The following is a 72,089-nucleotide window of genomic DNA, read 5'->3' on the forward strand; positions in this document are numbered from 1 at the left end:
CACACCTAAAGGGCAGGGAAAGGAGGCAAAAGATCTTAAGTCCTACATCTAGTTGTGAATCGCTTCCTCTAATCCCAGAGACACTGGATGGAAACCAAAGCTCCGCCCCATAACTTCCGGTGCTTGTACTTCCTGGTAGCTGCCTGTTCAGTCTTGGTGCCTTACTAGCCACTTCTTATCACACCTTTGTCCACATATCCTGGAAGGCCTCGGAAATGAAGGTAAGGTTACAATGCTTGGAGGCAGGGGATGCTCAAATTCCCCACAGGTACAATATCCTTCAACTTGTGGGTCTTCCTGGAAGCAAATATCCATGACTTCGGAATTCACCAAACGATTTCCTCATGATGGCAGTAGTGCTCCAGAAATGTCAACCAGCCTTGCACCCCAGGCCCTCTTCTCCCTCCCACCCCATCTGAAAAAGTGCTGATAAAAGACAAAGGTACCAGGAAGCAGAACCTGGCTTCTATACTGCTCAGTTTGAGGACACTTGTTCATACTACTGTGGTTAGCTTTCCATTTCCATGTAAAATCAAATTTAAGCCTAAACTGCTCATCTTCATCAGATGTATTCTTTTTTGTCGGGCGTTATCTTTCCACCAGATCTTGACTTCAGAGTTCAGCTCTTCTTCACTCATTAGTTCTCTAGCATTTTCCAAATTATCAAGTTGTCTTCTAGGGACAAGTCTCAGGGTATTAGGACTAAATGGAAGAAAATGCTGAAAGTTCCAGGCCTAGAGGAGGACTTCTCTAGTCACCACATCTTAAGGTCCCTAGCTTCCCAGGGAATCTCTGTATTTTTAGGACACACTAGTCCTTCTATGTTTAGTGGAAAACTATTGTTTGGCTCAGCTCCTGAGATTTTTTAAGGCCTATGTAACTATTCATTGATTTGTGACACATCCTACATGTGGTAACAAATGTACCTTTACATTTATTTTTTAATAAAAAAATGTATGTATTGATGAGTTTTCCCAGGTTTCTATCACTTCTATAGCAGGAGCTAATGTCTGCTCCTCCATCTTAGAATAAATAAAAGATTGTCTGTTCCTAGTGAATCTTGGGAACATAATACTAGACTTTTTAAGATTTCAACTGCATTCATGTCTACATTTTGAATTTTCATATTGTTTCCAATGTCTGCTTTTCAAACAGAACTACGATTTATTTTATATACATATTTAATGTGTTGCATAATATGTGTTTAGTAATGCAATTTCATACACATTGGCATATTTATTTAATAATTAATTCTGTCAACAGAAAAGTATTTTTAATTGATGGATATATTTGTCTATGTATGGATTTTTTTTAATGCATTGGATCATACTGAATCTAATTTTGCCCTATATCTTTAACACATTCATTATTTTACATGAATCTATACCCTTATAAAATTTCCAATTTATTAATTTTTTACTGAGAATAGGTTTATTTCCCCACATTTATAAAGGTAATACCAGCCACTCCAAAATATTCAAAACTAAAGACATCATTCAATTAATCATCATAATTAGTCAATTGTCATAATTCTACTTTTCACACATAATAATTAGAATTTTATTTATTTATTTATTTATTTTTTAATTTTTTTTTCAACATTTATTTTTTTTGGGACAGAGAAAGACAGAGCATGAACAGGGGAGGGGCAGAGAGAGAGGGAGACACAGAATTGGAAACAGGCTCCAGGCTCTGAGCCATCAGCCCAGAGCCCGACGCGGGGCTCAAACTCACGGACCGCGAGATCGTGACCTGGCTGAAGTCGGACGCTTAACCGACTGCGCCACCCAGGCGCCCCTGTTTATTTATTTTTAAATATGAAATTTATTGTCAAATTAGTTTCCATACAACACCCAGTGCTCATCCCAAAAGGTGCCCTCCTCAATACCCATCACCTACCCTCCCCTCCCTCCCACCCCCCATCAGCCCTCAGTTCTCAGTTTTTAAGAGTCTCTTAGGTTTTGGCTCCCTCCTTCTCTAACCTCTTTTTTTTTTCTTCCCCTCCCCCATGGACTTCTGTTAAGTTTCTCAGAATCCACATAAAAGTGAAAACATATGGTATCTGTCTTTCTCTGTATGACTTATTTCACTTAGCATAACACTCTCCAGTTCCATCCACATTGCTACAAAAGGCCAGATTTCATTCTTTCTCATTGCCAAGTAGTATTCCATTGTGTATATAAACCACAATTTCTTTATCCATTCATCAGTTGATGGACATTTAGGCTCTTTCCATAATTTGGCTATTGTTGAGAATGCTGCTATAAACATTGGGGTACAAGTGCCCCTATGCATCAGCACTCCTGTATCCCTTGGGTAAATTCCTAGCAGTGCTATTGATGGGTCATAGGGTAGGTCTATTTTTAATTTTTTGAGGACCCTCCACACTGTTTTCCAGAGTGGCTGCACCAGTTTGCATTCCCACCAGCAGTGCAAGAGGGTTCCCATTTCTCCACATCCTCTCCAGCATCTATAGTCTCCTGATTTGTTCATTTTAGCCACTGTAACTGGCATGAGGTGATACCTGAGTGTGGTTTTGATTTGTATTTCTCTGATAAGGAGCGATGTTGAGCATCTTTTCATGTGCCTGTTGGCCATCTGGATGTCTTCTTTAAAGAAGTGTCTATTCATGTTTTCTGCCCCTTTCTTCACTGGATTATTTGTGTTTTGGGTGTGGAGTTTGGTGAGCTCTTTATAGATTTTGGATACTAGCCCTTTGTCCGATATGTCATTTGCAAATATCTTTTCCCATTCTGTTGGTTGCCTTTTAGTTTTGATGATTATTTCCTTTGCTGTGCAGAAGCTTTTTATCTTCATGAGGTCCCAATAGTTCATTTTTGCTTTTAATTCCCTTGCCTTTGGAGATGTGTCAAGTAAGAAATTGCTGCGGCTGAGGTTACAGAGGTTTTTTCCTGCTTTCTCCTCTAGGGTTTTGATGGTTTCCTGTCTCACATTCAGGTCCTTTATCCATTTTGAGTTTGTTTTTGTGAATGGTGTAAGAAAGTGGTCTAGTTTTATCCTTCTGCATGTTGCTGTCCAGTTCTCCCAGCACCATTTGTTAAAGAGACTGTCTTTCTTCCATTGGATATTCTTTCCCGCTTTGTCAAAGATGAGTTGGCCATACATTTGTGGGTCTAGTTCTGGGGTTTCTATTCTATTCCATTGGTCTATGTGTCTGTTTTTGTGCCAATACCATGCTGTCTTGATGACAGCTTTGTAGTAGAGGCTAAAGTCTGGGATTGTGATGCCTCCTGCTTTGGTCTTCTTCTTCAAAATTACTTTGGCTATTCAGAGCCTTTTATAGTTCCATACAAATTTTAGGATTGCTTGTTCTAGCTTCAAGAAGAATGCTGGTGCAATTTTGATTGGGATTGCATTGAATGTGTAGATAGCTTTGGGTAGTATTGACATTTTAACAATATTTATTCTTCCAATCCAATAAGTAGAATTTAAAAAATTTTCATGGCTACTTTCTTTTCCTTGCACATATAGTTTGAAGCTTTCATTTATAAAATAGGTTTCTATTTTCATATGTATTTTCATATTATTTTTTGTTCACATAATGTATAATAAATATCTTGCCAAAATCTTTTTCTATTCTTGGGGTTTGTTTTCCAGACATTAAACAAATGACTCCATTTGTTTCATTAATTCATCATGGTTATTTGAGAAATAACCATGGGGCACCTGGCTGGCTCCATCAGTTAAGTGTGCAAGTGTTGATCTCAGGCTCATGAGTTCAAGCCCCATATTAGGTGTGGAGCCTACTTAAAAAAAAAGAAATAGCAAAAAAAAAAAAAAAAGAAAAAGAAAAAGAAATATCTATCTACTTCCTATATACAATGATGAAAACAGATATTACTTAAAATCCTATTTCACCACATGCATAATGACTATAACAAATTTGTGACATATTCTACAGAAGTATACAAGCTTATCTAAAACATCTCTCAAGTGTTTCACTCATAATAAGTATTTATGTCAATCTGATCTGCTGGGCAAAATTTACCTCCTAAAATTCTAACCACTTGCAATGTGTTCTGGTTTCCCCTGTGTTTGGCGTTTAACCACCATTTTGATACTCCTTTCATCAACTTTCCGAGGATTCCCTTCTCATATCTTCTCTATTGGCTCTTTGGTTTCATAAAATCTGTATTTTCCTCTAATTGCTTCTAAATCTTTTTTTTTTTTTAAGAACAAGCTACAGCAGCATTAAAAAAACAAACTATGTGAATTAAATTTTTAAATTTTAAAAATTTTTTTTAACGTTTATTTATTTTTGAGAGACAGAGAGACACAGAGCATGAGCAAGGGAAGGGCAGAGAGAGAGGGAGACACAGAACCCGAAGCAGGTTTCAGGCTCTGAGCTGTCAGCACATAGCCCAATGTGGGGCTCGAACTCACAGACCACAAGTTCATGACCTGAGCCGAAGTCGGACGCTTAACTGACTGAGCCACCCAGGCGCCCCTTGAAGTAAATTTTTAAGACCTTGCATATTTGAGGATATTTTTACCCTTACATTTCATTGAAAGTTTTGCTGTGTATAAAATTCTAAGCTGGAAATATTTTTTTTTTCCAGAACGTTAAAGGCATCGTTCCACTACATTCTAGATTCCAGGGTTGATGTTCAGAATTTCAAAGTCATTCTGTTTCTTCATATTAGTATGTTAGTTATATGATCTTCCCTCTGTTACCAGGGTTCAGAAGTTTCCCAATATGTCCTCCTCTTTTCACCCACTGCACCGGCCACTTGATGGCTCCTTTCAATGTGGGATATCATATTCCACATTCCTGTGAAATTTTTGGGAACTCCTATTATGCAGATAATCAATGGCATTTACAGATATACTATAATTTTCTTTTTAGTTCTTTTTCTTTCCCATTTTTGATATTACAAGTAAAGTCTTTTTCCAACCTCTTTGTTGAGTTTTGTATTTCTGCTACTTTATTTTTATTTGTAGTGTTCCTTTCCTTCCCTTGTAACTTTGGTCTTTCTCATTGAAGCCTTTTCTTCTGTCATAGCTGCAACATTATCTCTTGCCTGTCTGATGACACTGATAATAATTAACTTTTAAAGTTATCTTCTCCCTTTCAGTTGGTTTTCTCCAAGATAGTTCTTCTATGTTTTGGTTTGTATCTTTCTTGTTAGGGCTCCCTTTAGATACTTGAGAATCCTTAGTTTTCCACTCAATCCTAGACTGATGTAAATGCGGTTTGGAAACTCTGAGTGATTATATAGTGCTTCTGGACTTCACTGTAGAGTGATCTGGCTTGGAAGTTTAATTCTCCAGAGAAGGCTTTTACAACTCTTCCCTCTAGAAGGCAAAAGCTTTGCTGCTAGTGTTCTAGAAACCAAATGAAGAGGACCATGTTTATTAGCATCCAGTAGGCACATTTTCACTTACCCTGTTTTCAGTAGGGTGACCCAGCCTGCCACTTTATGTGCTGGCCCTCAGTCCAGAGAATACTTATTTTAGCTTTTTTAGAGAATAATCACCTGTATTTTGTTTAGGTAGAGAGGCACAGTAGCCCAGCTGCACAGAACGGGGGAGGAAATTAGGGAATCTAATTTCTTCCTCTTCTTCCTCCTTCTCTCCTCTTTTTTCTTACTCCTCCTCTTCTTCGTCTTCTTCCATTTCCTCCTCCTCTTTATTTGGGAGAGGTACTATCAGGTTTGTTGAGGTGTAATTTGAACACAGTGAAAGTCTAGTTTGGTTTAAATCAGGTTGGTTCTCTACTTTCCCCTCTGCTGTATCAGGATTAATTTTTCTTTTGTCTAATATTAATTTGATCATTTTCCATCTGCCAGCTTCTAAACACTTTTGATGCTGTCTCTGCTCTTACTTTTTCTGTATTGTGAGTTTATACCTTTTAGAAAAATCTCTTTGCTTCCACTTTGGAGGGAAATCAGGATAAAAAATTAGATGCCGTGTTCAACTTGCCATGTTACCTAGAAATCTTACCTTGGTTGCATCTTATATTGTATTATGAGTATTTTCCCATATAATGTAATACCCTTTGTAAGCTTTCTTGTATCCCTTTATTTTGGAAATTGCTTTACATTTGGCCTAAATTGCAAATGTAATATAGGCACCATGAAATAAGTTATTATCAGGGAGCAGTTAAAGAACACCTGTGATCATATCATCTCAATATAGGTACTGCTAAGTTTTGTTTTGCTGTATTCTTTTCATTTATATTATCTGTATGGGTGGGTTAGATGTGATTATATGTGGGACAAACTTGAGTTTCAATTTCATACCCTCTTGGCATCATTAACTTTCATGTCATGAGTCTTCAGAAGACAATTTTTTTAAAAGGCAAAACTTAATTTTTAAAACTTAAAATTTATCTATAAGAGAAATAGACAAGAATAAAATAGATATGCATTTTTAAAAATGCCTTATTATTGATGCTATTAAATAACCTGGGATCCTATTTTTAAGTATATTGAAGTAAATGTTCAATTTTTTTTTAAAAAAACACACTTTCTTGTAAAAAAAAAATGTTAAAAAAAAAAAAAAAAAGCATCATCACCCATTCCTAAGCAGTATATGGTAGTGTGGTAAATAGTATTCACACTTTGATGTTTTTCATTCCAGATCTCTCAATATGTGTAGGCAATCCTATATTCATTCAGAAGATACTTATCTAGTTCCTGCCATGTTCCACACTTTGCTCTAGGCCTTGGAGAAAAAAAGACTTAACAGAATTATTTAATAGTGTGTGTGTATACATCTATATACATACATATATTTACACATACATGTATATACACATACCTATATATAGTAAAAATTATATATAACTTAATATGCATACATATATACCCATAACATAGATATGTATGCATAAATATATATAAATACGCATCCATATATTTATAAATTAATGATATACACATAAACACAATGTTTGTTGACCATTGCAGCTTCCTGAACACTAGTAAATTTCAGTGTCTTTTCATTTATAAACAGTTGGATTTCTTCTTTTGTAAATTGCCTCTTTAATTTCTTTACCCATCTGCCACCAGTTTAAATGCAGCAGGAATAGAAATGATTATTTTCAGTCACAGGAAGCTCCCACCCAAGCACAAGGCAAAATCACCTTCAACTACTCTAAAAGATCCAATGGAGCCAGAGTAATAAGGAAAGAAGGGCACCACAGTGTTCCTCAATTAGGGAGTGAATCCCAAGAAGTTCTAGGCATCCACCACTATCTTGGGGAGGAAGAAATACAGGTCTGAGAATGTTCAACACTCAGTTGGCTCTCCTGTCAAGCTTACCAGGCATCCTCAAGTAGGGAACTTACGAAGCAGTGACAGAGAACAAATGTAAGTATGAGAATAGGTAGGCTTCGAGGACCTCCACATCCTCTGGGACAACGAAAAGCTGTAAGTCTCCCTCTTCCCCAAGCCCAGCAAGAGAACTGAGATGAGAGCAGAGCCCTGTTGGCAGGCCTTTGCCTGAGATTTGAGAAACCAGAAGCAAGCAACTGCCTTTGCTGCCTCTGAGCTCAGAGAATTCTTTGTAACCTTCCTTGTTATTTTGGGGTCCGTATGTGTATGCCTCTGATCCCGTAGCACAAGGTTTGGGTCGTCTTGGCTTGGCAGGATGGCTTCCGATGCTTCTCAACTTGTCCTCCTTGCTCAAGCAGTAGGTTCCCGGCTTTTGTTGTATCTGAGACCCCCCCCCAGTACACACGTCTGCCTCAAATTGCCCTGTTTGCGATAGCACACTGCGATGCTGCTAACACAAGGTGCCCAGATTCTAAGGCTCCAGAACACTGTGAACAAGCTTGCCTCACCCTCTGAAGAGCTGGGACAGGAGACAGAAGACAATAAGGCCTGCACTGAGCTCCAAAAGGCTTCTTCTAACGTCACCCATACTAGGACGAAACCAAAGCCCCACCCACAACTTCCAGTGCCGGGACTTCCTGGTTCTGTCCTGCCTCCTCACTGACCCGCTCCTAAACCAAGACCTCAGTTTTGTCGTACCGTTAGGAGTCCTTTGCCAGAGTTCCCGCAACAACTCAGATAGGCCAGAGAGGTCCAATTTGCGGCCAGGGCGTGCTTAGCCTCTCCACTGAACGGACCTTTCTGAACCGAAAGTCCTCACGGAAACAAAGCAAAAACGGCGTAGGTTGTTTTTAAATGATTTCCTCAGGATGGCAGTAGTGCACTAGTTTTGCCAACAAATATTCGGTACCCTTCCCCCGGGCCCTCTTCTCCCGCCCATCCCGTCTGAAAAAAAAAAGAGGCGAAGGCGCCAGAAAATACGGTTACCTTGTATCTTGCCCAGTTTAAGAAAACCTGCTCACACTGAGGCACTTTAGCTTTGGCTTTCATCAGAAATCAAACTGAGGTCCAGAAGTAACCACCTTTATCAGGCACCTTCTCCTTTAAGAATTCAATTTCCAGGGGCGCCTGGGTGGCGCAGTCGGTTAAGCGTCCGACTTCAGCCAGGTCACGATCTCAGGGTCCGTGAGTTCGAGCCCCGCGTCGGGCTCTGGGCTGATGGCTCAGAGCCTGGAGCCTGTTTCCCATTCTGTGTCTCCCTCTCTCTCTGCCCCTCCCCCGTTCATGCTCTGTCTCTCTCTGTCCCAAAAATAAATAAACGTTCAAAAAAAAAAAATTAAAAAAAAAAAAAAAAGAATTCAATTTCCACTAGGCCCAGTCTTCATAGTTTTGTTCTGGTTCACTCAGCATTACATCTACAGCATTTTCCCTGAGGTCAATTCTGTCTAGTTCTGGGGGCAGTTCTCACGGATCCTGGCCTAAACAGAAAAAAATGCTGGAAATTCAACTAGGAGGGTCTCTCTAGGTATCAATCCATGTTTCCTTGCCTGGCTCATCTCTAATGATCTCAGGAATGTCTCCATTTTCTGGGTAAAGATGTAGGCATGTGTTGAATGGTTGGCAGCCATTTGACTGGGGCCTTAAGAGGAGGGCCCACACTACTCTCATTGCTGTATGCCATCCAGTGCCCCGCATGGCAGAATATATATATATTCCAATCAGAGGTTACTCAGAATTTTGTCTCATGCTTTCATTTACCATTTGGAACACAAGCACTTTCCCATGTCACTAAATGACCTTCAATTGCTCTCCTAGGACTTTACTGATGAGGGTGTAAGTGTATACGTATTACGATTTATCTCTCAAGAGATCAGTCTTAAAACCATTTTCCTCAGTAACTATGTTTGCCAAGGATTCAAAAATAACCATGTGCTGATCAAGGGTAAAGTACTGCCATAAAACTTGTTATGACCACTGATAACCTTTTGGATTATGTCTTTCCACTCCTCCCAATACACAGACTTCTATATTTACATTCATACACAATAAATTTATATTAAAATTGGATGTTACATTATGGTTTACATAAGAAATTTTTCCTCCTGATTCCTGGGCATTTTGAGAATATTATATAAATTTTCAAGTCTTCAGTTTAGTAAATACATTATAAAAAATGCTTATTGCCTCATTATTTTATACACACACACATTTCTCCTTAATTATAATTTGATTTCTATTGGGTGCAATTTTGCACAAATCTTCTGCATAACCTAATATAAACTGCATGGTCCCACATCAACATATATTTTCCCCAGCTTGAAATTTCTTTACATTTTATTCTAGAAAGAGGTCTCCCAAGGAATTAAGAGTGACACCTGCTGATGGCAACCTGTTAACATTTTGAGAAATTATGAAGCCAAAAATAAATGGTACCAATCAAAACTAGAATAACTTATAATGCTATACATTCTCCCATCTTGCTCATGTATTTTTTAACCTAAAATCCTAGTTCCCTCGTACCTCAAATGTTCAAACATCACTTCCTTCACCGATTATAGTTTGGAGTTCTTTGCAAACATCATTAAATATTCCTTGGAATACTTCCAATTTCTAATGTTGCCTCTCATCTTTTATGCATTTCTTAGAATTAAGCATTCCTGCTTACAAAATTACCAGATACATTAGCCATACATAAAGTGAACTGAAGTCACAAGTAATGCCCACTCAAGCACACAAGGATTTTCAAAACAGGGTGTCCTGAATCCTCTTTTCTGTGATCAGTTAGAGATATAAACACATTAGGTCTCAAATGGCCAACAAATCCGGTTTACATCAATAACTTCTTCTGCACATATTTGTCCCGATTGGCTCTCAAATGACAAATATATTAGAGGATTCTCGAAAAATCTCTTAGAATACACAATCTATCAAGAACAAATGGAAACGCTTTATCCCATATCCCTCTTTCCCAAGGGAACCACTATTAATAAGAAGCCTGATGAGTACATTGGTTTAAATATTACAAGTGATATACAATTATTCCCAAGAGCTAAATAGATTTAGTCTACATCTCATCATTATATCCCCATATTCCTCAGCACAATGCGACACACACATACTCACACACACACTCTAAACAGCCATCCTCATCAAACTGTACATGGAGTTTGGTGTCATGAGTTTTTGATTCAACATTGGACAGTGGGTACTTGCCAACAGCATTTACTATTTTTTTTTTTTAATTTTTTTTTTTCAACGTTTATTTATTTTTGGGACAGAGAGAGACAGAGCATGAACGGGGGAGGGGCAGAGAGAGAGGGAGACACAGAATCGGAAACAGGCTCCAGGCTCCGAGCCATCAGCCCAGAGCCCGACGCGGGGCTCGAACTCACGGACCGCGAGATCGTGACCTGGCTGAAGTCGGACGCTTAACCGACTGCGCCACCCAGGCGCCCGAACAGCATTTACTATTAATGAGCAACCTGATAATTTTTTTTTTGGTTAAATCACATAATATTCCTTCATTGTTGATAAGAATAACTTGCATCTGGAAAAGAATCAGTAAATTGAGCAAAAAAATGATACTCTTAATTCACAGGGACTCAATAAATATGCCACTGATGTTGGACCTATTGCATTCTGCTCCTTTATGTTACATTTATTACATACTTGTGTATGTGTGGGCACATGTGTGCAGGCTGTCGGGATCTGTTGGTATGGCTTTGGACTTCATGATACACATAGAATATCCTTGCCATTCAAGTTGCTTCCTTCTATTATTGTTTTCTCAGGTCTTACATCACATAAGCCTCTTCATATGACATCAAATATGCTTTAGAAAACTGGATTTTCTGACAAGCAGAATTTGGAAATATTACATTTTCATAAAAATTAAGTCTGAGGCCTTTAAGTCTTGCATGTACATAGACTTGTGCACATTTTTAGAAGAAAAATACATCTTTTGATATACCCTTTTCTTAACTACATATTGGTATATGTTGGTTTCTTGATTTTTAAGAAAAATAATCTTGAATGTAAGCTTTTCTCACTTTCAACATTTAGAAATTTCAGACAAGTATAAAATTAAAAGTTGAAGGCAAGCCATTGGAAACATCACTCTAGAAAGTTAGACACTGTTAGCTGTTTGTATGCTTTCCAGATTCTTCCCTTGTGCCTATTCACTTTTTTGAATCCTTACGTGTTTGTGTATTCAAACTGAATTAATCATGTATGTAATAAGTACAAAAAGACATATTTTATTTTACCATTTCATTTACCTTGTATTAGACACCTAGGATGGTTTGATCCCAAAGTTCCAACACTTTGCTTTTTCTTCCTGGAATCAAAGGTATGGACATCTCTCTGTTAAGGACTCAGAGAATGGATTTCAATCTTTCCAAGGGCTTACAAAGACCACCTGCTGTAGCTGAACCCAGAAAATGGTCCCTTTGCCTCTGATGCTATCCACTCTTGCAAAAGAAACCTCAATGATCCTCCTTGGCTCCACCTCTCTGCCTTCCTGTGGGAATGCGGCTATGAGATCACTTCTGAGAGACACAGTCTCTGGACAAAGGATATTCTCATGTGAAAGATTAACTGATGTTGACCAACTAACCTCCAAAGAGTTGAGCCAACTGACGATGCTTCTCACCTGGTAGGAAAGAGCCTGTCCAATCCTACACATCATTACAAAAACTAGGTGATAATGGCTTCATTTTCAGTGGCTTGCTCAGGGTTATGATGAAGAACAAAGGGTATTATGGGAGAGCATGCTGAACTGCAATTTACTGCTATACTGGTGAGTTTGAAAATCTCTGCTTAAAAGACTTCTGTGTTGCATGCCTTTTATTGTCTGGCAAATGCCTGCTATTTTCTTTGCCACCTTTCCTATTAGGTGGGTTTTTCTGTTTTTGTTTTTTTTTAACTTTTCATTTTTTTAAAGAATTTTTAATGTTTATTTATTTTGGGGAGAGAGAGAGAGAGAGAGAGAGAGAGAGAGAATGAATGGGGGAGGGGCAGAGAGAGAGGAAGACAGAATCTGAAGCAGGCTCCAGTCTCTGAGCTGTCAGCACAGAGCCAGATGCGGGACTCGCACCCTCGAACTGAGAGATCATGACCTGAGCCAAAATCAGATGCTCAACCGACTGAGCCACTCAGGCACCCCTTTAACTTTTCATTTTGAAACAGCTTTGATCTGAAATGAGTGTCAGTGGCTGAGCGGTAATTAGGGTTGGCAATAGTTACAATCCCGTTACTGGTCATGGTTTCATGCTTGAATTCATGGGACTCAGAAAGGTGCTGTTGCTCTAGCTTCCATCCACTCCCTGGCCAAATGTTGTCTCTTCATGCAAACCAAAATATGAAAAGACAAATTTCTTGAGTTTGAAGAATCCCAGGGCTACGGCTACTCCTTCTGTCACTGACAATTCAGATATGGAGTACTATCTTCACACATCTAGCTTTCCCAGTCTAACATATGGTCAACTCCATATTACTCCAAATAGGCAGCTTAGTCATCCGAAGCAGGATTTATCTCCTATCTGCTGAGTTGAAGTCAGAGGTCACCTTACATCTTCATAGGGTTCCTGACCATTGACGCATGTTTTCGCAAATGTCTCCAAATCCCCCCTGGCTGCCTTTCATCAAGAACAGCCTCAAGGACAATTAGACCCAGCTGCTTCAGATCTGAAGAGGAGGCCCAGTTCAAGGCCAGAGTCCACTCAACCTCTTAAAAGGCCAAACCCTTCTCAACTGCTAGGCCTCACACCAGTCCTAACAACTTTTTTTTTTAACATAACCTCTTGGTGGCAGTATTGCTATAGAAAAGCCAATTAACCCAGCTCCCTGGGCCCTCCACTCCCACCCATTCAATATTTAAAAAGCCATCAGGAGACAAAGGAGTCAGGAAACTTAGTTGCCTAGCCATTTGCCCAGTTTGGGGGAAATCTGCTCAAACAGATGAACTTTAGTTCCTAGTTTCCCTCAAACATCAGAGGCATAAAGCACCTACCCTCATCAGCCATGTTTTCAAGAATTATTCCACCAAGGCTTTGTAGGTCTGCTCTTCACTCAGCTTTGATCCCCAACATCTTGCCATGTTTTTTGCTTCAGTGAGCAATTCTTAGGGATCCAGGGCTAAGAGAGTAAGAAAATCACGGGAATAAGGACTGGAGAAGAGCAAATCTAGGCACCAGGCCTCTTGACTTCTTTCACTGCCAGGTTCCCTGGGAGTCCTCCTCCATTTTCTGAGAGGGCACCAGGCTTTGTGTGTGGAGTAGGAGGCAGCCATTTGGCTGGAACCCTAAGAGTAGGATCCAGAGCACTCTCAAGTCTGAATTTCATACAATGTCCCACTTGGAGTGATACATATAGCCGAACATACATAAATTCCAATCAAAAGGGACATAATTTTGTCTCATGGTTTCATCATTTAACAGTGGAACACAGCCATGTTCCAATGCATGTGATTATTTGACCTTCGATGGCCTCCTATGATTTTATTATTATTATTATTATTATTACTATTATTATGTACATGCCATTAATTGTTAGGGATCAGTCTTGTAGTGTTCTCTCATACATAACTAACACATGCCATGAGTAAAAGTGCAATCATAAAATCTTGTACTGAGCACTGATAACCTTTCACACGTTTACTTCCATTCTTTCAACACACACACATAATTCTGTAATTATGTAATAAACTACAATGAATTTACATTTAAATTGGATTGATGTAGGCATCATGTTTTTAGATTCAAAATTTTCACTTCTGATTCCTGGGTAGTTTGAAATTATCATGAAACATGTGCAAGACCTTGATTTTAGACCATAAACATTTGCACAGAACTACCTGATTGACTCATTAAAGAATATTAATTAGGTTCTCACTTAACCTGTTTTTACTCATAGGACATAAAATGCCTACAATGCCACCACTCAGGAATCTTATTTTGAGACTTGCCTTACCTAATCATTAATATGATGACCTACATATGCTCTAAAACTAATATTGGAACAGACACTAAATACTCATTTCCCAGAACACTAGGGTTTCTTTTTTCATACTTCTCAAAATTCACACCAAATTTTTCATCTTAAAATTTTCCTTAAAAACTGTAAAGAAAAAGCCAATGCAGTAAATGAAGGTTGAAATTGGTTATCTCTCAAATTCAGTCACCCAGATATGTACCCTAAGAAAACCCTAATGGATACATTCACACCCTTCCATGCAGCAATAATTTTTCACTAATGTCTTCTTTTATACAAATGTAAATATGGATATAAATGTTGCCTGAGAATTTCATGTTGAAAAGCATGCTCACTGTAACACTGATCATTGTTGTGAATATACTGCTTTAAAAAATTTTTACATATATACACATTTATTATATATAAATACATGCATATATATGTATATATAAATAAACGTTACACAGGTATGCTTCTCTTTAAACATGATTGAACGGATGCTGGGTGCAGTTTTGCAGTCTTAAGCACTACATTATACCGTTTGCATACCTGCCTATCAATATGTATTTTTGAGTGCTTGAAAATGTTTTTATGTTTACCCTAGAAGACCTTTCTGCTCCAAGAAATTACAAAAGTTATACTTGGTGCTGGCAAAGATTCAAATTTTGAGAAATTACATAGTAGAAAACAAATGGTACTTCAATCAGAAGAAAGAAAACACTTAAAAAAAATCCTTGTCATGCATTCTTATCTCTTCACTTTGCACATATATGTACTTTTTAAAAATAATGTTCAAATCCCTCTTAACTTTAAGCATTAAAACAAGTTTTCCTACCTTGTAGCTTGAAGGCTTTTAAAAACATCATCAAATATTCTTTGGAATGTCCACATGTTTTATAATTTTGCCACCTGTTTTTGCATTTCTAGAAACAATCATGCTTCTTTACAATGTACCTGCTACAACAGCCATATACGAAGAAGTGAGGCGAGGTCACAGGTAATGCCACCTCCAGCAGACAAGGACTTTTGAAATGTGGGTTCATCTTCAATCCTCTTCATTTGTTTTTGGTTCCCATCAGTTTGTGCAAAGTCTGATCTTGTAACAGAAGTGTAACCATTCTTGGCTTGGCTGGATAGTCCCATTTGTCTTCAGGCTCTCCCAGCTCCCATTTGGGTGCACCTGAGACCTCCAGCAAGCCCATCTGCTCCTGCTATAAGCCACCAGGAATTGTCGTGTCCTCAGCGCTCAGATTCTCTCCTACCACATAGGGCCCAGGTCCGAGAGCATGGGAACACCACGTGTTCAGAGGGGCTGGGAGAGAGACCCGCAGGCCGAGTACTTTGTCTGTTAGTGGTTTCCTCTGGTCCCGCCCACAGTGGGCGAATACCCAGACCCCACCCCACGACTTCCTGTGCCCTGACTTCCTGGCGGCTACTGGCAGTCTTGCCTCCCCACCGACCACCACCTACACCTGGACCCCACCTTTATCCAGAGCTCCAGGTAGGCCTCTGGAGGAGGCACTGAGCTCAGGCTAGGGGCCCGGCCCATCAGCCTCCCCACCGAATGGACCTTTCCAAAGTAAAAGTCTTTTCAGAAAAGAAACCTTGGGGCTTTTTCCAGCAATTTCCTCACGATGGCAGTGTTGCTCCAGAAATCCTATCCAAACACTGCCCACATGCCCTCTTCTCCCGCCCGTCCGGCATGAAAAAAAATGTGACCTCAGACAAAGGCGGCAGGAAATATGGCTTCCTTGCTTCTTGCCCAGTTTGAAGAACCTTGCTCACACTCTCGTGATTTTGCTTTTGATTTCCATCTGTAATCACACTGGGACCTAAACCTACACTCTCATCAGGCATCTTTTCCGTTCAAGAACTCAATTTCCACTTACCTAGTGTTGCCTTTCTACTTTTTCTTCACTAAGCACTAGATCTCCAGTGTTTTCTTTTGGTACCAAATTGTCTTCAGATATCAGGGAGCAAACCTCAGGGATCCAGGCCTAAGGGGGAGAAAATGGTTGCACCTAAGGGCTTTGAGAAGAGCAAATCTAGGCACCAATACACGTGGTTCTTGACCTGGCTCACTTCCCAAATTCCCTAGGAATTTTCCAGCAAGGGCATTAGTCCTTGGTGTATTTAGGGAGAAGCAATTCTTCGTCTGGAACCCTAAGATAAGTATCTAGATGGTTCTCAAGACTGCATACTACACCTGGAATGATACACATACTCAACTAGGTATAAATGCAAGTCAGAGGGGACATGATTTAGCTTCAGGCTTTCATCATTTCACATTGCAACTCAGGCACATTCTTATGTTATTACATGACATTGAGTGGATTCCTATGACCTTACTATATATGTGCATGTCAGTGATTATGTGTTAGGGATCAGTTATATAGCATTTTCTCATAAGTGACTAAGGCATGGTGCTTGCAAAGGATTCAGAAAATAGCTGCATCCTGATCCAGAGTAAAGTACTGTCATAAACAGTACCTGTTCCTACCACTGATAAACATTTGGATTTTGTTCCAGCACACACATAAAAACTCAGTTTACAGGGATACCTGGGTGGCTCAGTCAGTTAAGCCTCAGACTCTTGATTTCGGCTCAGGTAATGAGCTCATGATCTCACCCCCATGTCAGGCTGGGCGCAGAGCTTGCAGCCTGCTTGGAATTCTCTCTCTCTCTCTGTCTCTCTCTCTGCCACTTCCCCACGTATGCTCTTTCTCTCTCTCAAAATAAATGAATAAAACTTAAAAAAAAAACACTCAGTTTCCATATCCTCATGCACTCCTTTCAATGTACACATAGAAACAGGATTTTTAGCTTCATACACAACAAGTTCACATTAAAATGAGATTTATTTGTTGTAGTTTGGATCATATTTTCATGGAAAATTTTAGTTGTTTTCTGAGCAATACATGAGTTTTAGTAAATAAAACATTGGCAAAGCGTTTGTGGACTGCCACATTCACTAAAAATATTAGGATCTCAATGAAGAAATGTTCATTTCATAAGATGCTTAACACCTGGAAAATTAATGCCTATATTCTTAAACAAATACTGAATCACAACTACATAAGTGTGCCTCAGAAAATATAGGATTTTTCCCCTTCTCAAAAATGTAACCTACATTTTTATTTAAAATTTAACCTTAGCATTTTATTATGAAAAATATCACAGGCTATGTTACTGAATACATAAAGTTTGTGTGTACATCACTCTAACATTATGATCCAGGTGTATTCTATCAAATACAAATCTCTGTATTCTATCAAAGCTTCAAGGGGAAAGCATTTGAATTTGTTATAGTTATCAATAATCTTTCATCAATGTTTACCTTTATATTTATTTACTAAAACTTAGGTCTTGCAAATTTTTCATGATAATGACAAACTGTCTAGAAAACAGAAATGAAAACATGATCTGGAACATGACACATGAATAAGCCCATTTTAATGTAAATTTGTTGTGTATGAAGCTAAATATCAGTTTATGTTATGTATACATACACAGGCACACCTCGGAGTTACTGTGGATTCAGTTCCAGACCACCACCACAAAGCAAATATCACAATAAAGTGAGTCAAATATTTTTTTTAGTTTCCCTGTGCATATAAAGGTTATGTTTACACTATACTGTAGTCTATTATGTGTGCAATAGCATTATGTCTAAAAGAAGTACATACCTTAATTTTAAAGTATTGCTAAAAAATGTAACCATCCCTGAGAGAACTGAAATCACTAACGACAGATAGTGATAACGACCATAACTGAGAAAATAATAATGAAAAAGTTTGAACTATATCAAGATTACCAACCTGTGACACAGAGACAAAAAGTGAGCAAATGCTGTTGGGAAAATGGTGCCAACAGACTTGCTCGATGCAGGGTTACCACAAACCTCCAATTTGCACAAAATGCAGTATCTGTGAAGCTCAGTAGAGTGTAGCACAATAAAACAAGATATGCCTGTATATATATCACACACACACACACACATACATGCACACAAACTCACACCTATCCATACATGGACATAGAGTGAAGTTTGGGTGAAGTTTAATTGCATTCTTATTGTAATAATCGCCATGATTAAAAATATATAATTTTTACACAAGTGTACACATATAGATGGATATGTACAAACGTACTAAGATGTGTTTGTTTCTCTTTAAACATAATTGAATGCATGCTCAAGGTATTTTTGAACAAAATCTTCATCATTATTTGATACAATTTTCATATGCTCATATACATATATATTTGGAGAACTTGGAATTTCTTTATTCCCTTGTTGGAAGGGTCTTATTATCCAAGAGAGTTACAGAAGGAATACCTGCTGCTGGCAAATTGTTCAGATTTTGAGAAATCATAAAGCCAAAATTAATGGTAGCCAACAAGAATAAAGATTTCGAAAATGTCATTCTCACCTCTAACTTATAAAATATACTAATAACTTTTAAAAAATAAACTTAAAATCCCTCATTATGCTGGCATTTAAATATATTTCCTGCACTTATTGTAACTGGAGTATTTTCCAAACCTCATTAATAGTCTTTGAAATATTGGTATTTTTAAGGCAGTAGCCTCTTGTGTTTAGAATTTCTCAAAATTAGACACGCTTCTTAACAATAAGTCGAAGTACAGGATCCATTTGTAAGGAAGTGCAAGGAATCCACAGGTAATGCCATCTCAAGCAAAGACTTGTAAAATATGGTTGTATCCTCAATCCTCTTGTGTATGTTCAGACATATAGATTCCTTAGGTCATGTGGTCAATGCAGCAAGTTGTTACCAATAATTTTTTCTGTACATATTTGTTCTGGATTTGCTATTGAATTATAATATAATGTAAACATTGTGAAGATTCTTGCAGAATACACAAAGCTCTGAAACTCGTATGGAAATACTCGCTCCCAAATGGAGCTATCCCATGGGAAACACTATGGACAGCTTAACTGGTACATGTGTTCAAATGTTGTAAACAAGATGCACAATCATTCATGAAAGCTGATATTATTGAATTAAATAAATGTAGCCTGCTGTTCACCAGTAAACTCTCCTTATTTGCTCACAAGGTACTTGAAACACACATTCACCCACAGATGAACATATCATTATTTATTTTCTTCAATTATATTGTGGTTGTGCTGTAGGTGGAGTTTTGTGGCATTGTTTCTTCCCTCAGCATTGGATAATGGATACTCATAAATTTCCTTTGTTGTTGATCAAATTCTAATGATAATATATGCATCTGGCAAAGACATGATAAACTGAGCAATTATAAAACAGGAAAAAAAGGATATTCTCAATGACATAAACTCAATTGATATTTCAATCTATTCTATTCTGCCCTTTCTTCTATATGCATTGTATACGTGTGTCTTCTATATACACTGTATATATGTGTGTGTGTTACCATGCACATACACTTGAGTTTTTTTTGCTAAAAATTCCAACTGACATGATCTACATATGGGATTTTCTTGTGGTTTGAAATTTTTCCATTTTTCATGCATTTCTCAAGTCTTATTGTAAAGCCACTTCAAATGTTATTAAAAATACCTAAGAAGACTGGATTTTATGTCAAATAATAATTTGCCAAAAGCTTTTGTATACATGATCATTAAAAGTAAGACATTTAATCATTCCAGCTTAAATAGAACTGTGTCTACTTTTATAAAAAAAAATAGCATCTTGCAATAAATGATCCTTTATAACTTGCAGTTTCATCACATTTATATTGAGATCATTTTTTCTTGTTTTCTGTAAATCTCAAAAGCAACACTTACCTGTTTTCAAAATTTCAAACATTTTTTACGAAGTTTTTTTTAATATTTATTTTAGAGAGAGAGCCTGAGCGAGCAGTGGAGAGGGACAGAGAGAGACAGAGAGAATCTCAAGCAGGTACCCTGCTCAGCGAGGAGCCCACGATCCTGGAAAGAGTCCAACCTTCAACGGACTGAGACACCCAGGCGCCCTTGCAATTTCAATCTTTGCCACAGGCCTAATTAAAACATATAGGTTCTACTTCATATTCTTTTTTCCGCCAAGCTCTGCTGAGATATAACTAACATATAATCTACTTTGTACTCTTGAGAGGTAGATCCTAGCAGTAGTTTGCTTAGAAGCCTTCCAGATACTCTCTTTTGTGCATGTTCACTCTTTAGAATCCAAATGTCTTTATGGTTGTAGTCAGCCGTAGAGAAAAATTTTTTTATTTTCTGTTTCTTAGCAAAATGAGAGGTTTGATCTCAAAAGTCCAATAATTTGATTTACTCCTCTAAATCAATGGTATGAGATATGAATATTGGAATTTAGTTATTACAAACTCTGCAAAAGATCCGCCTATGTGTTTATGGGAATATGTGTGTGTGTGCAATCCAAAACTTTCGATGCACATAGAAGCATGAAAACGTGACCCATATCCAAGAGAAAAATTAGTCAATAGGACCTGGCCCAGAAAAAGCCAAATACATTGAATGAACACATAAGGATTATAAGAGTTTTATAAATACATTCAAGGATTTCAGGGAAAATCTGACAACAGTAAGAGAGCAAAACAGAAAATTAAATAAACGGGGCGCCTGGGTGGCGCAGTCGGTTAAGCGTCCGACTTCAACCAGGTCACGATCTCGCAGTCCGTGAGTTCGAGCCCCGCGTCGGGCTCTGGGCTGATGGCTCAGAGCCTGGAGCCTGTTTCCGATTCTGTGTCTCCCTCTCTCTCTGCCCCTCCCCCGTTCATGCTCTGTCTCTCTCTGTCCCAAAAATAAATAAACGTTGAAAAAAAAAAAATAGAAAATTAAATAAACAAATAGAAACTAAAAATTAGTAATACTAAATGGAAATCCTAAAATTAAAAGATTACATGACATGAAAAATCCACTGGATGCTGAATAGCATACTCAACACTACAGAAGAAATGTCAGTGAATATGAAACATAACAATAATCATCCAATCTTAAGTACAAAGATAAACAAGGATAAAAAAATATAAAAAGTCTTTGTGACCTTTGGGATAATATCAAACTAACATTCATGTACTTTGAGTTCATGAAGCAAAGAGAAATGGCAGAAAAAAATTTGCAGAAATAAAGTAATTTATCAGATTCAATAAAAACTATAAATGTTCTGATTGAGGAAGGTCAAATAACCCAAATAACACAGAGAAAACTAAAATAAGGAAAAACAGAGACATTTCTGAATACCACTGATAAAGAGAAAATCTTAACAGTAGACCAAATAAAAAGACAATAAAAAGAATGATTATAGGAGGACAGCTATAAGAGTGAAAGACGATTTCTCATTAAATTTGATGCAAAGTAATCGAAGGAATGCCATCTATAAATTGCTATTAGAAAAATCTGTCAGTCTATACTTTTCTATCCAGAAAGAAATAGCTTTTAAAAGTTAAGGCAAAATAAAAACATTTTCAAACAGAAGCTGATAGAATTAATCACCAGCAGACCTGCTCTAGAATAAATGTTAAAGGAAGTTCTTCAAGGTGAAGTTTAATGATAACATATCTGGACTACAAGAAAAGATGAAGAGTTCTGGAAACAGTAAATATATGGGTAAATATAAAACAGGCTTTATGTATTCTTAATTTCTTTAAAGGAAATTGACCACATAAAATAAAAATAACAGCAATACATTGTAACATTTAAAACATGTAGCAGTACAATGTGTGTAAATAAAACCAGAATATTTGAGTAGGGAAGTATCCTAAGTTTATTGCATTACTTTATACCTTAAACTAGTAAAATATTTGATGGTAGAACATAATAAAAGTTTTGTACTTTAATCTCCAGCATTTAGTACAAATAGTGATACATCTAATAAGAGAGGGAATAAGATGAGATATTAAAAAGGATACAAAATATTCAAAAGATGGAAGCAACACCAGATGAAATTAATAGACGAGATTGCAAAATGGTAGATTCAAACCCAGCCATATGAATATTAAATATAAGTGGGCTAAACTCCAGTTAAATTTAAAATCAGAAGGGACGCCTGGGTGGCTCAGTCAGTTAAGCGTCCAACTTTAGCTCAGGTCATGATCTCTCATGTTCATGACTTCGAGCCCTGCATCGGGCTCTGTGCTGACAGCTCAGAGCCCGGAACCTGCTTTGGATTCTGTGTGTCCCTCTCTCTTTGTGCTCTGTCTCTGTCTCTCAAAAATAAACTTTAAAAAAATTATTCATAAAAGTCAGAAATTGCCAATATGGATGGATAAGGAAAACCCATCAATATGATGTTTAATATATGTTAAATCTGCAGAAAACAGATAGACTAAAATTAAACAAATGGAAAAGTTTGATCATAGAAACACTAATCATAAGAAAGCCAAAGTAGCTATATCAATGTCATAAAAGTAGACTTTGGGACAAAACATTATCAGAGGAGAAGAGGGATATTTCATAATAATAAAAAGCTTAATTCATCAAGGAAATAGAACATTGTCAAATATATTTGACTAAAACAGTTTCCAAAATTATTAAGCAAATACTTACAGAACTAAAGGAAGAAATGTACAAACCCACAACTATAGTTGGCAATTTCATACTCCTCTTTCAGTAATGATAAAGCAAGCAGACAGAAAATCAGTAAGGATAGAGGAGGCTGAGTAATAGTATCAACCAAATCAATACAACTGACTTATAGAAACACTCCACACAACAATGGAAAAAATACATGTTCTCTTTAAATTCACATGGAATAATCACCAATAAACACCATTTTCTTGGGAACAGAAACAAGTGTCCACAAATTCTGAAAGGACTGAAATTATTCAGAATATGTTTTCTGACCACAACAAAAATAAATTAGAAATAAAAAACCAAAAATATATGAAAAATATCCAAATATTTTGAAATTAGACAACCCATTTCCAAGTAACTCATGGGTTAAAAAAAAGAAATACAATGGGATTTTTAAATCTTTTGAACTGAAAATAATGAAAATATATCCAAATTTGTAGGATGTAGTTAAAGCAAAAGATAAGTATAAATGTATAGCTCTAAAATGGTTATATTAGAAAAATAGAATGCTTTAAAACCAGTGATTGAAGCTTCCACCTTAAGGAGCTCAAAAAGCAAGAGCAGATTAACTCCAATGTAAGCAAAAGAAAGTAAATAATAAATATAAGAGTGAAAATTAATGAATTAGAAAATGGCTAAACAATAGAAACAATTAATGAAATTATAATACGTATCCTTAAATTTTCATAATGTACCTATAGTCCAAATTTTACCACTTCATGTAGGATATAGAATCCTTACAACAATAATGGTCCATTTACCATTCCCCAGTGTCCTTTATGCTACAGTCGTCATAGGTAATTCATCTACATGCATTATAAACCCTGTGAAATAATGTTAGAATTTTTGCTTTAATCATTCATATGTATCTTAAAGGAGCTACGTACAAATGCAGCTTCTTGTATTTACCCAGTTATTCAAAATTTCTCATGTTCTTTATTGGCTCCTGAAAGTCTGTGTAACCTCCTGGTGTCATTTTTTCTCAGCTGGAAGAATGTCTTAGAGCATTTAATTTAGTGCATGTCTACTGATGACAAATAATTCCAGTTTCATTTTGTCTGAAAACATTTATTTCACCTTTCTTTACCTGTGAAGGATATTTTCAACAGATAACAGAATTCTGAGTTGATTTTTTTCCCCATCAACACTTTCCAGAGAATATTCCATTGTCTTCTAGCCTCTGTACTTACTGATGAGAAATCCATAGCTATCTGACTGAGACATGTAATATATGACAGTGGTAGCATTTTAAGTCTGTGAGGAAATGACTGCCTTTTCAATAAGTGGTCTTGGAATTATTGAGGATCCATGTATACAAATGAAATTTTATTCCTCTCTTACACCATGCACAAACCCAACTCCACAATCCCTCTTCAGGTACTCAGGGAAGGTAAAGTCATCATAAACCTATTTTGGTACTATGGATAGCCTACAAAATGGTAGAGGGCCTTGATGGATTTATGAGCTAAGACAGACTCTCTAAACAGAGGTTGGAAAAGTATGGCCCACCAAGTTAATCTGACCAGTGACCTGTATCTATAAGGTCTGAAAGCAAAGAATAGTGTTTACATTTTTAAAGTTGTTTAAAAAAATAAAGAATACGGGACAGAGACCATATGTGGTCTGCAAAGCTTACATTATTTACTATCTGGCCCGTGCAGAAAGAGTTTGCTGTCCCCTGCATCTAGGACTGAATATATCTTCACCCACATCATTTCCTTTCAGAGAAAGAGCATTTTGTGGTCAAACGTGCACCTCTGCTTCAAATTGATGGTCCAGACTAGTATTTTTGTTCAGCCAAGCCCCAGAAGTATATGAGAATGAACTCTGGACATAGGTTATAACCTTATCTCTGATATATGAAACCGAAAGAATTCATTCCTGAATGACAGGCCAAGGCCTAGTGAATTGAGAGTAGGTGGTTACACTTTCTGAAGAGCCTCTCAGATCACTGTCACACAGAATCAAGGGGGCACCTCCTGGAGTTCTAACTACTTTCTATCTTCAGGTATTCACTCTCAAAAGACAGCAAGCCTATAGGATGGAAAAACAAAGAAGAATGCAAGAGACCACTGGGATTTTGGTTCAGGGGCTATCATGGAGTCAAAGTGCAACCAGGAACTACAGAACCAGGGTGTGGATTTTGAGAACTCTGTCAGGTTCTTTTAAATCTCTTGTTCCTGCAAGTGATAGCCCTGCTATGCCCTGAATGTCTCCCAGCATGATCAATAGTTGTATCTTTTATAAGAGTTGTCTGGGAGCTGCTCATCCAGGGTACTAGGGAAGGGAGGAGTGGGGAGTGGCTATTATACTATCCTCCTTCTGCATCCAGGTTTTGGAAGATGAAGGTGAAGAACCATAAAAGACAGTTAGAAATGGTAGTTACAGGGAAGGTAACAGCAGAGAAGAGAGGAGGAGAATGGAGGAAGAAAGGAAGAGGTATACACTTGAAACCAATGTCAACTACATTTCAATTAAACAAAAAAACAAAAAAACTCTACAAAACAATAAAAAATAAAGAGTTGAACGTCCCACCCCCACACACACACATCCTGCCCCACTCACACACATGCACAGACCCACATTCATTAACACCTCTAACCTCATTCTCCCAGAATGATCTGCTTGCTTTTTTTCTGATGCACATTTATGGAGCTAAATTATATCCACCAATGATCACCAATGCTAAGAGAACTCTACAAAAAGTGCCACCTTTGACACCAGTGGCTGCAATTGACCATTTCATAAGTGAAGTTGTCTATTCATGTCCATTCATTTAACAGGTCCAGTGCTACAATCACCCTTTTATTCTCTGAACTATGACACATATCGCTTGGTAATGATACCAGGATTTTTCACAGAATGAGAGATTTTTTTCTCACATTTATTTTTATTTAAAAAAACAAATAATATTCCAAGTTAAGAGGATCAGGGTTAGAGTGAAGGTCTGGGATTAGTTGTATATCAACACTGACTTCTCAAACTGCTTGGTAATTAAGAATAGTAATTGTTAAATAGGATACGGTGTAGTATAGAGGATTTCAATAAGTAAGGATGAGGTTGAGGGTTTTTATCAGTGCAGTGATTTGATAAGGAATAGTTACAAAGAGTGTCAGAAAAGAGGAATGGGTCAGCAATGGAATAAGGGCTGAAGAACACTATTTTGCATTTTCCTTGCTAATTTTAAAAAGTGATTTTTTCAGAGAATAGAAGATCATTTTGTTTTAGAGATGTGGTAAGGGTCAGGCATGCTTGTTTTAAACAATACTTAATTTTTAAAACTATGGTGATATTATTTATAGTAACAGATGATGTGGGGAGTAGGGTGAAGTCAGCAGCAGGTATACAAGAATCAGTTGTTTGTTGTGTTACTTGCTAATTTTGGAAAATTGGGAATTTATATAAGACATGGAATAGCATGGTTATCAGGGATGATATGAAGATTAGGAAGACTGAGTGGCAGGTGTGATGTAAGGGTTAGTGATGGATGTGATCAAAGTAGTGGTTTTACTTAAATGGAAGAATTACACAGCAGCTGTCAATGGTGTGAATAAGGATCAGAGATTTCTGTATATAACATTACTACTAGTAAAATGAGTGATGTAACACAGGATAATGGTTAGGAATGGACTCAAAATTAAGGATGTTTCTTTCCCATATAACTTGCTTATCACACAATCACAAGTATTACAGGGAACAATGGAGCAGGTGTGTGTCAAATACTTGGTGAGAGTTAAAGATGGTATCAGGGTCAGTGATGGATGAAATCAGGGATGGCTGTTTTCAACACTACTTGGACATTGAAAAAGAGTATAACTGAAAGGGGGCTTGGTAGCAGTAAGGGATCAAGTGATTGTCAGTGATGGGTTGAGCATCATGTGTGTCCACTTTTCAGATTAGCTACTCATAAAACAGCATCTTTGTTATCATGATTATTATATGAGTGCTATGATAAGAGTTAGGTAGGAATGGGATGGATCTGGAATTTTGTGAAGTTTGGGGGATGTCTGTTTCCTATATAATTGATAGTTAAAAATACTGATTTTACATAGGGAAAGGCATTGGACTGGGGTCAGGGATAGAAGTCAAGTCAGCAGTGGATGAGACAGATGAAAAAGTGTTAGGATAAGGAATGTGTTAAGGATGAATACATATTACTTCACCAGAAAAACAGTAGATAGATGAATAGAATAGATAGGATGGCATCATGGAAAAAGTGATGGGGACAGATGTCTAGTTGGATATGAAATAGAGAGATTTTTACATATAATCAGAGGGTATTCTCTTAGTGATGGAATAACTTTCAGAAACGTTTGTTTCCTATATTATTTGGTAGTATAAAGCACTGACTTTACATAAGGGATAGGTTGGGGTCTATGCTGGAATGAGATTACAGAATAGATGGAGGGTTAGGGATGGTTTGAGGTCAGGTTCAGAGATACCTGCATTGCGCATTATTTGTTAAAAAATATCAACTGAGCAGTCCAGTACCAATGAACACACCCAGGACCTCGATCTTGTTTTTTAATATAGTTCTCCAATAAAAGGAATCAGGAATCGTTGGAGAAATAGCTGAATTTAGGACTAGGGCAGGAAATATACAAAATGAACCTGGAGCATCTTCCAGTGCCAAAAAAGTAAGAAAGTGCTCCTCCCAAATTACATTGATGGGAGCTGTCAATGGGACATAGGGGCCAGCAGATAGAGCTCCCAATGGCCAATGTTGGAACAATTTTAGCAACAAAATTGTTGTAGTATTTGATTATAACTCAATGCACAGAATAAATATATCCATGAATCCACAATGATATAAATAAATGATTGAATAAATAAATGAAGGAAAAGAGACAAATTTCCCATGCAAATAATCTCAAATAATTTATGTAGATACTCAGATTTCAAGAAGGGAGAGCATAACTCTCTGCTAACATAAATGCAGGTTTATCATAGTGACTTCCTTTTGAAGAGTACACTACAAGAGAAAGGAAAAAAAGTAATTTTATAGTGGAGAAACCTGACAAACACTACTTCAGCCAGGTGATCAAGATTAACTTCAACCCTAAGTTCTGTTGACAGTATACACTCTTGACATGATGTGATGAAAATAGCACTTGACCTCTGTGATCTTCTTCCTCAAAATCTATAACCCCAGTTTAATTGTGAAAATAACAACAGACAAACACTAATATAAGGGCATTACACAAAATATCTAACCAATAATTTTCAAAACTATCAAAGTCATCAAAAACAAGAGAGGTCTGAGAAACTCACAGCTCAGAGGAGCCCAAGAAGACATGATGACTAAATGTAATGGTATCCTGGATGGATCCTGGAACAAAAAAGGACATTAGGTAAAAACTAAGGAGATCTGAAGAAAGTGTGGACTTTAGTGAATATGATGTATCAGTATTTGTTGCTTAATTGTGACAAATGCACCGCACTGATAAAAGATGCTAATAGTAGAGGAAACTGGGTGCAGGGGATACATGAACTCTGTACTACCTTTGCAACTTTTCTGTAAATAGAAACCTAATCTAAAAGTTTATTAAAAAATAAATGATATCACAAAAGCTGAGGGGCTCAGTGGGGTAGGGGTGAGAGAGATGCTGAAGATTATAAGTGGCTTGAATGTCAGGTTCTGGGATATCTAACTTACACCTTACTTGGTACTATGTCTTTAAAAAGTGATATGATATAGGATGAGGAATGGGGTGGGTTTCAGAGACCAAGTGAGGGGCAGAGATTTGGCAAAGTGAGAGGGAGGCATGGGGAGGCTCATGTATGGCTTGAGGATTTGTGAATAGGTGTTAGTGAAATTGTTTTGCACATCAGTTGGTAGTAAAATAGTGTGTGTGTTTGTTTACAAAGGAAGAGGGATGATGTAGGCACCTCAGTCTAGGTTTGGGATGGAATGAAGTAGAAGTTGCAGTAAGAAGGTACAGAGAAATGGCTGAACATTAGGCACTGGAAACAGGTGTAATGGGGAAGATATGAATGATTGATTCTCACATTACTTGGTAATAAGATGAGAAATAATACAGTGATTTAATCCTATTCTTTGGTAGTCTATGTACAGCCATTTAATTGTTCCCAGTGTCCTGCCAGCATTTAAGACATTCTGTGTTTTCGTCACATGAGAGGTATTCTTGTGCGTAATTGGACAGGGTGTGGGCCAACAGGATGGCCTTGGAGGCTGCCACGTACCAAGGAGGCTTCTCATCCCCAATTATCACACTCATCATTGACCCTCTCAAAGTTCTACATTAGGGTGTCCAGGGGACAAGTATTATAAAAGGGCTTCAGAGAACCGTTCAGCAGAGCTGAACCATGTCCAGCCATTGTACCGTCATGATATTCAGGATCTAGGTCAATGTCTTCAGGACACCCTTACCCTCACCAACTTCCTAACCAGACCTCCTCTTGCTCCTTAAATCGACTTCATCTGATGACCTAGTGCCATGTTTTCACCTGTGGAAGCCCCTTCAAGTAACACAGGGAGCTTTTGGGAAAAAAAAAAAAAAAAGGACCAAAGCCTACATTCCATACCTCAAAATTTTATGTTTGGGGTGAAATCCTCAATCAATATTAAAGAGAATTTTTCTCCAGGTGACAACCATCAACCTAATGCCTGCTTTCTGCCTCTTGCCTCCAATTACTTTCTCAATTTCATCAACACTTTTGAGTCTCAGGCACCTATTCTTGTGAGCTGCTGGGGTCTTCTTCCATCTAAACTGGAGACAACTACTGTACAATGGACACACGGGGCACCCAGTTAGTTTCTTGTCTGGATATCCTGGCCAGGCCACAATTATGCTTCAAAGCAGCAAACTAAAGCAGGGAAGGTATGGTGAGCCAACCCTCAGAGAAGACAGCAGAGGGCAGGAGCCCAAGTGGGCTTCCAGGTGTCAACAGTGACCCAGGTGTCAACAGTGATCCAGAGGGAGAAGGAATCTGTAGACCAGCAATGGTAACTTTGAAACCTCTGGAAGGTTCTTTGCTGTTTGTGGCTCCTGTGTGTGTTGGCCCTGCTGTGTGGGTCCTGAATGTTTCCCCGCCTGGTGCAGAGTGAGGCCCTTGAAGCAGCTTCTCTGTCTGCCGGCCATCTGGGGCCCAAGGAGACAGGAGCTGTGGTGGGGGGACAGTGGACCACTCTGCAGCCATGCTTGGGAGTGTGGAGGGGAACCCAAAGGGAAGAGTGGGAGGTGGGCAGCTACGGAGAAGGAAGGAGGCAGGGTCCAGGTCTTGCACCAAAGGTAGGGAAGGAGAGCATGGTGGGACCAGCCGGGCCTTAGAGGAGACCAGGCTGCTGAGCAGAAGAAAGGCTCCAAGCATTTCCAGGCCAGGCCAGGATGGCCTAGAAAAGGTGAGGGGCCCCAAATGGCCTCTTCAGCGAGGGCCCGGCCCGTCCTCTGAGGGTCTAATTGCTACCAAGAAGTTCCCATTGGTGTGTGCGGTTCCACCCAGCACCATGCTTTGTGAGCAGAGAACACAGAGCTGAGGCCCCGGCTGTGCCTTCTCTGCCCACCAGGGTGAGGACGCAGTAGGAGGGCCCTCAGCCCAGAGCCAGCTTCTCTCTGGGACACCACTTCCTGACACTCCAGCTGTGGTTTATTAAATTGTGCGTGTCACAAAACCCACGGTGGACCTGATGACAGCTACGGGGAAATGCACCAGCACTGCTTTCGCATATGACTCCGGGGGGGGGGGGAGGGCGGTTAGTTTTCACAGAGACTCCTGCCCTTCCCCTGCACCCCGAAGTGAAGAACCCCTGCTCTGTTCTGTTCTCCCCACTTGCCAGCTTCACACTCGCCCAGCCTGCGTTAGGTGTCCTATGCCCCGATGACCGCTAGATGCCGACAGAGACCTGGCAGGACTCCTGGCCTTCTCTTCCAGGGCCCAGGGCAACCTTTTCATGGGTCCAGTTTGTCCTTGCCCAAGGGATGAAATTAAGCCTCAGGACAAACCAATGGCCCCAGATCCGCCCCCTCACCGCTCACAGGCATTTTTAAGGGCACAAAGGCAGAAACCCACTCCCTGCTCGCCCCTGGGAGCTTCTCCCTTCTCCAGGTGATAGGGTTCTCTCTTGACCTCAGCATAACCCAACTACTAGGAGTACTGTGGGCGGGGCTAAGGACAGGGGCCACATTTTAACAGCTGTGTGACTTTGAGCTCATTATTTAGCCTCTCTGTGTCTACATTTCCTCATGTATACAATGAGAATTGTAATGGTACCTACCTCATGGGGCTACTGTGGGACTGAAAGGACTGGATATTTCTAAAACACTTATGACAATACCTGGCACGTATTAAATACTCAGTGTATGTCAGCTATTCTAATTTGCCCTCTTGGGTCCTTGTAGGAAGGCCTCAGTAATTTTCTTTTTCTTTTCTTTCCTTCTCTCCTCTCCTTTCCTTTTTGGCATTTCCCACTTAGGGACCCTAGTTTCAGACTATGGACTTTGCCCCTGACTTTGTCAACTGTCTGGTGGTTGCTAGGTTCCTTTTGGTTCTAGTTTTCTACAAAGCCCTCGTGTTGGCATTGCTGCTCTTATGCTCTGGGTTGAGACAGGCCTGGCAGTGCATTATTCGAGTCCCAGTGTTCTCTGAGAACACCAGAGAAAGAACATTAGAGAAAGTAGAAACTCCCTCCATCTATAGACAGAAATCTTTCCCCTCTGGTATAAACATTTGACCCTGGGAGCACAGCTTCAGGGCCCATGCATAAAATGCTGCTCTTGGGATGCTAGTTACATTTCTAGCCGGCAAGTACTATACTTTACCCACTCAAGTACACGGTTTTGTTTGACCAAGAACTTACACAGCTCCCAGGTTCTCATATTCAAGTACTTTTCTAACCAGAAATTGAGGAATCTCTTAAATGTTTCGTATGTTAACCCTGTTCAGTTGTTCGCCGTGTTAGTTGCACCACAGCTAAGAGAACTGGAAATCCAGACAGTCCCACCTGGGCAGAGCCTCAGTGCAGAATCAGGAGCCCTCCTCCAAAAACCAGCCTACAGGCTCCATTAAAGAGCACACCAAACTAGAAGTTGTCAACTGTGTAGCATAACCAACCAGATGTGTCTACACAATGACTCTTGTGCTAATAAATTAGGCATAAATTCAAGAGATAGAACCAGACGTGCCTGATGAACGTATCTCAAGAATAATTTCAGTGAGTAGAAAAACAAGGCCAGTATGAAGAAGGTGCTTGCAAAGATGAGAGTGACCAGATCGTGTATAATCAGGTTGGGCAGTTTCATTAGCAACTCCATCCCTACCAGTGTGTCTGAGGCCACCCTCCCAAACTCCATGGCAAACTTCCAGAGTTTTGTTAAGATAGGGTAGGTTATCCATACCAACCCTCCCTTGAAAAAAAACTTCTAAAAACCTGGGTGCAATGGCAATAATACCTTCTTTAAACAACTGAAATGCTGAAAAGGGAGTGAGGTGTTACCTGGACAAAATAAAGAGAAAATTTTCCAAATCAGAATATTGTTTACATAACCTCTTAGGATAAGAGGAGCATAAACCAAAGGTCAAGATGTATACAGAGTAGGGAGCCTACATGATTGCCTTCCTTCAATTAGCTGGTACCCAAAAAGGCACCACCCCCAGGGTATAGGGTGTGGTCCAGCCCCTACGTAGAAGTCCATCTTAGATTCCACTTCCTTGATATGTGGGAATTCCAAGCCTGAAAATTTAAGGATGTCTTCCACTAGGAGTACCCCCAATTTCCCCCATATACTCCATCTGGCAGAGGCAAATGGAAATCCTCTCTGGTCGAATGTGACTTCATCCTAGCCTAAAGTTCTTGCTACAGATAATTGTTAAAGTATCATGACCAGGATAACCAGGTACATAAACAAACGAGGCACATGGCAAGAACAAGCAGAACAACAGACCAAAGAGAGACACACAAAATTTCAGTTAATAGAATTGTTAGACACAGATCATAAAACAAGTAAGTTTACAATGTTCTGGTCAGCGTAGAGTAACAGAGACCAATTTACTCTCATGCCCGAACAAACAAAAACTACACATAAATGAAACAATGATTATCAAGACACTGGACATCAGGTTACAAGGGACAGTGACCCATAAAGATAGTTAACAGAAAATGTATTCCCCACAACTGTCCCAGCTTAAAGCCTTGAAAGTTTCCAGGTCTCATCAGCAGAGCCTGGTGGACCTCTGAACTGAGGAGTTAAGAAGGGGTGTTGGGAAGAATGAAGTGGCTAAAGTTTGCTAGACATATTACCAGGGAGGAGGCTGTATAGAGAGAAAACTTAGGCGATCTACAGGGATATATATGTGTGATGTGTGAAACTACCCAACACCGGGGAAAGAGCTATCCAAAAGGCCTAGAGGGAACAGTACCTAAAACTCATACAGGACTGAGAATAGAACTTATTCCTACCTATCAGACTTGAAAGTATCACAATTCATGGCATTGGGTAAAGTACCCATAAAGCTCTTGCCTCAGTAGTGGGGAATAATTAATTGCTCCTCCATTAAACATAGTTCCAGTGCTATCTAACAAATCCAAAGAATTTGACTCTTTCCAAGTAGCTGAACTGCATCCTAGTTAAAAGGTCAAAAATATTTCCACAAATACAAAAATATCTAGTATCCAACAAAGTAAAATGTCACAATGTCACAATATCACAATGTGTGGTATCCAACAAAACATTACAGGCATGCAAAGAATCAGAGAAATACACCACATAATGAGGGAGAAACCAATGTAATTGATCTGAATCTGACAGAGTTGTTAATATTGGCAGAAAAGGGAATTAAAACAACTATTATAACTGTATGTCTGTGTGCAAAAGATCAAAAAGGAGACATAAAAGATACAAAAGGAGCCCAAATCAAAATTCTTTAGAGGAAAACTACAATATTTATTTATTTATTTATTTATTTATTTATTTATTTATTTTTTAATGTTTATTTATTTTTGAGACAGAGAGAGAGAAACAGAGCATACGTGGAGGAGGCGCAGAGAGAGAGGGAAACACAGAATCCGAAGCAGGCTCCAGACTCTTAGCTGTCAGCACAGAACCTGACGCAGGGCTCGAACCCACAAACTGCGAGATCATGACCTGAGCCAAAGTCAGATGCTTAACTGACTGAGCCACCCAGGCACCCCCCTACAATATTTAAAATGAAGACTATACTGGATGAGATTAACATCACCTTAGCCATGGCAAGAGGTTAGTGAACTTGAAAACATAGAGATCAAAACTATCTGTCAACCTGTCTATCTATCTATCTATCTATCTATCTATCTATCTATCTATCATCTATCTATCTGTCATCAAACACTGAGCTCATACTACTACCAATATAACAAAACATGGTTCTATTTAGGGTTCCCCTTTTCATATTTGTAACCACCTTCTCTGACAATGAGAAACTTGGCTTCTATTATCCAACTATATTTACTTTTTTGTTTCATACTAGAAATCACTAAAAGTAGTTCAGAATTGATAATGTGTGACTATAAAAAATAAACGAATTGGGAAACCTGCACAAAATTCCTTTTTGAAGTAACTAAAGATAGAATGATAGACACACTGATATAGAAAAAGATAAAGATGCACGTCTCTCTCTATATAGATTCATATATACATATATATACATTTACATATGCATGTATTGAAGTACATACATGTATATACATACACATATTTCCTATCTCTGTTTATGGAGAAAACCTAGAAATGTGACACCACACTGGCAATAAGCATACTTAGTGTTGAGATCTTATTTCAGAAATACCATTCTCAAAGAAAGAAAGAAAGAAAGAAAGACCATGCTCTACCACAAGGAAACAAAGTTCGCTGGAGAACTGGCTCATCCCAGGGCTGGGGCTGGGAAAGTACGTGACAACCTTTGCCTACCATGCTGTTGAGAAAAGAAGAAAGTGGTCAAAGAATGGCAGGTACATGTCAAAAGGACAGAAGAGCCAACTTAAAGTGTGTACCAATGGCCAAATCAGGGACAATCTGAGCATCAATGACTAAAATAGGTTATATCCACTGAAAAACTAAGAATTATTTCTCCTGAAATAAATTCATAAGTAAATAATGCAGAAGAAGGAAGAACTCTTTCTCATAATGGAATATGAACTAATTAGTGCAGAAGAAATGATGGAATTACAAAATCACCATTTGTCAGCTATCATAATAATAACTGATTCAGGCAAGAATCAACAATGGATACTAACACTAGGGGTAAACGTTTGATGTATAAGCAATTAATTCCATAGTCTCAAGGTACCTCCCAGAAGATATTCATTATTTACAAAGGAGAAACCTGGCAGACACCACTTTAACGAAATGATCAAAATGATCACAAAGTTAACAGCGTCAGTAATGGGACAAATTGACATTTCTTTGCATCTTGATATCATGCACTGAGACGGGCACATCACTTCTGTGATATTTCTGCCAAAAATGCATAATGAGAATCTAATCATGAGAAAACATCAGACAAACGCAAACTGAGGTACATTCTACAAAATGACTTCCATGTAATCCTCAAAATCTTCAAGGTTATGACAAAGAAAAATGAATGAATTGCTCCAGATTAAAGAGACTAAGTAACGAGACATGAGAATTGAATGCAACTCATGATCCACAAGTTTCTTCTCCTATAAAGGACATTATTGAGATAATTGGTAACATTTGAATAAGGTCTGTTGATAAGTTAACAGTGCTGTGTTTATATTAATTTCTTGGTTTTTGTAATTGTAACTGTGGTTTTAAAAGGAAATGACCTTGCTGTTAAGGAATATAAACTGAAGTACTGTGTCTGCAACTTATTGTAATGATTTAGAAAAAAAATCACAGACACATATACATACATAAACACACAAACACAGAGAAAGAGAGAGAGAGAATGATAAAGCCATTGTAATAACCATTTGGTAATCTTGGTGATAAGTACTATACTTTCAACTTCTCTGTAGGTCTGAAATCAGGTCTAGAAGGTTTTTAAAAATCCATGATGCTTAATACATGAGAATGTTTTGTTAAAACTATTAGGTAGAAATTGTATAAGAAACAAGATATTTACACAGTCCCAAAGTGGAAAACAGTAACGTCACAGTGGAAAAACCTAACATACATCACCATGAGCAAGTACTCAATGTTAACATCATTAATGTCAATACCATGTGTCTCCTGATATTATGTAATGAGAAGGAAACAAAGTTCATAGGATAACCTGAATATAATCCTGAGGCAACATGACATGAATCCAAATCGAGAGAACTTTCTGAAATATAACTGAACTGTATTCTTCAAAAATTAGAGTCATAAAAGACAGACTGGGGAACTGTTTCAGATTAAAGAAAGATAAAGAGACACAACAAATAAATAAATGCAAGACATATTCCTGCAAAATAAATTGGAAAGTCTAAGTGAAGGGTATAGGATAATTTTTTGTATGCTTTTTTTTTTAAAGTTTATTTATTTATTTTGAGAAAGAGCGTATGTGAGCAGGGGAGGAGGAGAGAGGGAGGGTGGGAGAGAATCCCAAGCAGGCTCCACACTGTCAGAGCAGAGCCCGACATGGGGCTTGATGCCATAAACCGTTAAATCATGACCTGAGCCAAAATCAATACTAGAACACTCAACTGAGTGAACCACCCAGGCCCCTTGTGTACGTTTCTTGCGAAACTTCTGGGTGAAATAACTTTAAAATAAAAAGTTTACAAAATGAATCTGAAAAGCGTTGATTCTTTTTCTATGCCTTGAAGTTGTATAAGTAGTACTGAAATAACATTATTTTTGAAGTTTTTGTAGAATTTTCCCACGAAGCCTTCTTAATCTGATGCCATTTATTGGAGGGAGGGAGATCCTTATCTAAATTCGTATAACTTTCTTTTGCAATTAGCCTAATAGACTTTCCTTCTCTATTGGAGTCAATTTGGCAAGTTGAATTACAGTAAAAACTATCTGAATTTTCCAACTTATTTACACAGAGTTGTGCAAAATAGTTTGTTTTCTGGCTGAAAACAACAGATATTTATTTCTCATGATTTTGTGCATTGGTTCGGTGATTCTTCTCATTTGGGCTCCCTCACATGATTTGTGAAGGTCAGTTGGCAATGCAGTTGAATCTCGGAAGGCTTCACTCACATATATGGTGATTGGCAGGCTGTTGACTGAAGCATCTCAACTCTCCACATGGGCTCTTCAGTCAGTTATCTCAGGCTCATTCGGGTGAAGATGATCTCAGAGTTCCAAACTCAGCAAGGGAGAGAAAGCACCAATTTATAAGCATTTTGAATGGATCACATTTGGTAAAGCACCACTAACCATAACAAGTCATATGGTCAAGCCTCAATTCAAAGAGTGGAGTGATAGGACCCACCTCTTGATGGGGAGAGTGGCAAAATCACATTGCTAAAAGACATACATTTATGAACGGGGATAGCTTGTGGTTATTTTGCAATCTATCACACCTTGTCTGGTTGAGTGTTCACAGCCTTCTCTAAAGTGGATATAGGGGCGCCTGGGTGGCGCAGTCGGTTAAGCGTCCGACTTCAGCCAGGTCACGATCTCGCGGTCCGGGAGTTCGAGCCCCGCGTCAGGCTCTGGGCTGATGGCTCAGAGCCTGGAGCCTGTTTCCGATTCTGTGTCTCCCTCTCTCTCTGCCCCTCCCCTGTTCATGCTGTGTCTCTCTCTGTCCCAAAAATAAATAAACGTTGAAAAAAAAAATTTTTAAAAAAAATAAATAAATAAAAGGCCATGGCCATATAGAAAATATTAAAAAAAAAAAAAAAATAAAGTGGATATAATCTGGTGGGCATTTACACGGGAAATAAATACCTTATACTGTGTCCACTCCAAGAGGCCCATCTGTATATATCTTCTCCACACTTCCTAGGTGCCAGTCTTCTGATATTAATCTTTCTAAGACCCTGAGACGTTGTTCAAGCTATTAACTACCATCCACGAATAGATTAATATTCTAGGCCTTTTCTCCTTGAAGTGGACACTTGGGAGTTCTGACCAGTAGCACTATTTCACTACTGTCCTTCTGGGCTAACTCTGAGTAAGGCTGCAATACACCATCTATCCACTTCTGGCTGGTTCCAGCAAACGATGCAGATCTATATACATAGACCAGTTCTGTTCTTTACTTTCCCTGTTAACCAGTCATAGGAAATTCTACGAGGGCTGAAGGAAAGCAGTGAAGCATGTACAATGGAAGTCTAAACCATCTGTTGTGCAGTTTACTAATGCCTTCCATACTTACTCAGCTCTGTTCTTATATACCATTTTCATTTTACAATGGAATACTGCTATATATATCCAATTTTATGCTCTGATGGGTTAACAACACATATTTCATGATGGGAAACTCAGGATAAAGAATTACTTGGTATTCCACAATCCAATGTTCAGTCTCTGCTAGGGTATAGTAGGGAACGAGGATTTGCTTTGCTTTTCTAATAGAGGGCTGCTGACAAAAAAAAGGGAATGCCTTACTCAAAAACTCTAGGGGTCTTGTGCAGTGATTCTCCAATTGGGGCTTGCCAGAGACTACACGGAGAATTTCTGTCTGCCACAGACACTTTGACAACTCTAATATGTACTCCTGGGTCTGCTGAATCATAATACCCAATCAGTAGGGCAGTTTCTATCACAGCCTCGCTCTGCTGCAGAGCCTTTACTCCCTTTGGCCCTACTCAAAAATGGCATTATGATAGATTTTCTGGTAAATGGCTTGGAGCAGCACACCTGAATGTGGTATCTGTTCTCTACAAAAATCCAAAGATGCCTATAAAATATCATGCTCTTTTCTTGGTTGTGTGTTGCAAAAGCGCAGCTACTTATTTCAGGCCACTGGATCCTTAATAACTTCACTAATAAGGCAGCTCCGGAGTTTGATGGGAACTATCTCCCATTCTCTGGCACGCATGTGTCTTACTAAGGTATCTAGAGTAACTTCTACTTTCTCTTCATCAACTCTGGTTAGCATGAGTCAGCTCTGTAAGAGTCCTGTGCAATTTTCTGTGTGATATAAAAATAACGACAGCCCATCTAGACTATCTCATGACAGAGAGCAGGAGACATGACATAGTAGGAAAGTGAAGCAGTTTCTCCTGTTGTCTCCACAGTAGACTTCATATTATCAGTTGGTGAGAGTAAGAGGAGGGACAATGCATTTGATAGGTTAATATTTGCGCACTGATGAAGGAGGCATTAATTCTCCAGGCCCAGGTAAAGATAAGTGAAGAAGGCTCATGTTAGAAGACACATTGCTGCTGAGTTTCCAGGGCTGGATAGGAGTTCCATTAGTTGAGAACCATGTGCATTTTGCAGACAGTACATCAACCCTGTGCACAGATTTGGGAATAAATGGATTATTTCCGGGAACAGTAGTATGTATCACTGGATCAGCAGGAGTTAGATCATGGACATTGGCCAGGTCCAGCACTTGGTAGGATTCAAGAAGGCCTAGAGAGTCAGTTTCTCCATCAAGGTCCCCACACATTAATTTACATATGCCTCTTTTGTGCACCACTTACACTTTGTAATATATTGCACAATGTAGCACTCCTTCCATGTCTTAGAAAGCAGGAGAAACCAGCACGAGGACAAACCCGTGCTGCTGTGTGAACTTCCCCAGACACTCACATAGATATAGGGCCTCCAGAGGGCCATAGAACATTTTGCAACAAAAACAAGTCCACCTCTAGTCCCCTGGACTTCTCACCCTACTGACTTCAGGGCCTCTCTTTTCCCCCAAGTCCCCACCAGCCCCTTTTACTTCCTGCCCAGGCCTGGTATCACCCAAGTTCCAGGCCTGGACTTGCTGAGGAGATCCAAACCCTTCTTCCCAGGTACCTCTCTAACCCAGTGGCAACTTGGCCTCCTGAAAGATGAGATGCATTTGAGCGGCTTGGCTCCTCAGCATAGCTGAGAGTCCAACTGCTAAGGACTCTCTGTTCATTTGGAATTGGCCTGAATAGTCTCATGTAGCTAGAACCTAGTCATTGTCACTAAAGTCAAGATATCAGAGAAAATGCTGACTGGAAATTCTTGTCTTTTTCTTTTTAAAAAATATAGAACCTCTGGGGTGTCTGGGTGGCTCAGTTGGTTAAGCGTCTGACTCTTGGTTTCAGCTCAGGTCATGATCTCATGGGTTCGTGAGATCAAGCCCCTCGTCAGGCTCTGCACTGACAGCATGGATCCTGCGTGGGGATCTCTCTCTCTCTCTCTCTCTCTCTCTCTCTCTCTCTGCCCCTCCCCCACTCATGCTTGCTCATTCTCTCTCAAAATAAATAAATTTTAAAAAATTTAAAATACAGAATCTCTAATAAATAGCACCCTTTCCCCGCCAAGCTGAGAGGCAAATGGAACCAATGCAGACGAGTTGTCTTGTTTTCTGCACAGTTAAGAAATAGGGAATTCAATGTGTACTTACAACGATAGCAAAGTTAAAATAGCTCATACTATGTTGCCAAATGAAGGATAACAGAGATATAAACACTGTCTTTAAAAAGATTCTTTTAGAAGAAAAGTATGAATTGAATCATTTACTGAAGTACTGTTTGAACAGATGGTGTGATTAACAGCTAACATGTAAGCCATCTTGGGAGCTTATGGAAAAGTAAACAAGTGGAGCTAAAAAGAAATCACTTTATTCCCCAAAAGGTTCTTTCATTCATTTTACTAGGAAAATTGGAAAGTCTGTGTTTAGAAGCTCTGTTTCCTCGGGGGTTGTCAGGAGTGAGCAGGGAGGAGAGTCTCTTCAGAGTAAGAGCACACTGATGCAGGATTGAGCTCCAAATTTGTCTCCCGAAGGATGAGACGGGTCTGAGCAGCCGAGACCCTCTACACAGCTGACCCTTCCCAACCACGAAAGACACTCTTCATCTCTGCATGTCCTGAAAGGCCTCATGTGCCCGGGTAGAGGAGAAGGGAGTCAGGAGCTGGGAATCAGCTATGTAACAGGCACTCCGCTAGGAACACTCCAAGCACTGTTTCCTCTAAGGCTAGCTCACCATGGCCCCGGGAGTCACACGTTATAAGGCTGATTTTCCCAGTGGGGAAACTGAGGTGGGGAAAGGGGAAGATATCTCCCAGAGCCCACGTGGTCATGTCCTTTGTGGAGCTGCCCTTGAAACGCTGGCTGTTGACCTTCAGGCCTTAGGAGAGGCGGCTGATTGCAGAGGGAAGAGCACTGACCATGTCTGGAGGCACGGGTGTGAAAGGGTCCTCTGCTAGCTAGTGCCTCAGGGACAGCAGCTGTTGCCTTCTGTGCCCCACTTTCTCCATGTTTAAAATGTGCGAGTGGCACCACATGGGCCCCCAAGGTCCTCGTTCGGGTCTGAAAATGGTATCAGCATATCAATCCAGCTGGCTTCCCCAGCCCCATCGTTCCTGGTCATCGTCAACCGAAATACAGAAAGAGTCCTTACACAGGGGGGCAGCTCTAGCTATGGTGCCACCCACGTAGGCAAATCTCCAAGGAATCGGCTGACCCTTGGCAGAGCTCTCTCTCCACTGCCTTACCTTAGCGTTACCGTATCCACTTAGTGCTGCCCTAGTGTTTTCATCTGACTAATATTTACTGAGTGTGCAGTAATGCTCCAAACACTGCGCTAGGCACTGTGGAAACAACTGGGAGCAAGGACACAGTGTCTTTCTTCCTAAAATTAGGCCCCGTGGGGGAGATACAGAAGCAAACAGATAGGTAAAACACCGAAGGATAAGTGTGGGCATAAGAAAAGGGAACCAGAGTTCTACCTGAGGAGTCAGACTATGTTACCTTGAGGTAATGATGTGGACATCAGATTAAACTTTTTGTCAACCATCCAGATATTTAGAATCACCCAGGTGACTGCTGCAGATTTGCTTGGCCTATTATCCCGGCACTTGGTAGCACTGAGATGAAAATGTTGGATTCCCATGCTATTTAGAGCCAAGGTTTCCAGGAAGGTAATGAAATCTTTTATGTTTCCAAAGATCTAGAGACTTAATTAAGGAGGAAAGCAACATTATTGTTAGTAGTCCAGAAATAAACTCCTTCTCTTTGGCATTTTCATGTAAATACTTCTGAACTCTTTCATGTGAAGGGCCTTCTAATCACCTCTCTGGGGCCTAATCCTGGAGGCTTTGAAATGGTTTCCCTTTGCAATTTTGAAACCTTTGACACTGTGTCCCCTGGTGAGTGTGATTCTACCTTCCTTCCTGGTCTTTTTAATACCTGGACTTTGGGAGTGGTCCTCTCCCCATTTTAGAAAAGGTGCTACTGCTTTTGAGTTACATTTGGAATCAACTTCAGGGCTCTGCTAAATGGAAGGAAAGCCTACCATGTGTTCTGTGTTCGTATGTGACAATGCCCAGCCCAGGGATTCCTTCCAGGGCTGGAATGATCCATGGAACATTACTTCAGGTCAACAGAAGAAAGAAATTCCTGTAATACCTCAAGTACCTGTCTGCCAGGACACTTACTACTCTGCACCTCACCTTATAGCCAGTTGTGTCCAAATATTATCCCTCATCTCATCACTCGACTGTGAGTTCCTACAGGCAATAATAGTACTTTGATTGTCCTTAGATGGTAGGTGGTTAGGGCCAATGCCTTGTATGTAGGAGGTGTTGTTCAATATTTGGCCAAACTCCAAACTTCCAATGTTGCTTTATTGGTTTCTCAGTACTGTTTTATTGTCACATAAAGCCTGCCATAATTCATTCCCAAAGTCAGCCATCTTGCTATCCCACATAGCAATATTGTTTCATCATTTTACCAGGTGCTAAAATTAGACTCTAAACTTCTTAAGTCAGAGGAGTTTTCTAGTTTCTTTTCAACATTATATTTGTTCATCTCCAGTAATTTTCATAAGAGCTTACTTCTAGCCTTATGTATCATATACTGCTCCTGGAGCAGATGTTAAAATCTGTTCTTCAATTCACCATGCTGGACTGATCTTTAGGTTAAAATACAATTAAAGTCCAACAAGCGTAAATAAAAGATTGTAATAATTCCTTTTAAGTTCATGAATAACTTCTAAATGGAATGTTCCATTTAGCATTCATAAAAAGTTTTACATTGACATGTTTATTGGTTAAAAGAAATCAAATATTATTCACTATGATTTTGATAGTCTTTATATTGACCATAAGAAACTGATTGATTGTCTAGTTCCATGGGAAAATGCTTGAGTGAGAAATCAGGGCACGACATTTTGTAGTGTGACGTCATGAGTGTGAAAATACCACAGGAACAAAAAAGAGTACAAATGTTGTTAATGGTTACAACTTAACAGTCGAATTCTCTGTGCTTTTTGTTCAATTACCTGTGGTTTTTGGTGGCTTCCATGTTTTCTCTATTGATTAAAGAAAATGTTGATTAGAAACAATTATTATCTAGTGAGATCCACCTGCTTTATAGAAGAGAAAACTAAAGTCCAGCATATTTTGGCAAATCCAGGACAAGAAATCTGGCCTCAGGAGTTTTAGACTAGGTTGTTCTTTGAGTTCAGAATTGAGGAAGATGTGGATTTATTTACATTTTCTTATCTTTATTGAGATAGAACTGACCTACAACATGATCTAAATTTAAGGTGTATAATTTGATGATTTTATACACTTATATATTGTAAGCTGATTACCACTATACCATTAGCTAACATCTCCCACACATCTTTCTAATTACTATATCTTTTTTGCAGTGGGAACATTTAAGATCTTTCTTTATTAGCAAATTTCAAATATACACATAGTGTTATTAACTATAATCACCACACTGTACATTAGGTCCCCAAACACATTCATCTAATAAGTGGAAGTTTGTACCCTTTGACCAACATCTCCCTATTTCCCCCACCTACCAGCTCCTGGTAACCACTTTTCTACTCTGTTTCTATGAGTTTAGTTTTTTTTTTTTTTTTTTAGGTTCCACATATAAGTGAGATCACACAGTATTTTTCTTTTTATATAGAATTTCATGTTTTAATAAATCTAAACTTTGGGTGAAATAAGAATTCTGGGCATTTTTTAAAATGCAGCAGTCATTCAGGGCACCTGTGTGACAGAGTCGGTTAAGCATCTGACTCTTGGTTTCGGCTCAGGTCATAATCTCACGGCTTTGTAGGTTTGAGCTCCACATCAGGCTCTATGCTGGCAGCTCAGAGCCTGTTTGGGATTCTCTCTCTCCTCTCTCTATGCCCCTCCCCCACTCGTGCTGTCTCTGTCTCTCTTAAAATAAATAAATTTTTAAAAAATTTTGTTAGAAAATGCAGCAGTCATTCTAAAGTGGGACACGAACAATGAATATGCCTACTCAGTTTCCTCCTTTTAGACAAAGCAGTCATTTGGACTGATGATCTTGCAGGGTTCCCCCTTGCCCAACTCCCGAGTTTCTCCTCTCAGTCATCACTCTTACCAAATGCCTGTTGCCGGCAGTGCCTTTGGTCACCCAGGGAGGCTCATCACTTCTGCTGCAAGAGGAGATTAGACTGTTTTAGCAAATGGTTGTCAATGTGTGTGGGTATGAGTTGGGTTCACTGAAAGGAACCTGAATTTTTACATGATGGGCGCTAATTCCTGCTAACTGCCATCACCTCATAATTAAATTGGCAGAAATTTCACTCTAGGGGCAGGGCATATGAAAACCAGCAGGCTTAAAAGCAACCTTCTAGAGGACTCTGAAATTGGGGAGTGTCAGATCAACAGGTTGTTTCTAGGCCTCAGTTCTTGGAGGGATTCAGAGGACACGGAGTACCACAAAGAAGTGCTGTTAAAAGTGGGACACAAGACCCATGGATACCTAAGGAACCACTGTTTACAGTAACTTGTAGGGGGTGGATAGTCCCCAATTAGCATAATTTAAAAAAGCAAATGCAAGGTGGTGTGCAGGCTAGAAAATATGATTTCAAGAATAATCACCATCCCATCTAGATCAGCAATTGGCAAATTACAGCATATGGGTCACAAGCAACCCAGAAGCTTTTTATCTTAATGAAGTCTCAATAGTTCATTTTTTTTTCAATTTTAGAGAGAGAGCATGCACGAGTAAGGGAGAGGGGCAGAGGGAGAAAGAGAGAGAGAGAGAGAAAGAGAGAGAGAGAGAGAGAGAGAGTGAGTGAATCTTAAGCAGGCTCCACACTCAGCATGGAGCCAAATGCAGGGCTGGATCCCACAACCCTGGGATCATGACCTCAGCCAAAATCAACAGTCAGATGCTCAACTGACAAAGCCACCCAGGTGCTCTCAACAGTTCATTTTTGCTTTTGTTTCCCTTTCCTCCAGGGACATGTCTAGTAAGAATTTGCTATGGCCAAGCTCAAAGAGGTTGCTGCCTGTGTTCTCCTCTAGGATTTTGGTGGTTTCCTGTCTCACATTTAGGTCTTTCATGTATTCTGAATTTATTTTTGTGTGTGGTGTAAGAAAGTGGTCCAGTTTCCTTCTTCCGCATGTTGCTGTCCAGTTTTCCCAACACCATTTGAAGGGGCTGTCTTTTTTCCATTAGATATTCTTTCCTGCTTTGTTGAAGACTAGTTGACTATATAGTTGTGAGTCCATTTCTGGGTTTTCTATTCTATTCCATTGATCTACGTGTCTGTTTTTGTGCCAGCACCACACCATCTTGATGACTATAACTTTGTAATATAGCTTGAAGTCTGGAATGTGATGCCTTCAGCTTTGCTTTGCTTTTAAAGAATGCTTTGGCTATTTGGGGTCTTTTCTGGTTCCATAAAAATTTTAGAATTGTTTGTTCCAGCTCTGTGAAAAATGCTGGTGTTATTTTGATAGGGATTGCATTAAATGTGTAGATTGCTTTGGGTAGTATAGACATTTAACAATATTTGTTCTTCTAATCCATTAGCATGGATGTTTTTTCATTTCTTTTTGTCATGTATAGCATCATTATCAACAATAGCCAAATTATGGAAAGAGCCCAAATGTCCATCAACTGATGAATGGATAAAGAAGATGTGGGGGGGGGGGAGGGAGAGAGAGACAGAGAGAAAGAGAGAGAGAATAGAATATTACTCAGCTATCCAAAAGAACAAAATCCTACTATTTGTAACAACATGGATGGAACTAGAATGTATTATGCTCAGCAAAATAAGTCAATCAGAAAGACAAATACCGTACGGTTTCACTCATACATGGAATTTAAGAAATAACACATGAACATAGGGGGAGGTAGATAAAAAAGGAGGCAAATCATAACAAGACTGTTAACTGTAGAAAAACTGAGGGTTGCTGGAGGGGGGATGGGCAGGATAAGGATTAAATCGGTGATGGGTATTAAGGCGGGCACTTGTGATGAGCGCTGGGTTTTATATGTAAGTGATGAATCACTAAAATCTACTCCTGAAACAAATATTACACTATATGTTAACTAACTAGAATTTAAATAAAAACTTGACAACAATAACAACAACAACAAAAGGCAGCCCACGACCTGCTTTCATAGATAAAGTTTTATTAGAATACAGCTATGCTTATTTGTTTACATAATCTCTAAGGCTGCTCTTGTGCTACAATGGCAGAGCTGAGAAGTTGCAACAGAGACCTATGGCCTGCAAAATGTAAACTATCTCTTACATGACTGATTACAAAAAGAGTTAGCCAGTCACTGTTCTAGATCATAAAAGAATAAATAATCCTGAAAAGAAGCCAGGGTAGAAGAGAGGTTAAAGGGATCCTAACCTGTAGTGCTGAAGCTCAGAAATGGAAGAACTTAACAGAGGAGAAAGAAAGGTAGTAGGTGGAAATCGTGTTCCTTTATTAAAATATACATGGATGAAGGTATTTCTATATGGTAATTCTGAATCTGGTGTTGACAAACTATAGCCTGAAGGCCAAACCTAGTCGGTCGCGTGTTTATTGTTGCTGTTTTAATAGACTAGTGTTTAGAGCAAGTTTAGGTTTACAGAAAAATTGAGCAAGAAACATAGAGTTCCCATATTCTCCTTTTCCTTGGCCCACAGGTTCCCTTATTAACATTTTGCATTATTGTGGTGCGTTTGTTTAAAATAATGAACAAATATTGATATATTATTATTAACTAAAGACCGTAGTTCATATTAGGTTTACTCTTTGTATTATACAGTTCTATAGTTTTTGCCAAATGTATAATGCTATGTATCAACCATCAGAGTGTCCTACAGAACAGTCTTACCAACCACCAGCAATGAAAGAGTTCCTGTCGCTCTCAATACTCCCAGTGTTTGGTGTTCTCAATGTTTAGGATGTACCCATTCTAATACACTTGCAGTGGTATCTCATCGTTATTTTAGTTTACGATTCTCCAAAGATATGTAATTTGAGCATCTTTCATATATTTGCTTGTCATCTGTGTACCTTCTTTGGTGAGGTGACCTTTCAGATCTTTTTCCCACTTTTAATTGTGTATTTCCTTCTCACTGCAGTGTAAGGGTTCATTATTTACCTTGGATGCAAGTCTTTAATCACATATGTGTTTTGCAAAGATTTTGTCCCAGTCTGTGGATTGTTATCTCATTCTCTGAACAGTGTATTGCACAGAGCACAAGTTTTACTTTTAATGAAATGCAACTTATCAATTATTTCTTTCATGGATCATGCTTATGCTGTTGTATCTAAAAGGTCATCATCAAACCAAACCCAACATATATTTTCTCCTATGTTATCTTCTAGAAATTTTACACTTTGCATTTTTAAATTTAGGTCTCTGGTTCATTCTGAGTTAATTTTTGCAAAAGGTGTAGGTCTATATATCTAGATTGTGTTTTTCACATGTGGATATCTAGTTGCTTGAACACCATTTGTTGAAAACTGTCCTTTCTCCATTGAATTATATTTGCTCATTTCCCAAAGATCAGTTGGTTATATTTGTTTTTATGTATTTCTGGGCTCCCTCTTCTATCCCACTGATCTGTCTGTTCTTTCATAGTACCACACTGGCTTGATCACTGTAGTTCTATAGTAAGCCTTGATATCCGGTCAGGTCAGTCCTTCAACTTTGTTGTTCTTCAGTATTGTGTTGGCTGTTCTGAATCTTTTGCCACTCCATACAGACTTTAGAATCTGTTTGTCAATACCCACAAAATAATTTGGCTGGATTTTGTTTTGGATTGTGTAGAATCTATAGATTAAGTTGGGAAGAATTGATGTCTCAATTGATGCAGAAAAATATCTGACAAAATTTAACATACATTCAAAATAAAACTCTCAACAAGTTGGGTACAGAAGGAATGGATCTCAACATAGTAAGTGCCATATATGACAAGCCCACAACTAACATATACAAATCAGTTGCATTTCTATACACTAACAATGAACTATCTGAAAAACAAAGAAAATAATCCCACTCACAATAGTGGCAAAAACAATTAAATGCTTAGAAATAAAATTTAACAAAGGAGATCTTGGTGAAAGATCTGTACACTGAGAATAATGAGACATTGGTGGAAGAAACTGAAAGAGACATAAATAAATGGAAATATATCTCATATTCATGAATTGGAAGAATTAACATTGTTAAAATGTACATACTACTCAAAGCCATCTATAGATTCTGTGCAATCCCAAGCAACCTTCCAATGACATTTCTTTACAGAAATAGTAAAAGCAATCCTAAAGTTTTCATGGAACCACAAAAATTCCTGAATAGCCACAGCAATCCTGAGGAAGAGCAAAGCTGGAGGCATCACACTTACTGATTTCAAACTATACTACAAAGCTATGGTAATAAAAACAGTATTGTACTGGCATAAAAACAACCATGTAGACCAATGGAAAGGAATCGAGCAGCCAGAAATAAACCCTCACATATACAGTCAACCAATATTTGACAAGGGAACCAAGAATACTCAATGGGGAAAGATAGCCTTTTCAATAAAGAGGGTTGGGAAAACTGTACACATTCAGAAGAATGAAAGTGGACCCCTATCTTACACCACTCACAAAAAGTAACTCAAAATGAATTAAAGATTTAAATGTAAGATCTGAAACCATAAAACTCCCAGAAGAAGACATAAAGGAAAGTTCCTTGAAGTTAGTGTTCACAGTACATTTTTTGGGATATGATTCTAAACACAAGCAACAAATGCAAAAATAGATTAGTGGACTTCATCAAACTAGAAGTGTCTTCACAGCAAAAGAAATGATCAGCAAAAAAGAAAAGGCAACGTATGGAATGGGAGGAAATAACTGCAAACCATCCATCTAATAAGGGGTTAATATCCAAAATATATAAGGACCTTATATAACTCAGCAGCAAAGTAAACAATCAGATTGAAAACTAGGCAGTTGACTTGAATAGACATTTTTCCAAAGAAGACACACAAATGGTCAACAGGTATATAAAAATATGTGAAATGTCACTAATTATCAGGGAAATGCAAATCAGAATCACAATGAGATATCATCACACACCTGTTAGAATGTTTCCCAACAAAGGTGCTGGGAAAACTGGACAGCTACAGCAAAAGAATGGAACAGGACCAATTGTAAGAAAGAGGGGCTCCTGGGTGGCTCAGTCAGTTGAGCGTGACTTTGACTTAGGTCATGATCTCATGGTTCATGAGTTCGAACCCCGCATCGGGCTCTCTGCTGTCAGCACAGAACCCACTTTGGATCCTGTTTCCCTCTCTCTGCCCCTCCTCCACCTTGCACATGCTCTGTCTGTCTGTCTCTCTGTCTCCTTCAAAAATAAATAAACATTAAAAAATTTTTTTAAATGGGCAGAAGCCACGAACAGACATTTCTCCAAAGAAGACATTCAGATGTCCAACAGACACATGAAAAGATGCTCAACATCACTCATCATCGGGGAAATGCAAATCAAAACCACAAACCTTACATCTGTCAGAATGGCTAAAATGAAAAACATAAGCAACAACAGTGCTGATGAGGATGTGGAGAAAAAGGAACCCTCATGCACTGTTGGTGGCAATGCAAACTGGTGCAGCCACTGTGGAAAACAGTGTGGAGGTTCCTCAAAAAATTAGAGTTATCATACGGTCCAGTAATTCCAATACTGGGTATTTGACCAAAGAATATGAAAAAACTGATTCAAAAAGATATATGCACCCCTATATTTATTGCAGCACTATTTACCATAGCCAAAATATGGAAGCAGCCCAAGCGTCCATTTGATAGATGAATGGATAAAGAAGATGTGAGATGTGTGTGTGTGTGTGTATTATATATATATGTATAATATATATATAATGATGTGATATATATAATATAATATATAATATAATATAATATAATATAATATATAGGAATATTTCTCAGCCATAATAAATAATGAAATCTTGCCATTCACAACAACGTGGATACATCTAGAGGTTATGTATAATGCTAAGTGAAATAAGTCAGTCTGAGAAAGATATGTGCCATATGATTTCACTTACATGTAAAATTTAAGAAACAAAACAAACAAGAAAAAGAGACAAATTAAAAAAACAGACTCTTAAATACAGAGCACAAGTTGGTGGTTACCGAGGGGAGGTGAGTATGGGGATGGGTGAAATAGGTGAAGGGAATTAAGAGTACACTTATCGTGATGAGCACTGAGTAATGTATATAGACTTATTGAATCACTGTACTGTGTATTTGAAACTAATATAACCCTGTATGTTAATTATACTGCAATTAAAAACTAAATAAAAGGGAAAAACAACAAGAGATAACAAGTGTTGGCAAGGTTGTGAATAAGAGAAGCCTTGTGCACTGTTGGTGGGAATGTAAATTGGTACAGCAACCATGGAAAACAGTATGGAGATTTCTTAAATATTAAGAACAGAACTACCATGTGATCCAGTAATCCTACTTGTCAGTATATATCCGAAGAAAATGAAATCAAAATCTCAAAGAGATATGTGCACTCCCACGTTTACTGCAGTCTCATGCACAACAGCCAAGATATGGAAACAACCTAAGTGCCCATCTACACATGAATAGATGAAAAAGATATGATATATAGAAATATCATTCATCCATGGGAAAGAAGGAAATCCTGTCCTTTGCAACAACATGGATGGATCTTGGGGGCATTATGGTAAATGAAATATATCAGACGGATAAAGACAAATACTGTACGATCTTAGTTTTATGTGGAATCTAAAAAAGCTGAACTCAGAGACAGCACAATGGTGGCTGTGAGGAGCTGGGGGAAATGGGGAGGTGGTGGTGGTTGAGGGGTGCAAAGTTCTAGTTTTAGAAGATGAGTAAGTTCTGGGGATCACCATGGTAACTACAGTTAACCACACCATATTATATACTTGAAAGTTGCTGAAAGAGTAGATCTTAAATGTTCTCACCATAAAAAATGAAATATTAGGAGAGCCCAGCTGGCTCAGTCAGTAAAGCATGTGACTCTTGATCTCAGGGTTGTGGACTCGAGTCTCACATTGGGTGTAAAGATTACCGAAAGAAAATGTTTTTAAGAATAAAAAAAAAAAAAAAACAGAAATGGTGATAATGTGAGGTCATGGAGGTGTTAACTAACCCTTTTGTACTAATCATTTTGCAATAGATACATGCATCAAATCATAACATTGCACACCTTAAACACACACAGTGTTATTTATCAGGTATACCTCAATAAAGCTGGGGAAGGAAGTGCACAAAAAGAGAAAACCTCCTCATGGCACTACTTAAACCCTTAGTATCTGAGAAGAGAATGAATGACTCAAACATGCTCAGAGAGAAAAAAGTCTCTCATGGAAGAAGAGCAGGTCTTGTGTCTCCAGAATCATAGCCAAAGTAACCATTCTTACAAATTCTCAATAAACACATTCAGATGAAACTGAACATTAGTTTTAGTTAGGCAAACCAGTTTGCGTTTGAGTTTGAGTCTACCTAGGCAACTGTATAGTCTTCTGCTACCTTTGTATTCTCCTCTCCTCCACTGCCAGCCAACCCACATCTGTATTAAACAACTCATTTGCAAAGCAAGGGCATTCTCCTTTTCTCCTTTATGTTCCTAAAGTGGAAACAGTGCTTTGAGACTGAGGCTACCAATTGTTTTAATGTTTATTTATTGTTGAGAGAGAGAGAGAGACAGAGACAGAGAGAGACAGAGTGTGAGTGGCGGAGGGGCAGAGAGAGAAGCAGAGAGAGAGGGAGAGAGAGTATCGGAAGCAGGCTGCAGACTCCAAGCTGTCAGCACAGAGCCCGACGTGGGGCTTGAACTCACAAACCGTGAGATCATGACCTGAGCCGAAGTCAGACGCCCAACCAACCGAGCCACCCAGGCGCCCCAGAGGCTACCAATTTTTAAATCACCACAAGACTGTCCACAGTTGTACTTGAATTATGGATTCTTTTTAACCTACTTCAGTATATGGGGTCTCTCAGTACACCATACATTTTTGGCAAACGTGACTTTTAACAATCACTTAACTTTTAACTATTGTACATATAATCAAAAAGTCCTCTCCTTCATTTATTTTTCTGTGGCTGGGATCAAGGAAACAATATCTTGAACACTGAAAGCAGAAATATTATTTTAATATTTGAACAGAGAAGAAAACTATGTGTCATGAGCTGTCATCTATATTATTATCATAGATGCTAGAAAATGAATTCTTTTTTGGTGGTTTTCTGACACCACTGTTTAATGGTAGCTTTATTACAAGCTATCTCTGTGTACATAAAGGAAATAATATATTTAAACAAGTAGAAATAAATGTGCATGATTCACTAGCACAGTTAACTCAAGATTTTCCAGCCTTATAACCACAACTGATAGGAAGATTTATCACCACAGCTGCCTGTGTTAAACTTCTTTTCCTGCAGTGGAAGGAATCAAATTTCTTCTTGGAGATTAGTCATTTGTGGGGGTGTCGCCAACTGCAAAATGCTTCTGTTACAAATGAGGTGCACTCCTCTGTTGGTGTCTTCCAGTTCTGATTTTCATTTCTTTTTTGTGTCTTTTCCACTTACATACAGACAAATTTTAATGACTTACATTGTCAAGTTTTCTTTAGTTGTTATTCCAACCTCAAACTTTAGGCTGTTTTGTTTGATGGTAATGTGATAACCTCCCAAAGAAGGATGGGATGAAATGACATTTTGGCACATGGTCACAAATATGAAATCTAAGCAGATGAGAAATTCCACACGGGAGTGAAAGTGGTAGGGGAACTAAAATTTCTTGGGTGGCTATAAACGTGCCAAGCACTGTGCTAGGTTCTTTATTGAAAGTATCGCCTTACATTTTTGAAGAAATCCAGCAAGGGATTAGGTGATATTCCCATTTCATATATGAGGAAATTGACTTTTTCAGGATTGTGCAGCTTTTTAGTAACTGAGCAGGTATGAGAAACCAGCTACTAATGACTCCAACTCTCCTGTTTTCTTTTCCCACTTGACTGTGTAGCCTGGAAAGTCCTAGAAGAATACAGTTGGACGAAGCATTGTTATCACTATATGACTTTTTATGGATTTAAAAAATGACAGGTTTATTGAGAAATAAATTCACATACCATACAATTCACTGTTTTAAATTGTACCATTTAATGGTTTTTAGTATTTCACAGGCTTATGTAACTATCTCCACAGTTGATTTTACAATATTTTCATCACCTCTAAAAGAAACCCTGCACAGTTCAACTACCACTCCCATATCACCAATACCCCCTCCAGTCCTGAAGTGCTGCTAATCTACTTTCTATCTCTACAGATTTGCCAATTATGGGCACTTCCTACAAATGGAATCATATATTATCGGTCCATTTGTGAGTGGCTTCTTTCACTTAAGCTAATGTTTTCAAGGTTCATCCATATTGTAACATGGATCAGTACTTCATTCCCCTTTATGGCTGAATGAAAGTCCATTGGATGGATATACCACCATTTAGTTATCTAAAACTTACAGGGATTTCATGCTATGTCTAAATAAGATGTTCTAAAGCTGAAAGGGTCATCAATGGTTCATTTGTTAAATTACCTATCTAAATCATGCAAAATTGATTGGATCTGTCCTACTTTTTTCTAGAGGCTTGGGAACATGCATACCCTAACTTACATAGGCCCACCTCATAATTTCTGGTAACCACTGTCTTTATGAAGTTATTTCAATTAACCAGATTTTGCATAGACCTATGTGGAGATGGGGAAGCTATACATATTAAGTTTTTGTCAATCGAAGACGAGTGACAGAACAACTGAGCAAAGAGCAAGATTTCAGGGGCGCCTGGGTGGCTCAGTGGGTTAAGCGTCTGACTTCGGCTCAGGTCATGAACTTGCAGTTCATGACTTCGAGCCCCCCATCAGGCTCTGTGCTGACAGCTCAGAGCCTGGAGCCAGCTTTGGATTCTGTGTCTCCCTCTTCCTCTGTTCCTCTCTCTCTCTCTCTCTCTCTCTCTCTCTCTCAAAAATAAATAAAGATTAAATTTTTTTTTAATTTTAAAAAAAGAGAGATTTCAGCAAATCTATCAGATGTTTGGTTTATTTCATGCCACTATTACTAGTTTGGCTTTCACTGAATTGACTGGCTGTTTTAGCAGCATATAGATAGTTTAACATATTAGGATGTGTCTAAAATGACAGCTGGAAAAACTGGTTAAAAAACAAATGTAATTCAAGGCATTCACTTGACATCATAACTGGTTGTCTGAATTAAAATTTACAAAAAAAATATGGAGTGGCCAACCAACTTCTTTAAAAACTGGCAAATTATTTTGTGCAGAGATACGGTATATATGCAAACATAAAACTGCTTTGGGGGCACCTGGGTGGCTCAGTCAGTTAAGCACCTGACTCTTGGCTTCAGCTCAGGTCATGATCTCACAGCTCATGAGTTCTAGCCCCACACTGGGCTGTGCACCGTCAGTGCCAATTTGGCATTCTCTCTCTCTCTCCCTCTTTCTGCCCCTCCCCCACTCGTGCTTTCTCTCTCTCTAAATACATAAACTTTTTTTTAATTGCTTCATCTTTCTGCCAAAGTTTTAGCCAATCACCCAGTTATGTCATTTTATGAAAGTAACAGGCCTATTTAATTGTATGTTTGGCTGAATTGACCAGAAATACCGACATAATGTAACCTAGTTTAAACACCTTTCTTCAGGATCCAGTAGTCTACACAACTTTATCAGCCTCTCTTGCCTTCTTAGGTTCTAAGATGAAAAGAGAGAGGAGCCCTTATTCCAGCAATTGTACAAATGTACAGTAGAGTCTAACACGTTGGTACAGACGCGCCAAAGTTATGGCTAGAACGGAACAAAGAACTCATTACTATTTATCTTGATAAATGGCAGAGTATATGCACTTTGGGAAAACACTTGAAGCCCTAAAGCCACAGGTGTGCCAAAACAGTTCACAGAGAAAAACAGTACTGGGGAGAACCACCATAGCAGGCCATTGCAAGAAGTTCTTCAGGGTATGAACTGCAATTTTTTGTGGCCCACACCTTCTTGGAACTTGTCACATAAGATGAATGGAATTAATACACAAGACAGGGCTTATGCAACCATAATCTAGGAATTCTTCCTCAGATCTCATTTTATATGCAGCTGCCCTTTTTGAACTAATGTGTAACAGACCCTCAAATTCCATGCTAATGTGATCCCATCTCATAATAAGAATTATCTTTCATAATGAAAATAACATCATTTTAGAAGTACCATTGCATAAATTATTCTTGTTTGTGCTTCCAATTTCTTGAAGTATTTTACACATAATAAATATGAATAAATGTTTTCTCAAACATCATTTTTATAAATATTAAATTTCTATCACATCAATTTTGCATAAAAAGAATTACTGAAATTAGTCTTTCCCTTCTCCTGTTTCTTTGCCTTTTCTTCCATGGTGTGCTTTAGCAACGCTTCTGGTCATTTTTGTTCCCAATCCTCATGCACATTTATGAGTTTAGCAATTCTGTTCTCCCTGAGAACATGGACAAGACTGTGATTCCTTTTGTCCTTTGTCCCATGAGATCTCATATACATTTACATAACTTACCTAATCTCATTCATTGTTGTCTTAGCCAGCTAGGTTTCCATAACTTCCGACATGCCACATTCATAGGGTACCCAAAAGTAGGTCTCTTCCTTCCTACCTTGTTCCATTCCTGTTAGCTCAACACTAATCCAGTTTTGAGTGAATGCTATCTTTCTTGACCAAGACTTCTCAATGTTTATCCTAATTCCCTTTGTGAATTTTGTTCATGTCTTTCTCAAATCTATTGTGCAAAATCTCCACTCCAGAGAATGTTAGGTATAAAGAGGAGAAAGTATCAAGAATGACTCTTAGATGTTAGGGCTAAGGTTAGTAATGTCATACTGAGGCAGAGAATAGGTACTCAAATGTTTTTTGAGTGAGTCAACATGTTTGCCTGGAGTTCTGGAGAGAGGCCAAAACTACTGATAAAAATTTGGAAGGAATGATAAGGGAAGAGGATTCAATCACAGAATTTTGGCAAACGTCAACATTTATGGGCTAGGCAGAGGAACTGTTTCAGAAAGCAGAATGAGTAAAAAGATGGTTTCAGACATGGGAGGAAGGCTTTCACCTTTTCAGTGAAGCTTCTCCTGAAAGCTTATTTCAAGTTTGCAACTCCCTCCTTGGCATTCTTGTCATTGGTGGTTTGGAAAGAAAGTTTCAAAGAAACAGAGAAGTAAAATGTCAGATTGCTGTGAAGTTTGGATCAAAGGCAGGTGATGGAGTGGAAACAGCTAATGTACTTCTCTTGGCTATAAAAGGGAAGAAATTATAGAATTTTGTCACAGAAGAATATAGCACACATTTTTAAGATAGAAGAGACTGGAGAATATTTATGATGTGAGGAACAAAAGTCAATAGATGTAAAGCTTATCAGAATACGGTGAATTGATGAAAGAAGGTCACTTAGGAGACAAAAGGAATTAGAACTCAGAATCTATATCTGTCTGTCTGTCTTTCTTTCTTCCGGGGGTAGGTGGCTGAAAGGTGTTCTCTTTCACTGAGGAAAGTGTGGAGGAGAAAAGGATATTTGCTGATATAAAAATTTTGTGGTTATAAGAATAGAAAGTGTGGGGACCTCTGCCTGAAGGTCTTTGTTTTTATGAAAATAAATAGGTTTTGAGAATAAGAGTTTTGAGGAGGCTGACAAAGGTTTGAAATAGGTTTTGACAAAAAGAGGGAGAGGAGTTGATTAGGCTAGGCCCACAGGGATTCTCAAATTTGAGCTGGGGGTTCTCAAACTTGAGCTGGCATCACAAACACCTGGAGGGCTTATTAAAATAGAGACTATGAGACCCCACCCCCCAGAATTTTTGATACAGCAGGTCTGAGTCAGGGCCCAAGAAATAGCATTTCTAGCAAATTTCCAGGTAATACTAAGGCTGCTGGTAAGGAGACCACATCTTGAGATGCACTGGCTTAGGGATATAGAGAACAATCATCAGAAAATGTAAAGACAGCTCAACTAAGGTTGAATACCAATCCATAGGGTTTTGAATTTTTTCTCAAGTAGCTTTTAGCAGCCCAGATGTGGAAAATTAGAGAAGTAGTGGGTTGATTGGCTGGAAGTGTGCTGACCTGCAAATATGAAGGCCAAGCAAATTAAATGAAATGCCAGCACCTAGCAGGTACTCAATAAATGGTAGCTGCATCACCAAAAAGACAAGAAATAGCAAGTGTTGGCAAGGATGCAGAGAAAAGTGAGTCTTTGTGCACCGTTGGGACTGCAAACTGGTACAGCCACTGTGGAAAACAACATGGAGGATCCTCAAAAAATTAAAAATGGAACTACCATATGATCATGCAATCCCACTTCTGGATATATATCCAAAGGAAAAGAAAACAGGATATGGAAGTGATGGCCATACTCCCATGTTTATTACAGCATTATTCACTATAGCCAAGATATGGAAACAACCTAACTGTCCATCAATGGATGAACGGATAAAGATGAATGGATAAAGATGCAATCATATTGCAATATATGTCTATCAAATCAACTCGTTGTATACCTAAAACTTACACAATGTTATGTGTCAATTATATCTCAGTAAATCTGGAAGATTAAATAAATAGATGAATGATCGATTAGATAGATAAACAGATATACAATGGAATATTACTGAGCCATGAGACAGATATACAATGGAATATTACTGAGCCATGAGACAGATATACAATGGAATATTACTGAGCCATGAGAAAGAAGGAAATCCTGCCATTTGCAACAACATGGACGAATCTTGAGGGCATTATGTTCAGTGAAGTAAGTCACACAGAGAAAGATAAATACTGCATGATATCACTTATATGGTGAATTTAAAAAAAGCAAAACTCATAGAAAAAGAGAACAGAATAGTGGTTACCAGTGGATGGGGAAGGTGGGGAAAATGGGGAGATGTTGGTCAAAGTGCACAAACTTCTAGTTAGAAGATGAATAAGTTACGGGGATGTAGTGTGCAGCATTATAATTATAGTTAACACTGTACTATATACTTGAAAGTTGCTAAAAGAGTAGATCTTACATGTTCTTACCACAAAGAAGAAATAGTAATTATATGACGTGATGGAGGTGTTAGTTTACAGTGCAGTGGTAATCATATAGCAATATATAAGTGTGTCAAGTCAGCTCATTGTACACCTTAAACTTACAAAATGTTATGTGTCAATTATATCACAGTAAAGCTGGAAAATTAGATAGATAGATAGATAGATAGATAGAGAGAGAGAGAGAGAGAGAGATAGAAGCTGCTTCCCCATGCCCATGCAATGCTTTCGCCAGACTCTGCTGCCCCCTCTGGGACTGGCTTCATAGTTGACACAGTCTACTCCTACCTTTTTTCACTCAAGTCATACCAGGCAAACCCTCGATTCTCCTGGTAGATACATGACTCTCCAAATATTGCCATATAAACTACTGTATTTCAGTTTACCCCACCCATACACAAAAGCTTCCATATTAAACTAAGTAGGTAACTGTTGCCTTCTGAATGCCCCCAGCCTCTTAACGGTCTCTGTCTAATGTCAACTAAAGGTTGTTGCCTTGTGGTTAAATTATGCACACATTTTGTTCTATGTTGCCAATTGTAGGAATTATGTCCCACCTGTAAACACTGAAGTCATGCAGTATAGGGGATTCTCCCTGCTTCTAGTCCCACCATTGACACAGCTCTCCCTAGAGACATACCAATGGCAGAGGCTATCCCTCAAACTAGACCGTATTTGAATAGCCAATGAAACCACACCACATAGAAGCATCAGATCATGTGTTTAACTGCTGCCATGCAGTACGCACAAATACACTTCATATCTTTTTACATGTAATAAGAGGGTATATAACATTCTCATATAACATAAGAGTGTGTTATATTCTATATGTTAGCCTGAACTTAGCCCATGGCAGCACCTGCTCCCCAAATCACATTGTTCAGTTGATACTGGGGACATGCTAATCTTCTCTGTAGTGTCCCAATGTTAACAGGAGTCCTGCTAAGCTGAGCACAAACTACAGTTCATGCATAGGGGGCTGGCTATTTCCTTTAAAGACAAAACTACACCCCTACAACCAATCCCCCTTATGATTCATTCTATTCACAAAGCCCCTCAAATTCCATCAGTCAAGTGGCTCTCTCATAAGCAGAATCTTAGCAGTCAAGGCCCCTCATACTTCACTATGTACACAGTGGCTCATCACAATATCTCTTATGTGTGAGATTGTGCACTAACAATAACTGCAGACCAAAGAACTTCTTTGAAGGGCTGCTTTAATGACTTCCAATTATTAACTTGGAAAAAGAGGTCCAGGACAGCATGGGGAAATTTTAAAATTTCTGTAGAGAACAAAGAAGAACATTCAGTTAATTTCTAAACAGCATGCAGATAGTCTTATGGGCACTGTATATTCCAGGGACAGCTGTCACTGAGATCACACCTGCCACTTAGTGCCTGCAGGGACTGCCCTCCAAATAACCCTGGGTAGGTGGCTATGCCTCTAATTATACCCTGTGAACGAGAGTCCCAGAAATCATACTATGAAAAGCCCCTCCTCAAATTACACCATTTACAGATGCAATGGAAGCTGTTACAGTTTTGTTCTAAGTAAGCCCAATAAGGCCACTTTAACTGAGACAGTTTGTAATTGAGGTCATCTCCTCAGGAATTTGCTATGGAGTTGCTACAGGGGATCATTTTCCCAGAGCTGAAGTGAATTTTGCTCTTGTAACTTGAGTTGAGGCACATAAGGCAGCTGGTGGTCTACCAAAAGGAAGGGGAAGCATGCTCAACAGAATAAAAGCAGCTGTGGGGTTCCCAAACATGGAGTCTACCACATCTGGCACTGGCTGGACTTTCACATTACCTGGAAGTTTTCCAGGCTTCTGGCCTCTGATTTCATGCTCACCAGTGCTGAGCCTCATGGAAATGGTTCCTCCCATCTTTAAACCAACAATTCCCATTCATATACAAAGTAGTTGATTACAGCTGGAAGCAGCTTCTTCGAGATGTACACACATATGCCAAAGTCTCCAGAGATCCCCTTACAAAACGACTGCCAATGATTCCCTGTTGGAGACATGTCTCTCTTCAAGATGTACACACATAGGCCAAAGTCTCCAGAGATCCCTTTACAAAAAGATTGCCAATTATTCCCTGTTGGAGACATGTGTCTCTGCTTTATAGACAAGACAGTGTACTGTAGGCTAGGTTTGAAAACCGAAGCAAAATCTATAGCTGCTGGAATGCCTTGCCCATGACAAAGGTTCTACTATGCTTAGGGAGGTTTCTCAGGTGAAAGGTCTGGATGGATAAATTAAACATGAATTTGTGAATGCCCTTGATGGGGAGGGGTGGTTAGGAGAGTGGCTACCATTTTGAAAACATGGGATAAAGCAAAATAAATCATCAGAATAGTTACATAGCCCTATAAATTTGCATACATTAGTGATTTTCTAACTCAGCTACCAGAATCCTAGTGATCTCAGAGAGTCCACCTTTTCTTAGGAAAAGGTGATAAAGGGGATTAAAGTGGAAGACTTTAAGGGGATTAAAGGAAGACTCAGGGGCGCCTGGGTGGCTCAGTCGGTTGAGTGTCCAACTTTGGCTCAGGTCATGATCTCACGGTTTGTGGGTTCGAGCCCCGCGTCGGGGTCTGTGCTGACAGCTCAGAGCCTGGAGCCTGCTTCAGATTCTGTGTCTCCGTCTCTCTCTGCCCCTCCCCTGCTCACATTCTGTCAATCTCTCTCTCAAAAAATAAATAAACATTAAAAAAAAAAATAAAGTGAGGAAGATTCAAGATACCAGATATGACTCTCTAATGCTGTGTTGTCTAATATGGCAGCCACTAGCCACAGTTGGCGATTTACATTTAAATTAATATTAAAATTAGAACTCCAGATCTTCAGTTACATTAGCAGCAATTCAAGGTCTCAAAAGCCACCTGTGGCTACTGGGTATCATATTGAACAGCACATATATGGAACATTTTCCTCATCTCAAAGTTCTATTAAATAGCACTGCTATATATGAGCTTCCCTATTTTATGAGTATATATATAATCTACATTTGTATATTTCATATATATAATTTATATTTATATTTTTCATATATATCATATATATCAAATATATGGTATTAATATATATTTCATATATATTATATATCATATGTATTCTTATATATTATATATAAATAGAGAGGGGGACACACACACACACAGAGACAGACAGTCTATACATAGAGGCCATAAATATATAGTCTCCGCCCACTTGGCCACTTTAACCAAGGAATGTACCCTTTAACACCACCTGACCAAAGTTATCTTCTTCTAGAAGTTAGCCTGTAGTAGATGGTTCTGGGGAATTCCTGTAATTACACCTGTAGTGTGGTGTTGTTATAAAGCTAATTCTGGATGAACAATGTAACTCTGAAAAGTAGTAAACTAATGGTCACCTTCTCTTGACGGAGGAAGAAAAACATGTTCATAGTAGGTTATACTTTCCTCTCATTGTGGCCATGAATTTTATGTAATCTTCACAAAATAAAGTAGTACTCAAGAGGAGATTACTGGGCACATTTTTAAGTTCCCAACGTAGAGGTGCCTGGCTGGCTCAGTCAGTAGAGGATGAGACTCTTGATCTTGGGGTTGCGGGTTCAAGCCACACGCTGGGTGTAGACATTACTTAAAATCTTAAAAAAAATAACACAAGTTCCTGGGGCACCTGGGTGGCTCGGTCAGTTAAGCATCCGACTCTTGATTTCAATTCAGGTCATGATACCACGGTTCGTGAGTTCAAGCCCCACATCAGGCTCTTCACTAAAAGTGAAGAGCCTGCTTGGGATTCTCTGTCCTTCTTTCTCTCTTCCCCTCCCCCACTTGCTCGCATGTTCTCTCTCTCTCAGTCTCTCTCTTACTCTCTCTCCCTCTCTCAAAAATAAACAAACATTTTTTTAAAACACACACAAGTTCCCAATGTAATAACACTGAAAGAAGGGCTACCATTTTCAGGTCTCTTCCCTTCAAGTTCTTATTTTTAGCCAACTTGAAAACAATTCTTCCTTGTTCCCTTGCCCCTATTCTGCTACACTACTCCAGTTTGATACCCTGTATAACCTTTCTGACTTTCCCATATCCTAGGTTTAGCTAGCATTATGCTTATTGGTTTATCATCTCTTCAGACTAATAATCTGATATAGTTTGTACAGACTGCAGATGGCAAATGGGTTACACCTCATTTGTTAACTCTGATCAATTGCTAATAGTCACCTAGAGTATTATTTTGAAAAGAATTAAGAAACCACATTCAAGCACAGTGGGATAAAATGCAGTGATTGGTTAATGATATATGCAATGGAAATAAGATATCTGCCACATATTGCCATCCCTGAAAGAGATTAATTAGTTCCTGGTACCAATCAACCAATCCTTCTTAATTTCTTTGGCTCCTTTCATGGTTCATCTCTCCAGTGTGGCTCCTTTGATACACTCCCCCTGCCTGCCAGACACAAGCCCATGAGATACCCACATTCCATAAACATCCCACCCAGGCTGCTTGGTGGGCCTCTTGTAGACTGCTCTGCGTTTAGATACTTCTTTATTGGAGGAAAATTCTAAACCTTTAGGATTGATACAAGTCCCTGAGCACGACATCATTTCTCTTGCTGCACATGGAATACATTTTCTTTTAAAAAATTTTTTTTTATGTTTTATTTTATTTTTGAGGGGGGGAGGGGCAGACACACACACACACACACACACACACACACACACACACACACACACAGAATGCGAAGCAGGCTCCAGGCTTTGACACGGGGCTCAAACTCACGAACACTGAGATCATGACCTGAGTCGAAGTCGGAGGCTCAACCGACTGAGCCACCCAGGTGCCCCGGAATACATTTTCTTTTAATCTTGCTCCACAAACACATTTTTGATAGACCTCCAGTGCATAAAACTGAATTCATTCTGATTTTCAGTTCATGATACTTTATCATCACTAATTTGTGAATATATTTTCATTTATCTATTTATATATCTACTTATAATTGAACACCAGTAAACCTACCAACCCCAAACAAGAACTACAATATTAGTAGCAATTTATATCTACCTGTGCTCTTCTCCCTTATCCAAGCTCCTTATCTGTCTCACCAAAGGTAATCCACTCAGGGCACCACTAATCCAAGCACTAGAGCTTTTATCTGAATTAGAAAAAAGGTGCTCATTCCCTAGGTACATTTTTTAGTTAGCATGTTATTTATTTGCCAAAACAAAAACATGACCATGTTCACCACAAATTACAAAAATAAAATTATTTTAAATAAAAATTAGAAAATCAGAAATTTTCAAAGTTTTAAATGTAGCTATTGGAAAATCAAATTCTTTATGATATAAAAATGTATTTATAAATATGTACATGTCTTGCTTTCACGAAATTGAACATCATATGAAAATTTGAAAGCTTATTTGTTCCAATATCTTGGTTTCACTAGAAGTAGCCAATAGATTTTATAATCTTTCTTATAATATTGTATTTCTTAAGTAATTATTTTTGTAATCTCTACGCCCAATGTAGGGCTTGAATTCATGACCCTGAGATCAACAGTTGCATGTTCTACCAACTGAGCCTTAAGTAATTTTTAATAAATGTTAATTTTGAGGTGCTAATATTCTTCACAATGACCAATATTGAAAAAATTATATATATCCAGAGAGCCACAAAAATATTTGAAAATGTGTAAGTCAATCATACTAGATATTACAATACATGAGAGTTAATTTCTTTTATTTTTTATTAAAAAAATTTTTTAGTGTTTATTTTATTTTTGAGAGTGAGAGACAGAGCATGAACAGGGGAGGGGCAGAGAGAGAAGGAAACACAGAATCTGAAGCAGGCTCCAGGCTTCAAGCTGTCATCATAGAAACCGAAGTGGGGCTCAAACTCACAGAGGTCATGACCTGAGCCAAAGTCAGACGCTTAACCAACTGGGCCACCCAGCTGCCCCATATGAGAGTTAGTTTCTTACACAATGATCTTCAAGCAATATGACATTTCTTACAATCTTCATTGGTCAGTTTCAACTATAATTTTTTAGATAATTTCACTAGTTCACAGTCTTCATAATTCATTAAATTACTAGTCACCTGGAGCATTGAAAAGGCCATAATATATTATTGTACATCTTTTTAAATTTTTTTTAATGTTTATTTATTTTTGAGAGAGATAGAGAGAGTGCAAGCAGGGGAGGGGCAGAGAGAGAGGGAGACATAGAACCTAAAGCAGGCTTCAGGCTGTCAGCACAGAGCCTGACACAGGGCTCGAACTCACAAACCACGACATCACGACCTGAGCTAAGTTGGACGCTTAACCAACTGAGTCTCTGAGGCGTCCCAAGTACATCTTTGTTTTAAAGATGCTATTTTGGGGCACTTGGGTGGCTCAGTCAGTTAAGCTTCCGACTCTTGGTTTTGGCTCAGGTCATGATCTCACAGTTCATGAGTTCCAGCCCCGTGTCGGGCTCTGCGCTGACAGCACTTGAACTTGCCTGGGATTCTCTCTCTCCCTCTCTCTGTCCCTTCCCCACTCTCATGTGTGCGCACACGTACTTTCTTTCTCTCTCTCTCTCTCTCTCTCTAACTTAAAAAACTAAAGATGCTATTTTGTGTCCAATTTAGAACAATGTAAATAGATTTTGACATTTTACTTTTATATTTTGAAATAGGCTGATTGTGGAATTTGTGGACAAAATGAGGCTTCTTCCTTCTTTTTTTTTGGTATTTCCTTCATTGAAGCTGGCATCAAGGTCAAGAGACTGTAGTTTGGCATCAAGAATAAAATTTCAAAAAAAAAAGAAGAAAATTAAGAAAATCAATAGCTAATATACTTTGAAATAATGCTATCAGAGAAGAAGACATTTAATGGTAAAGAACTAAAAAAAAAAAAAAGAATAAAATTTCATAAAAATACCTAGTTTTGTTCAAGTAATTTCTTCTTTTGATGCTTTCAAGAGAATAATGCACATAGAACTTTTATTACTTTACCATTTTCAGATAATATTAGCTGTACTTAAAGCATGTTAAATTATTATCAAGAAAATAAATATGAGTGGATATTATTTGAAATTATATATTGGACTTGAATTCTAGAATCTATATCTTGTTTATAGTTTTTAGTTTAAATGCAGAGGTTATTTTAGTTTTTATTAGGTCACTAAGTTCTGTCAATGATCAAACTTGACTCTCAATTGTAACTTTCAATAGAGCAATATGTATCCATATTATAAAAAGACACTTTGCTTCTAACTGCTAAAAAACTCTTTTCTACAAATACTTATTTTGTTAGAGCAAGACCATTTACCACAAAATGTGGATAATTAATATACAAATGATCTGTCTTTGGAGTCAGCAATTTTATAATAAAAGTATGAAAAAATTCATAAGGATAAGATGTTTATTATGCAAACCCTTCAGATATGATGGTCTTATGTGGGTCACAAAGTTAAAAATCTATTTCTGACTGGTAGCCTTGAACTCTTTAGCATAAATCTTTTTTTTTTTTAATTTTTTTTTCAACGTTTATTTATTTTTGGGACAGAGAGAGACAGAGCATGAACGGGGGAGGGGCAGAGAGAGAGGGAGACACAGAATCGGAAACAGGCTCCAGGCTCTGAGCCATCAGCCCAGAGCCCGACGCGGGGCTCGAACTCACGGACCGCGAGATCGTGACCTGGCTGAAGTCGGACGCTTAACCGACTGCGCCACCCAGGCGCCCCTCTTTAGCATAAATCTAATGTTTATCATTGCTTGGGGTAAGTTGATAAAGAGGCAGTAATGCAACCAACAATTGAGGATTTAGGCTACTTATCCATGTAGGTGATTCACAAATTCTGGATCCACTTGAGTCCAATCCCAACCTATTATTTTATTCTATAGGGGATGAAATGGCTAGCTGTAATAACTACTCAAATTTTTGACGTGTGGGATCTGACAACCTGTTGAATCTAGATAATTAGATGCCCTGGTCATGATGTAGATCTAGTTTGAAAAGTCTCTTGATATCTTGTGCCCAGTCTCAATTAGGGTCCAATAGCATATCAGAAATTATTTTTAAACAGAGCATTTCTGAGCTATGGATGTCATGGTCTTCCTCCAGAGTCCTGGTGGTCTATACTATTACTTTCCTATTAGGGCCAAATTAAGTGATGTCCTTCTCTCTTGGTGGTATAGGTACAAAGTGCAACAATTTGTCTTTGGGAAAAAAAATGCCAGCAGGTTCAATCAAGACCATCCTATAATTTTACCAGTATGACAAGACCATGAATCTTCATGGGGTTTATCTCCCACCTTTCAGATCCATGTCTTACACAGTTGACTAGGAGTGTTGCCAGGTCCAATTAATACGATGTGGATAGGAATAGCTTCTCAGGAATTTTGAGATAATTCAAGGTTCCTATGGACTACATTATGCCAATGAGCATGAGTTAACATAGTGCTGAGGTAAGAGGGTGTTGGAAATGCTGTCTTTACCATGTAAATGTAAATTGCTGTCAATCCTCTCTGCTGATGTGCATCAAGATGAAAGCATTCTTCCAGATCAACAGCTGCACACTAAGTGCTAGAAACTAGGTTGGTCTTCTATCATAAAGATACTACGTCCAGCACAGCAACTGCAAACAAGGCTTCCATTTGGTTAAGTTTCTAGGAGTCACTGTCATCAGCCATAAACCACGTGGCTTTACACAGACCATTGAGAGAAGAGACCACGTTTTCAAAATCTTTTATGGTGACGCTAATTTCTGCAGCGTCCCTAGGAATATGATAGCTTTCTGCTTTAAATTTCTTGTAGGGAAAGGTTGATGAGTTCTCACTTGCTCATTTCTACTATAATGATCCTTAATCCATGGGTCAGAGAAACAACTGAGGGGTCTTCCAGCATCTAAGAATGTGTAGCCGAATTATATACTCAGAGACCAGAGAAGACTCACAGTGTAGGTATGTGGACCCACTGACCCACTGTGAGATGGGCTTGGGCCAAAACTCCCTTTCTTATGTAGATTCTGAGAACCTTCACTCTAATCACAGGAACATGAGGATATTTTACATACCCTGTGATGAATGTCAGCTCAAATCTTTTAACAGTTTTAAATCTGAATATTCCCTTTTGTCCAGTGTACAACTATCCTAGAAAATAGCTAAAGGCCTCTTTGGGGAAACATCAAAGGAACAGTCACTGCTTATATGTGAGGTGACCCAGCATCGCTTGAATCAATAAGTCTGTGAACGGACTTAAAACTGGAAAATGTATGAGGAGTACAATTTTCCATTGTGGCACCAGACAGCAACCTTTTGATTTGAAGCTTTCCATTTTTTTATTATAATCAAATTAAGCAACAGCCTCATTGGCTCCCCACTTAGGAACATCATGATCTGCCCTGAATGCCATAGATTTCTGTGCATCAAGGCATTCCGATTACCATTCCATTTTTGTTGCCTATTATTTTGATGATGGTTAGTGGCTCAGAGTTACCATCTAGCTTCTAGAATTCCAGAATCTCGTTTCCCACATTGATATTATAGAGCTCGTTTTCATGGTAGAATCTCGCACTGTCAAACCCAGCGTACAAATAACAACCATCACCGAGCTCAAAGATACTAGTGTCTCCATCACTAGTGCATCCCTTATTACAGGAGTGGCCTTTGGTGCTCCTAGGGTACAAAGTCAGTTGATGGGTTTTCAAGTCTTACGTTATAAATCTATTCTGGGGCTCAGTTGGTTAAGCATCTGACTCTTGATCTCGGCTCAGGTCATGATGTCACTATCTGTGAGTTTGAGCCCCGCACTAGGCTCTGTGCTGGCAGCGGAGAGCCACTTGAGGTTCTCTCTCCCTCTCCCTCTGCCCCTCCTCTGCTTGCTCTCTCTCATAAAATAAATAAATAAACTTAAAAAAACTAACCATTAAAAAGTAAATAAATAAATCTATTCCAATCCTGTGAGCATTCCAGGAAACTTTAGGTATCTCTACCTTGGTTATTGTAGGCTACCAACATGACCAGGTTTCAAAGGAGGCATTCATGTAAGTATTAGGAAGAGCTCTAGACAGTCTTGCCAGAACATTAAATTTGAATTCAAAAATAAAGTACATTAAAGACATGTGGCAACTGTATGCCACATGTGACCATGATTTTCTTTCCCTATAAAGGACATCATTAGGACAATTGGTGGACTCTGAACAATGCTAGTGAGTAGATAAAAATAAGGGTGCCTGGGTGGCTCAGTCAGTTAAGCGTCCAACTTTGGCTCAGGTCATGATCTCACGGCTCATGGGTGTGAGCCCCGCATCAGGCTCTGTGTTGACAGCTCAGAGCCTGAAACCTGCTTCGGATTCTGTGTCACCCTCTCTCTCTCTCTCTCTCTATGCTGACCCCTGCTCGACCTCTGTCTCTCTCACTCTCTCTCAAAAATAAACAAACATTAAGAAAATAATTAGATAAAAATAATGCATTAATGACAATTTCTTCATTTTGATAACTACTGAAGTTGTATCAGAATTTTCTTGATTTTAGGAAATAAACACTGTAGTATTTAGGGTTAAAGGGCAAAATAGCTCTAATTTACTCTCAAAGAGTTGAGAAAAATGAATATGTATGTATGGGTGAGGGATGGGGAGAGAAGAGTGGGGCAGGGAGAAGGAGGAAAAGGAAAGTAGGAAGAGAATGGAGGGAGTGAGAATGATAAAGCAAATGTGGAAGATATTAACATTTGGGGAATCTGAAGATTCTTTGTACCGTTTTTCAACTTTTCTTAAATCTGAAATTATGTCAAAACAAAAGTTTTAAAATGTTCCAATGCATAGGTGAATTCCTCCAGGACAATGAATACTTCTTTTCCAGACTTATATTATGACATATCCCAATCTTAGTCCTTCAGTCCACATGTAATACCCTCATTCTCACTAGTACATATTCATTAGGTCTTGTAATTCCTTTGATATTTAGGCTATTTCTTCTTGGATCGGGGCTTGCATCAGGTTGAACTACATAAAAATTTCCTGGATTAAAAGGTACACTTTTAAGGCCCACCAAATTCAGATCTACGTATCCAGCAGGGGTTTGAGGAAGCATGTGAACTAAATACAGCACCTGAAGAACATAGAGATTTCCCTGCATTTGTGCACAAGGAGCCCCCTCTTTCACAGCCATTATGAATTTCATCCCTGTATTTCTGTACCAGCCAGCACCACTTTGACATCAGGCACTGGTCTGTTCCAGGAGGAGCTACAAGATCTAACAGGATGACCCTGAATTGGACCAAAGATCATTCTAAGCATTGTTTTTCAAGGTAAACCATCAAGTAAGAGACACAAGCTCATTTTTCTGTCATGTCTACTTCATCTGACCCTGCAGAAACTCTCAGTCCCATTCCAAGTCAAGGAGGTTACAAAACTTAACATCTTGAGGCACCAGGTGGCTCAGTCAGTTAAGCATCAGACTCTTGATTTTGGCTTAGGTCATGATCCTATGGTTCGTGAGTTCAAGCCCCATGTCTGGCTCCATGCTGACAGTGCAGGGCCTGCTTGGGGATCTTCTCTCTCCCTCTCTCTGCCCCTCCCCTGCTCATGCTCTCTTTCTCTCTCCATCAAAATAAGTAAATAAACTTTTAAAAAGCTTAACATCTTCCACTTCCACCTTTTCATTTCCTTACATATAGTCCCCAACTGGTTTTTTCCACCCTTTCCTGAGCTCACTCATATCACACACATTTACACTCCATCTGAATAATCAGAGACAATGAACTGGGGTTTTCATGGTACAATATCTTTGTTTCATACCGCCTTTTAGATCAAGTATACACAGAACTATAAATAATGTGAGTGGGAGTGGGGTGTAGGATCTCATGAGTACTCCTCCTATACATGCTTTAAGGCACACTGCAGCCTTCCTTTAGAATATTTCATGTACCAAAATACATACATACGTAAATGGAAATTTAGTCCACAAACTGAACTAATTTGGAATGTCCTTCCCTTTTATAAAAGGTCAAGTTTGGAGGAGTGTACAAAGCCATTAGGGTGGGAGATACAGTGCAAATCCATTTTTCTGTATTATCTATCTCTGTATTATCTGGCATCACTGACATCTGGTTCTTTGCCATCTGTCATTCAAGTTCTGCTGAGCTGACTGCCAGCCTGTGGAAAAACCCCTCTAGATCTGGCAACTGTTGCCGTTGCCTTTTTCCCCCTTTCCAATGCCTGAGAATTATTTGTTGTTCTGATGATCAAGGTTGGGAAACTATGGTGCTATCCAAAGTTCACAACTTTTTAAACACACCATGCTTCCCCAAGTTATGTGCTCCTCCCTTGTTCAGGGCAACCATCCCCATGCACAAGGAAATATGTGAGTGTGTCAAACGGCTATTCTTCCTAGATACAGCATGCAGTCGTTTCTTCTCTGTATCCATGCCACCTCCCCAGAACTCTGCCTAGGAAAGTGGGTACACGCTTTCTGTATTAGTCTCCTAGGGCTGCTGTTAACAGAGTGCCAAAAGCGGGGTGGATGAAAACAAGAGGAATGGATTCTCTCACAGTTCTAGAAGTGAGAAGACCAAAACCGAAGTGCCAGCAGTGCCATGCTCCCTGCAAAGGTTCCAGGGAAGATTACCTTCTTACCTCTTCTAATTCCTGGTGGTTGCCAGCAATTGTTTGTATCCTCTGGCTTAGAGATGCCCGACTCCAATCTTTGCCTCCATCTTCACATGGCCTTCTCCCCGGTGCATCTGTGACTCTGTGTCCCTATTTCCCTCTTCATATAATGACACCAGCCATATCGGATTTAGAGCCCACCCTCATCTAGTATGACCTCATCGTAACCTGATTACATCTGCAAAGACCCTATTTCCAAATAAGGTCATGTTCACAGTTTCTGGGTGAACAGGAATTTTGGGGGAGGGGCACTGTTCAACCTAGTACATCCTGTTCTGTGTTCCCCCTCAAAATTCATGTCCTTCCCACATACAAAATATATTCATCCCTTCCAACATCCCCAAAAGTCTTAACCAGTTCCACCATTAACTCTCAATCCAAAATGTCATCAAATATCACCAACTCAAAAAAAAATCGACTCTCATCTCATCATCTAAATCAGGTATGAGTGAGACTCTGGGTACGGTCCATTAGGAGACAAAATTAGGGAAGTGAAATTAGGGAAGAAGTGAAATTAGGGAAGAAGTTATCTGCTTTTGAAATACAATGGTAGGACAGGCACAGGATAGATATTCTCATTCTGAAAGGGAGAAAGTGAAAGGAATAAAGGGATTACTAATCTAAGGCAAGTACACAACACAGTAGGGCAAATTCCATTAGGTCTCCAGACCTGAGAGTAATCCTCTGTGGCTCAGCTCTGGCTTCTGAGCCCTTTGGGGGTACTGGGCTTGTCCTTTCTGGCCTTAGCATACATGCTCTGCTTTGAAGTCATTCTTCCTTAATTTTGTCCCATCTCTGTCTCTTTTAGTCCAGGCTAGTAAACAGTAATCATAACCACCTCATAGGTTTGCTAAAAAATTAGCAACGGGACATTGTATATAAAGTACTTAGTATAATAAATAGTAATTATTATTTTATTGCAGTAATTTATGTCACCCCTCACCCACATAACCAAATAAGTAAGGAGATGTGGCTCTTTGGGATGCCAGCAACAATTGAGACATTTCAGTATTTTCAGATGCTCTTCAAATCTTCCCCCATCTTAACTCACTCTAATTGAATTTGCCCTTACTGAACAGAGACAGATACTTCCAACACAACACAGTGAGCCATCCTTTTGTGCAAGAGAATCCCTGCGCCTGGGTGTATGCTTATTATAGAGGATGT

The 72,089-nt window shown here is 38.8% G+C and overlaps 2 long non-coding RNA genes across 2 annotated transcripts; both read right to left on the reverse strand.

The window, feature by feature from the left end:
- Positions 1–10,770: 10,770 nt before the first annotated feature.
- On the reverse strand, positions 10,771–15,845 carry LOC123594003. Its single transcript, XR_006710641.1, has 3 exons — positions 15,106–15,845; positions 13,309–13,433; positions 10,771–11,634 (listed from the first exon to the last, which is right to left on the reverse strand). It is a non-coding gene; the product is annotated as an uncharacterized LOC123594003 (long non-coding RNA).
- Positions 15,846–40,208: 24,363 nt separating this feature from the next.
- On the reverse strand, positions 40,209–44,618 carry LOC123594104. The gene is made up of 2 exons (XR_006710670.1): positions 44,221–44,618; positions 40,209–41,807 (listed from the first exon to the last, which is right to left on the reverse strand). It is a non-coding gene; the product is annotated as an uncharacterized LOC123594104 (long non-coding RNA).
- Positions 44,619–72,089: the final 27,471 nt, after the last annotated feature.

This window comes from Leopardus geoffroyi, chromosome X, assembly GCF_018350155.1.
Source record: "Leopardus geoffroyi isolate Oge1 chromosome X, O.geoffroyi_Oge1_pat1.0, whole genome shotgun sequence".
NCBI lineage: Eukaryota > Metazoa > Chordata > Mammalia > Carnivora > Felidae > Leopardus > Leopardus geoffroyi.